Source organism: Setaria viridis, chromosome 7 (genome assembly GCF_005286985.2).
Source record: "Setaria viridis chromosome 7, Setaria_viridis_v4.0, whole genome shotgun sequence".
In the NCBI taxonomy this organism is placed as follows: domain Eukaryota; kingdom Viridiplantae; phylum Streptophyta; class Magnoliopsida; order Poales; family Poaceae; genus Setaria; species Setaria viridis.
In genome coordinates, this window is record NC_048269.2 from 3,561,847 (window position 1) to 3,632,879 (window position 71,033).

The following is a 71,033-nucleotide window of genomic DNA, read 5'->3' on the forward strand; positions in this document are numbered from 1 at the left end:
ATATGTAAAGATGAGATCGAATGGACCAGAAATCATTGCTGGCAGTGCAAAAACTGTTGAAATTATTGCACTGCCTTTAACTGATCAAGTGATCACAGAAGGAAAGTTCGTTGACATACAAGTTATCTGAACCTTGTGTACACATAATTCTGTCTTACCAGCCCATCAACAGGAAAGAACAAAGCAAAGTTATTTATCTCGACAACATTCTGATTCTAAACTTGTGCATTTCAAACTCATTGATTGATGGATATGTACACTACGAAATTGCTGGATGACAGATGTCAAACAAAACATCGAAGGCCCATGTAATCAAACCAAGCCATTTTTCATTACTGTATATGATCACACTGCACAAGCTTCTCCTTCAGTGAGTCTTTGAGCAAGCAAACACAACCAAAATGTGCCCTCTTATTTTAGTTTCAAGCATACACAACCACAAGCCAAACAAAATAGACTGGGCAGACGCACACAAATCGATCCACATAGTATAACACATCAACTTGGTGGATGCATACATACAGAGTCACAAACCACCAATTTTATTCTTGTGAAATATACTCGCAACACACCACACGCAGAAATCAAATACTTGATCCATACTGAAGCTACTGCGGACATGGAGAACAGCAACACCGTCGTCTCAGATTTGGCACCGCACCATCAACTCTATATGCACATATATAGAATACATTGATCATTAACCCCAGATGCAATGCATGAACGAAGGAAGGAAATTAACACGGCTATAGAAGTATATGGTGTACATTACATACCATGACAAATTGTCTTGTTGGGTTACCAGAGAACTGTGCCTCTAAGGAGGCGCTTCTTGTAGTAGGCTGAATGGCGTGGCTCGTAGAGGGATGTGTTGGAGTATAAGTGAATTGTCCATCTTTTTCTTCCAGCTTAAACTTTTAGGTTGAACTGATTGGTGCACGCAACTCAATATGATATCAGAGCCAGAGGTCTCGAGTTCGAATCCTGACGAGAGTGATTAAATAAAATAATTGCAACCTACTTAAATATCCACGTATGCGGTATAAAGGGAGCCTGCACGTGAGAGGGAGTGTTGGAGTATAAGTGAATTGGCCATATTTTCCTATCAGATTAAGCTTTTGGGTTGAACTGGTTGGTGCACGCAACTTAATAGGATTCTGCCACCAATCCTTCTCGTAGTTCACAACTGGCCGGTGGTTGCGTCGATGGCTGACCGCCGGGACGCACTTGAGGGACTAGCAACCCCTGACCTTGATGCTCTCTAGAATGGGCACGGACATCTTGGCCTCGCATATCTCCTCTAGGCTGGGGAGTTCATGCAGTTGGATGTGCTTCAGTTTTGGGAATTCCTTTACAATACCTTCTTCTCTATATTGATGCGTGCCTACATCCCATAGGAAGACCTGCTTGAGATCACCGCAGCGGGCAATGTGGAGGCCGGGTCTCCAAGCTGGGAAGGATGAAGCTTGATACGGGAGGACAAACCTGAGCCTGGGGCAGTTGTACAACTGTATTCTAATTTGTAGTGCTTCGAAACTTCTCTTTGAGTCAAAAATTATTCCTTTGGCCCAAATGCATTTCGCTGCGAGAAGATCGGATGCCCAAATGTTCTCCAGGTATTCAAACTTGTAGCTGCCCCAATCACCGTGATAAGATACAAACACTGCCTGTAATTTTGGGCATCTTTCCACACGATACCATCTATGGTGAAGAAAACTAGGCCCAGCAATTCGGGCGTAAAAGCAAGGATGCATGAATTGTCATGCACATGCAAGGAGCTACCAATAAAGCACCCATAGAAAATAGCTTCAATTCCCTTATCTCTGTTCACGTCGGCGAGGTTGGTACCTTCGCCAACTTCCACATGGAAATTCAAGGGTGGAGCCCAAGTGATCTCATTATCGTAAGCAAGATATCATTGTAGCAGCACGGCTTGGGGATTTCCTCATCCCTGCTTGGCCCTTTAGATTTGCTTTGGTACATGCAGATCCACATAAAGGTTGGGAACAATAATCGTGTATCCTAGAAAGGACTGAATAAACCTTGCACCTCCTGCGACAATATAGTTTCTGTGTTGGATGGAGAGAGGTGACGAATCAGAATAACACGGTCTTGCTTCCTCGCTTCCAAGGGTGTCAATGCATAGCATCTCCAATTTTTTGTCCCGTCCTTCCCACCACAGTATTGCACGAAGCTGCTTGATCATCGTGAATCACTTCATGTGTCTATATGGGTTGTCATCCTTCAATTTGCTGAAAGGGTGTTCCCACCAACTCGATGATTCCATAATTCAATTCATAGTGGGTTATAGCAATTTCCAAATCTGATTTTAGCAACTCAAAGTCCTTTGATGATGCAATTGCTAATTCCCTTAGTGACATCTCTTCGTTTTTCAATGGTAAGACAAACAGATCCATCTAGGCATTAAAAAGAAAAATAAAAGAAAAAAAGATTCTACATAAAAGTTAAGTACTAGCGGGTTAGCAAAATCAATACAAAGATCAAACACAGCAGACTGACTTGTTCCCCTGCAACGGCGCTAAAAAAGCTTGATGACGACAGTTAGCACGCCAAGTCGTGAACCGCAATCGCACGGATCAGTTGTAGCTTTTCCCTTAGAGTACTCCTCCAAGGTTTATCAATCTGTGGAACAAGTGGATTGCTAGCTCTCACTTTATACCAATCTTGCTAACGAAATTGAGTGTATGTATTGTGTAGAGAGACAAACTAAACTAATAACAGAGATTGAGACAATATAGCAAAGGTTAACACAAGATAGGAGATAGAGATAAATATAAGCGTTCCCTCCTAGGATCTAGTTTCACAAGAATATGCATCTATTACACAGATGGGTGCTGCTCTCACTAGCTATCACAGCGGTTACATGCTCGCTCGGCCTTTTCCCCACTGCACACTGTCACTACATAGGGATAATCAATCACCTCGCTCACACACACTATATCGAAACATCCGCAGAGTTAAGCTAATCACCACGATTATCGAAAACTCTACTAAGAACATATGTTGTACAGGATAGAGATCTCACATATGTAAACGAAGTATTGCAACGACATAGACCATGATACATTAATGGACATAAAGAACATGTAGCAGTTACATATCAAGGACCATATCAAGTCTAGGGATGAACAGAGGCTTTACTCCATGATCTTACACATGTTGATGAATAAAGGGGGTAAGGAGCACCTTAAGAACACCCTGACCGAGGACGAAGATGAGGGGAGGCACGAGGGACTCAGGCCGATCGGCTTGAGCCACCCTAGGCCGATTGTCCTAGGGGTTTCCTACCTCCTCTAGAGGTCCCCTTCGATGATGAAGCTCCTGATTAGATTTAAATCCCTATTTCTTCTCTTGTGGCGGCGGCTAGGTCTAAACTCGTCGGGATCCACCTCCTTGTTGGATGTCTTGGGTATTTATAGTTGGCGGCATTGGTTGGGATTCCTTCAAGGCCAAGTATCTGGAAAATAACTGTAGGAACATCGGGGGCAACCACTGGGGTGAAAGGGCGCGACAATCGGGGCTAGAAACAGGCCAGGCCAATCGGCCTAGACCCCTCTGGGCCGATCGGCACACCCTCTATTGGCCTCCAATGCCCGAGGACTTCATACAAAAGATGTAGATCTCGTCGAGCCATGTAATTTTCCCTTTAAAATCGCCCCAATCAGAGTTCAGATGAGCAAGATATGGCTCGTGCAAGTTTCAGCTCCTTCTGCGAGCCTGCAGTTCAATATTCATGTTTGGGCCTGCCAATATCAAAGTTAGGGTCCAATTCCAACTTGTAGAAAAACCTTTCAATTGTGTCATATTTCCTATGATTTTACAATATGGTCCAAAACACAACATATATGTGAATATGGGGTTATTTCAATTGCCAAGTGGCGGGTTAGTACAAGAATATGCCTGAAAACACTAGTTAAATGGCACTAAAAGAGTGGCAATAACAAGCGTCAACACACGTAGATGCTCAGGCCATACTCGTCAGATAGACATAGCTACACCTTCTCCCGCGCAGCGTTCTGGTCCTCGGACTCACGGGCAAAGTGTTCAGTGGCCAGCTCAACGGCATGCCACACAATCAGCTCGACAGCAGCGGGAGGATGACAATGACTCTTCTGATGATGGGAGGAGGATTAGAGGCACCCGTGCAAAGGTGTTTGATGCTTTCCTTAGAAATTTGAGGAATTTTTGAGGGCTTAAGGTAAAGAAGTTGAGGAGTGTTGGGCTTCCAGAGTGGTTTCCACATAGGTGGGCTCATAATGTGGATCCCTACTTATGGACTTTGCTACAGGAGAGTTTTCACGCTTCCTACACTCAGGGTGTCTCTCAGTTGAGCATCCACAAGATGCTTCAATGGACAACATTCTGGATGACCGAGGGTGGTATTCCCATTCTTCCATACTTTGAGTACATCCCCAGTCTTCCAACTCTGCTCAGTGAGTGATCTTGCTATATAGCCGAATGGGTCAGAGTCTTCTATACTACAGTTTACATCGATGCAGATAGACTCACCATCAGATTCATGTTCATGGGAGAGCAGTTTCACCTGTCGAGGACCACCTTGGTTGAGTTTCTTGGGATTCCTCAGGCAGACGTGTCTCTTCATAGACTTTGCTACCTAGGGATAAAGCCTTCTCGCCATGCTCACGACCCGGTTATTTCAGCATATGATCAGATCAGGTCGCTCTTCGTTCAGTCATTCCTGCTAGGCACCCCACGCACTCCTGACTGCTTGACTCCTGAGGCGTACGTTGTTCACAATGCCCACAAGAAGTCACTTCTTTCCAAAGTGGGGAATGCATAGTTGATCAACAGGCCTGCAACAGTGGTTGCTTCTTCACATTATGTTTCTAGGTTTCGTCGTAAACCTAATTGGTTACTTCCAATTACGTAAATCAATAGTTCAAACCGCACTCAAAGGTAGGGCATTTCCCATTGATATAGGAACTTTTGTACCAGAAACAATAGTATCTCCAATTATAGCCCCTCTGGGATGTAAAATATATCTCTTCTCACCATCCCCATAGTGTATGAGACAAATGTATGCATTTCGATTAGGGTCGTATTCTATGGTTACGATTCTACCAGATATGTCTTTTTGATTCCGTCGAACCAGCCCTTTGATATCATTGATATGCTCTTGTGTGAGATCGAGGATGCTATTATGGATGGCATGGGCATGAACCACCAGTAGCCATATGCCCATTGGATCAGCTGGTTCTTGGCCTGTCTTTCAGCTAAGAGGCGTATGCCAGAGTTGGAGAACTCCAAGACGTGCTTCAAGTTCTATCAACCTTCAATGCCAAATAATGCTAGGAGAGGTGCACGGGGGATCCGAAGGGCACAGACACAGCTTGAGGAGCGAACTGTTGTTGAGGGTGCTTTGGATGAGGCCGCTCGAGAGGACGAGTCACTTGCTGCAGCAGAGGCACCTATATCAGCTTACCTTGCCATTGACTCAAAGGAATCCGATGAGGATGAGGACTACAGGCCTACTCCATCATGCTCACGACGATGAGGCAGGGATCTCTCTTCCAGGATAGCGTGTGCCAACACCGGTAGTTCCTACAGTCACAGCAGCACAGGTCACTTAGCCTGATACTCTCACCGCTATACTTCAGTTTTTAGCTCAGGGGTAGCAAGCTAGTGAGGAGACGTAACAGCAGATGTAGGCATAGTTAGCTTGCTAGCAGGAGACCCAGCAGGTAACACTTGAGGCCATTCAGTAGCAGCTCCTTCAGCAATAGGTGATTAACTCATAGATGTTCACTTTCTTTTCTAGCTGCTTGGGATAGTTGTACCATCACACAAGACTTGAGGCTCCTCCAGTTCCTACTTCTCAGCAGCTCTAGCATGACCCTATGGCTCCTTCTCCATTGATTGGTGGATTTGTGTAGACACTCTTGGCTACCTTCCCAGTCTTGCCACTTCTTCAGACAGGGATGTTCTAACTTCCACAGTCGGCGGCATAGCATGACCAGCAACAGCAATCCTTCCTTGAGCAACTTTGGCAGGGTCAGTTCTCCAGTCAGCTTCAGTCGACTCAAGTGCCTGCTCCATTCTCAACAGCACCACTCACCTTTAAGCAGGCACCGCAGCCTTTTCTCACCGGTCCAAGGTCTAGTTCTCCTCTTTCGTCCTTTGTGACACCTTGGTCCGAGGGGGTTGACGTGACCGATCGCGCTATCACTCAGCAGGTTGATATAGAGATGGCTTCAGAGGTTGAGGTGACAGTTTCTCGGGGTGACACCACAGTTTCTACTTCTTCTAACCTGTCACCACAGTTGTCGCTACTTCAGCTCCTACTTCTTCCACTCCAGCTGACCCCGTTCATCCCGAGGGCTCTCCTACAGCTTCGGTCTCGAGCTCCAACAACGATGACGCCGACATCTCGGGCTACATGATGCAGCCCTCTGGAGCACCTGCGACCTCTTCACCATCTTCTCCACCCCAGCAGGACTAGAGATTTTAGGTCTACCTTTTTGGTGCATCATTGCCAAAGGGGGAGATAGAAAGGGGGAGTAGAGATAGGGGGAGCTTGGAGGGAGTGTGTTGTTTCTTTTGTGGATCTTCATGTCTAGACATGTTATTTTGATCTTGTGCTTGTTGGTGTGTTGACATGTCCACTCATGTGTGTGGTTTACTTTCAGTTAATTCTTGTGTGCTTGTTTACCTTCTCTATATCTTGTCATGCATTGATTTTGTTGAAATGTGCTTTAGATTCAAATTCTATATCTCTACTTGTTGTGTTGTCACCTATCACCAAAAAGGGAGAGATTGAAGCACCTAGGCATCATCTAGGCCCTTTTGCACCTTTGATAAGGGTGTGTTTTGGTGATAAATGACAACCAACTACTTGTGACTAACCCGTGTGTTTTGAAGCAAATCAATATTGGTTATCATGTCATGAGTTAAATGGAAAGTGGCCCCTCAATTTGAATTATCAAGCGGGCTAAAGGCTAATGCGACAAGGCTAAGGACCTTTCTATGACTAAGAGTCACAAGGAGATGAGACACTTAGTGTAGTATAGGCTTTGCTAGTTTGTAGCTGTTGGACCGTACTATTAAGAGGGGTTTCAATGTTAGTAGCTTGATCTTGTGAAACTAACCATGAAAATGATGCACACTCAGAATTCTCTAGCACTTGGTAGCTCATTGAACTCAAGGAAGTATTCAAGAAGCGAAGAAATTGATGGAAAACTTAAAAGTGATTGCATTGGATGAGTGAATATGAAAAGGGGACCGTCGGATGTTTTGACATCCTGATTTTTAGATGAATTGGAGCAATTTTTCAAAGGTGAAAAAATAAAGGTCAAACTCAGTTGTTCCGATGGTAGAGCATCGGACGAATATTGCGTAGCACCAGATGTTCCGATGCTATGTCAAGAAGACCGTTGGAGCAAGCATGTTTTCTGTGCAAATTTCCAAAGAGGTTTTGACAAAAATACCTTCAGCACCGGATGTTCCAACGCCTGTCATGTGACCATCAGATCAATGTTTCAGAGCAAGCATATTTTCTTTGAAAACTTCTAAAGAGGTTTTGGCTAGAACCCCTTCAGCACCGAATGATCCGACACTACTCAAGGGACCATCGGAGCATTCACTGGAGCAACTTTTCACTATTGTAATGGTCATATTTTGGAGATGTGAGTGATCAGATGTTCCGACGCCTTGGGGGATGGAGACCATCGGAACATCCAATGTTGTGCTTTTCTGCAAGCAGTTTTTTGACGGCTAGCTGCGGATGCCTAGCCTATATATACCCCTCCCGAGTCATTTGAGCTGCTCTTGACACCGTGAAGACTTCAAGCAGCCCATGTGCAGTTGAGAGTGTGCTAGAGCCGAAAAGTGATTTGTGATTTACAAAATCTCAAGATTAAGGACTCCTCTTAGTGTTGGAGGGTAGCAAGTGTGCATCTATTCATGGTTTAGCTAAGTGCTGATCAAGTGAAGTCATTGAAGCTTGTTACTCTTGGGGGTTGACGTCACCTAGACGGTCTTGATGACCCGGAGGTTCTTGGTGAGTTCTTGGAGATTGTGGGAGCCCTAAGAAGATCTTGTACATGGTGTGAAGCTCACCGTTTCGGAGATTGAGAATGAGCTTTCTTAGTGAAGCACTCTTGTTTTTGTGACTTGAGGGAGCAAAACCCTTAGTGGGTGCTCCAACGTGGATTAGGGGGAGCGTCAACTCCTCGATACCACGGGAAAAAATCTAATTGTCTTGTGTCCTCACTCTTTACATTTCAGCACTTCTTTTGAGCATTTACTTTCTACAATTTACTTGTATTTTTGCTCTTGATCAAGTTGTGTTTTCTTTGTTCATATCTTTCCTAAGAAAATGATGATCATGTTAGTGTGCTCTCCTTGCTAGGTCCTTTGTTTGCTAGTGTGCTTAGTTTCTAGATTTGAACCTTGTAGATTGGGCAACACTAAAAATTTAGACTAAGATTTACTTTTATTGATCTTGAAATTTGAAAAAAATCCCAATTCAACCACCCTTATTGGCTACCGATCCTTACAAGAATTCAGAAACTTCCTCCAAGAGAAAATGTAGTATTTTTTTAGAAAAGGGAATATGTATTAATATTCTAAGAGAAAATGTAGTGTTGCAAGGGAGAAATGCAGATCCTGCAATGAGCTCTTCGATCCATTACTAGTGAATTGAGAGATGCAGATAATAGCTATTTCTGTGGCTTTCAGAAAAATAATATATTCTTGCTATTTACTCTTTGCTTGGAGCATGAGCTAAAGAATAAAGATGGAAGGAAATTTTCTTTAGTAAAAACATAGTCATATGGAATGAATTTTGTTTGAAGTATTGACATGCAAGGAACCTTTTCGCTTTAAACATGGAAAGAACTGACCTCTAGGTAAGAAAAATATCTTTAATTTGAAGAAGCTTTTTATTTTGAATAACTTTAAACATGGAAAGAACTGACCTCTAGGTAAGAAAATTATCTTTAATTTGAAGAAGCTTTTTATTTTGAATAACTCTCTTTATTCAGGCTTCATGTATCGGTCACATTCTGGTTTTCCCCCCCTCATCTAATGCCTGCGTGAACACTGGGCCTGTTCGCTTCAGCTTATAAGCCGGCTGAAAAGCTGAAACGGCTGATTTGTTGCGAGCGGAAAACACTGTTTGGTGGCTGATAAGCCGGCTGAATAAGCTGAAGCGAACAGGCCCACTTCTCTGCTCTGCTCCTGTCTAAGCACGACATGACCATATTACTACTCTTCTGTGAACGATCGACACGAAGATTAACTGCTGGAAATGCAAACTGCAACATGGATGCCACTTGTCACTATAAGAACGATATAAAATTCCCACCTTCTAAGCGCATTGTGTTCAGACATCTTTTCCCCAGAGGAAATTAAGGCATAACTGCAGAAAATTAACCCTCAAAGCAAGTTAGTTGAGGTTTTCCAATGAGCTCTTGGGTCCATTGGTAGTGAAGTGAGCTTGAGGTAACAGTTCTTGTCGAGGCTTTATAAAATAACATATGAAATTGCTCTTTGCTCTTTTCTTCCGGCTGCAGCTAAAGAACAAAGACGCAAGGAACTTTTCTTTTCAAAAAACTAGTCACATGGAATGAACTTTTGTTTGAAATAATCATATGGAAGGAACCTTTTTTTAAAACAAAAAATAAAGAGATGGAAAGATCTGTCGTCCAGGTAACTAAAGTAACTTGTTAGCGTGCTGTCAGAAAAACAAAACAGAAAAAACATTGTTAATGTGCCATTCATTGTTTTCTCTCGTATCTTCTGCATGCGTCGAACGCTCTGCTCCTGCTTCTGCTTAGTCACGCCATGACCAGACCACCTCTATTCTGTGAAAAATTTATTACTCAAGCATTACTTATTCAGCAGGAAGGAAGTAGGAACTGTATAGATTTCGCCGTCACCCAAAGTCTGCAACGTCAATGCCATAAAAATTAGATGGCAAGACGTATAACTCACCACGAAAACAGACAGATCAATTTTGTCCTCCTTGTAATCGTAGTAAGAATGTTCTCTAGTTGTGGCGTGTGAACACATACCTTAGATCACTTTCAATGGAAGTTTCATATGAGTTTCATGAACATTAAATTTGGTTGCCACATCAGCAAAATTGCTGACTTGGCAAGGTCATGACGAGGGGAGTTTTATAAGATGAGAGGTGAGTTTCATCCCCAAGACATCCAATGAAACTGTGCATTGAGATTGCCCTTATTGAAACAAGATAAAATAATTAATCACCCAACAATATGCAGCCAGCTTCATTCATTACAAATTTGTTTCAAGAATGTTTCTCGAAATCAACATTGTCACACCATAGGGTTCCAGGGGACTGATAGACACACAACAACATAGCTCCATCAGACCCTCTTATTTCAAAGCGCGCACACATAGCAAAGCAAGATCAAACACATATGGTACGTTTGTTAGAGACGCATACAAATCAACATAGAAAAAAAAGCATATTAACACACTGAATTTGGCAGATACCGGCAGCATCGGACGCCAATTGTTTATTCTTGAGGAAACACATCGAAGACTTAGCTAAGCAAACAGTTGGAACCTCGCAGAGAGGTAAGCACACGATAGAAAAGCAAAGATAGCCACTGTCGTCTCTCCTCCATCACCCATGAAATCTATGGACGAGTTGAAAATAAAGTCACCAATAGAACATGGAATGAAACTAAGGAGAGAAAAATAACAAAGGAACAGGAAATAATTTATGTGCATGTACCTGCAACAAAGTATGGGAGGCCGGTTCACCGGAGAACCGTGGTTCTCAGCAATCGCTTCTTGTAGTACGCCGAGTGGCGCGGTGCAAAGAGGGAGGGGTCGTGGCCGACGTCCATCCCATCCCACTCCAGGTTGTCCCACCAGTCCTTCTCACAATCCACAGCAACAAGACGTCCGTCTCGACGATGGCGGTCGGTGGGCGGGAGGCGCCTCAAGTCCCAGCAGTCCCTGATGCGGACAGTCTCCAGCTCAGGAGCAAATATTTTTGCCTCGCATATCTGTTGCAGGCAGGAGAGATCGTGCAGGTACAAGTGCTTGAGCTTTGGGAATTCCAGCATGCCGTTTGGATGCATGGTAGCAACTCGCTTCAAAAAGCCAGACTCCACTGGGAAGACCTGTTTGAGGTCACGGCAGCAGACTATGTGGATGGTCTCCAGGCTGGACAAGGTATGTCCCCATGACAACGGGAGGACAAATTGGAGCCTGGGGCACATGTGCAGATGTATGGCCCGCAGTTTTGAAAAGGATACAAGGTCCTCGCTACCATATGGCCTTCCTCTGCTCCAGATCGAACGGGCCATCAAGAGATCAGCTGCCCAAAAGGTCTCCAGTTCATCAAACCAACAGTAACGATGGCCATCATAGTTAGTATGGAAGACAACTTCCAACTTTGGGCATTTCTCCACACGGCACCACTTAAGAGCAGGGTAATGAATTTCCTGGCCAGTTGCTGATGCAATGTGCTTAGGGATGATAGTGGTGATGGAACAACTGTCGTGCACGTGCAACGACATGACCCTGTCCATCATAAACCTTATAGCCCTGACTCCTTGTGGATTGAGCACTTCAGTGTTGATTGTCCCCTGACCGATCTCAACATGGAGGTCTTGTGGCTCAAACTGCAGCGCACTACTGCCATCAGCTATCTCTTCAATGCTGATGTCATTGTAGATGCGGCATGCCATGGAGATTAATGGCTTGTGTAGATTTGACGACCGAACAAGTTTTTTAGTCCTGCTAATAAAAATGCAGTTCTTTCCATCATCATTGCTAGTGCACGACAGGTTGAGATTCAGCTTAAACGGGGTAGTGATCCAGCCAAACTCTGTTGTCACCAACGACTGAAAGAACCTCATGTCTGTGACAGAAACACGTGCATGGCAATACTTTTCCTGCTCTGGGCAGACAAGAGAATCACGTGATGTTTCCGTCAACACTAATTCCTGTCGCGTATCAATGCATACTAACCACAGTTGTTCCATCCTTTTTTCTGGCCAAATAATTGAACGGAGCTGCTTGCATCCTATCAGGAAGATTCGTTGAAGATTTTGAACTTGGATCTCCTTCAGGTCTAGAATTTTCACCGATGTGCCAGAGAGGTCTAGCTCCTCAAGCTTTGAAAGGGATCCAAGCAATGTTATGTCCACCAAGTTTGCACAACCGGCCAAGGTGATACGTGATATTTTAGCTGTATTGTTACCATCATCCCCTGGTCCGGCATCGAAACTGAATGACTCAAGTGATGGAGGTAGTCCTGGACCAATATGATCCAACTCAGCACAACCATCTAGGATGAGAGTTTTCAATCCAGTTGCCCCACACAAGCTCGGCAAAACTTGCATGGTATTGTTTCCAGATAGGTCAAGGAATTCCAGCTTCAACATATCCATAAATTCATTTTCTAAACCTGTCTCCCAAGAGCTTGTAGGCTTGATTACTCGAAGCTTACGAAGGTTCTGCAGTTGTCCCCATGCAAGGTTGCTGCGCCAAATCCTTCCATTCTTTACATGAATCTCTCTGATGTTTACAACCATCTGCTCTATCGAATCTTGCAATAGATCCAATTCCCAATCCATGTTCCTAACATCTAGCACCCATAGGCTATGGAGATATTTCATTGTTGGTCTCCTTTGCTTGTCCTCTTCTTCCTGCGGTTGATCTTTGCATTTGTCTAATCCAAGGAATCTTAGGCTATGGCAACAACAGAATGGAGGGGAATAAAAGCTGAAATTGCATCCAGACAGTTTCAGTACACGAAGTCTATACGACTGTTGAAACATTTTAGGTGGCAATGATAATCCGTTTTTGGCACTAAGGAAATAGGATGATGTCCCTTCTTTAATGTTAGATGGATCTTCAATGACAGACTTCCAATGTTCCGTGTGTTCATGACCACGGAAGTTGATTGTTTGATATGAGCAGTCCTCTAATCGTATCTGTTGATGGAGAGCGGTAGAGAGCTCCCAGGAGTCATCAGACTGACCTTCTTCGATAATTCCATCACAAACCCAATAGTTGGAAGCGTGGGTAGTCCAATTGTAGTCCATGGTACCACCACCCTCTTCATTATTCAACCACAATATGTAGGAGATACACTTGGCAGCTATTGTTGGGGTGATGCTCTGCTTATGTTGTATGGACTTGACAATTTCTGTAGCCTCATCCAATATTAGTTTAGCAGTGTCACTATCGAAGCCCCATGTAATAGGCTGATAAATATACAAATGTGAACTGTCCACCTTGTCTTTTACTTCCGGGTTGAGCCGAAGCCTTCCTCTGAAGGTCCACAATACTATGCAAGGAAACCAGTCGACTTGAGGGAAGCCAAAATTTGAGAAGTCAACTGTGCTGTCACTTCCATTGTGAAAGATCACCAAACAAGTAAGGTTCATAATGGTTCGATAGATCTCTCTCGTGACATCCACCATCTCAGCTCTAGAGCCTTCATCTACCCCGTTGAAATCATCCTCCACATCTTGCCCGTCCAAAGTCGCCATTACCCTCTGAGTAAGGTTGAGTTCATCAGCGATCGCCCTTTGGAGTGCCCTTCGGCTCTTCCACATCGAGCAATCAATGTGGAGGATCTTGTCAAATTTCTTCTTCAGAGATGGTGGAGGGTCCTCTGCTATAGCTGTGAGCACAGCAGAAGCAGCCAGTCCATCCCATCCGTCAAAGTAGATGGCCTTGTGTGCAGTTGTTCCGGTATCCTCCAACAAAGGGATTATTTCTTCAACCGCCCGCTCGACTCTGTACACAGGACCAAGCTGCATGACACGATTTATCAGTTGACGTCACTCTCGACCCCATAAATATACGTAGTAAGTAGTTATTACTGTATCAATTAATTAGCCCGATCTACATATACACACCATATATAATTAGTTAGTCGAAGTACGTAGTACTAATAGCGACCGAGTAGCAGTTTGATTCCTGAGAGTCGATTGTGGTATGTAGCTGGATATGTATAACACTTCTGATTACAGAAATGCTGACTACTAAACTGGGTACATGCTATATTATACAGGCGAAGTTTACCTTACTGTGTGTGACACACGCCATTATATATGCGGCCATGCTAAAAGGCCTTGGCACGTTCACGCCATCATAATTCACGAATCCAGTATGCAAAAGCATGTGCATCGTTAAAGGATGGACCCAGGGGAAAAAAGAAAACTTAGAATCTAAATCTACTAGAGAGAAACCACACGATCAGCATTTGGTCACAACAAATCATCTCAAGTATATAGAATCATGTCAGAACACTTGTTAGATATTATGTAGAATATTTGTACAAGTCCGATTGCGATGAAACTTAACTTGTATTTAGTAGTATATGGTAGAATTAGTGTCATACTCTGTAACCCGAGCGTCCTCGTAAATTTGAGAAGAGGGCTGCTGTTTTAACCATGACGGCATAGCAACAAGCTCGCAGGGGGAGGCGACACGATGCCGGATCCTAGAATGACCGGTGTTACGGTATTGGGGATCAAAGGAGCACCTGTAATCATGCTCCGGGGATGTAGGCTTCGGACGAACCTCATCAACAAAAATCATGTCTCCGTTGTCATATGTGTCTCGGTAGATCTTCCATTGGTGGAAATAAGCAAGCGGCTCGTTGCTGCGGAGGGCTAATTTCTAACAGCACTAAATAGTCGTGCAGAAGAGAAACACAGGCAACTATAGCATAGCATTTCGCGGGAATAACAAATTGATGGCCCTTCCTATGGAGATTGTGCCTTGCAAATAATTGGTGACCTCGGAAGACCTGATCGACAATGTGGAGCATCTCGGGTTTGGTAATATAAAATTTGTTTGCATATAGTGGGTACATGCCCTGATGATTTCTACAGCTATACTTCATGAATTTCAGTTATCCTGTCAATGGATCCTAACTCCGTAGGCAGCCATGTCGATGGGAAATTCTTCCGGTTAAAATAAAAAATTTGTAACCAGTTTTCCTATTTTATTTAAGTATAGCACCAACATTCTTGACTCGTACATTTGAGCATTTTCACATATCGCTGATATAGTACAAGTAACTGCATGGAGCGGAAAAGGAGGTACCTTCCGTCGAGGCATGGTGAATTTGTCTGTGTAGGAAGGACCCCGAAATTAACAAAAGAAGCTCCAGAAATCTAACCCATCTCTGCACCTCCAGATGAACCTCCACTAACACCGAATAAAAATTCTAGCCATACAAGAACACATATGTTAATCAGTGTAGCTATTCTTGACAGATTAGACTAAAGGTGCATCTAGTAATTGATAGTAAAAACGTACCTCTTGGGATTTGGCAAGGTAGCTGCAAGGTGTTCTGTTTGGAGAAAACCCAAGAAACTCTCTCCAGGTGAAAATTTGTTGTGGCCAGGGAGAAGTGCAGAAAATTAACCGTCAAGGCAAGCAATTTGCTGGTGTGCAATGAACTCTTCTATTGGTTAGTTGCTCGGGCTTTGGGTAGTAGCTGTGGGTGTGGATCTCAGAAAAGAACATATGCGTTGCTTTCCCTATAGAGGAAGAAAACAGAGCTCCATGGATCTAGGCCATCTCAGGACCTCCACATGGAAAGCACAGGTCTTTGCTTGGGGTTGGAGGAAGAATAAAGATGAATGGGCTGTCGTCCAGCTATGCAAAGTAGATTGGCAAATCGCCGATGCGGCACTCCGACTCTCCCAGTGCAGATGATGTGTTTGGTAACATTTTCGTAATGGTGAACGCAAGAATTTTTCAGGAACTAATTATTTAATCACAAGAATATTTTGATCAAATTATGGTCAATTTGCTCTGTTTCACTTTTCAAGGTAACTTGGATTCAAAGTCATATTCTTTCAGCTGGAACCCTATGTTCCTTGCTGAGAACGCGATGGCCAGACCACCTTTCCTCTGTGCACAATTTACTCAAGCATTATTAAATTACTAGTCCATCAACCCGTGCTCCCGCACGGGCTAATATTTTTAGAAGCTATTATATTTGAAAATTCTTTAGAAATTAAACTCCTAGCTAATAATCAAAATTGATTACCTACTACTCTCTTATTTTTTTCAATACATCAACATAATACTTATATAGATATGTACCTATCTTTGTACAGTTGTGATTGATTTTTAATTAATAATTACTCTATGCACTTTTTCATCCATATTCATACTTTTTCCATTTTGTATCGCATCTCCAATCCTCCATACATTATGTTTAGCATACAAATCAATATTTTTCATCAATTCCTCACATACATGTATAAATGGTCTAAATGGTAACACTCATCATATGTATATACTTTAACTTAGTATTTTTATATTAATAATAACATAAATAGGTAATTTAGAATTATATATTAGTTTATTTTTGACATTTCTGTATGATGCACATGAAGATAATTAGATTAAGATTTAGATGTTTAATTTAGGTTATTTTTAATAACAACTTACATGGGTAATATAGATTAAATTTTAGAATGACATTTTAAGTTATGCTTTATAATGATATGTATTAGTAAATTGGATGAAGATTATAGGATTACTTTAGATTATTTTTTATAATAGCTGAGCTCGGTAATTTAGATATAGGTTTAGAGCTCATTTTTGAATATTTTCACAATGATAGTGGTGAAAATATAATAGATCAATGGCTATGATTATTAGAGTTTAATGATTGGTGTTTGATGTTTTTAATTTTTATGAGAATTTGTCTCTTTTTTTTTCTAGCTTGTCTCATGGGAACTAATGCGGAGTCTCCAATGGAAAAAAATGGGACTACATTGCTAAAAGATATTACCATAAGCTACCTCTCGTTTGTTAAATATTCAAACACAATAGATATATATTATTATCTTCATCCAATTGTGATAGATTTTAGTTAGTAATTACTCTATAATATTTTCATCCACATTTATAATCTTTAACTTTTCACTTTGCATCGCAGGTATGCGCTTGAATTTGTTTAATGAACCCTAAGTTTGTGATACAATTTTAACATAGAAATATATATTCTCATCACTTCCTCTATATCTTTATAAATGGTGACACATCATGTGTATAGACCTTAATTATTATATCATATACCAATAGTGCAAGATATATACGATTTAGAATCATATATTCCTGTATATTTTTAATTAAGGTTATTTGATTCAAACGTAGGATTATCATGTTATATTTAATAATGGCATGTGTGGGTAATATAGATGCAAATTTAACGGGTTACTTTAAGTTTTTAAGTAATAGCGGTGGACAATTTGGTTGCAAATTAGGGGGTTATTTTAAATATTATTTATAATGGTATAAGTGGGTAATTTTGATGAAGATTAAGGGGTTATTTTAGTTTATTTTATATAATGGTAGAGGTAGGTAATTTATATATAGATTTAGGAGGTTACTTTAGGCTATTTTCATAATGGTATAGGTGGGTAATTTTTTAGAAAATATAATAGATCTAATGGCTATGATGATTTGAATCTATCGATAGATGGTCGGATATTTTGCTTTTTTGTGAGAATTTCTAGGATTTCTCTCTTTTTCTAGAGTGTCCACCTAGGAATCCTAGGTGGCTTCACCTGGAGGCTTCAAACGAAGCCTCCAATTAGTAAATTAGTAATAGTAAGATTCCACGTGAAGGAACTGCTGGGATTTGCCTGTCATTGGATAAGATGTGACTTAAGTCCTGATCCAAGCCTCCAAGGCCCAATGCTAGCAGCATGATCGAAACTGTCCGAGGACGGAAGGAGCTGCAGATTGTAGGTGTGAATTGAACAAGTGAAATTTAAGCTTCCAACTGAACTATATTGAAGCAGTTTTGCGTTCTGTTGATGGCTGTACAAAACAGCAGATTATACTTAAACAGTTGCTAAGACTGACGACCATACATTTCATTCCCCAGGCAGGGCATACTGAAACAGCAGATTATACTGAAACAGTGGCTCTCACTCGCTTGTGGTCGGGCTTGGTCAAATCTCCTTCCGGGTCTCCATTTATTTGAAGTAAAGAAAAGGTTCAGCCGTTCAGTCGATGCTGCATATTGGGAGAGTAAGATATTTGCATGCATCCGGTTAAAGCCTAGCCACTGGATATCAGCCGTTCTTTTTTTCTTTTTTCTTTTTGAGAGAGAGAGGGATATGGGTGTGGATTTTGTGCTGCTTCGTTGTGATTACAAAACGGCAGTAACCGACTAACCGCCTCTGAATATTTCCTCTCGTATCTAACCCAGAGAATGGAAAGAAATGGTCGCTGTCCCGGCCCGCTGATCCATTTTTCTCTCGCGACTGACGGATGCAGGCCAGTTATAAATATCCTTGATGCGTACCCATCTCTATATCGATACCGAACAAGATGAATGCGAAGAATGCAACTCTCTGCTGCCTTCTTGTCCTGCTCGTGCTGCACGCAGATCATGCCTTAGCCGGTTGGTGCTCCTAGTATCTCTTTTTCATTGTGTTCTAGCTTACTAGTTCGATAGCGAAGATTATTCTGATCCTACTTCAAACTAAAAGTGCTGTACATTTTGTTAGTTATCAAGGGCATTACCATGCGATCGATCAACAGCACATGCGAATTCAATGTAGTATATACATTTGTTTCTCTCTTTTTTTTGCAGAGTGCGGCTACACACATCCTATGATGCCGTTCTGTAAAGGATGGATGTGCGAGGCCGAGTGCTGGACGGAGGCAAAATTACTTGTAGCCAAGGTCATGGAACACAAGTGCATGAAAGGAGGGATCAAGGGCTGGTGTTACTGCCGTTTCTGTCGTTGATTTGGAAGCCATCATCGTAGAGGAGAATCATCCAAATAATTGGTCGTGTGTTTTGTTACTCTAGCCTCTAGTCTCAATAACTTAAGATAGTACTAGTCCTTAAGTCTCAGTGCCTACTTTTGTACGAAACCCTTTTTATTGAAAAAATAATATCAAGTGATGATAACATGTTCGCTCGTGTAAATCTCGGTAGCTAGATAGAGTGGCCCTGATCACGGCCGGACCACCCGCACCACGGCTGGGCATGGCTAGAGGGGTGCTAATGAATTGGGATTTAAATCCGAATAGAGAATTCAAACTAAATATAAGGAAAAATACATGGATAATCCAATAGAGTTCAATAATATCCAAAGATCCAAATTGAGATGGATATGTAATCAAATTTATGTAAAAAATGCAGGGAGATACAAATCAACTAAATCCAATATAGTATGTTCATTTATCCTTGAATAATTCAAAATTGCGGCCACCGGCATCAGGCAGTGACAATTTTTTTTTCATTGACTAAAGAGCAGAATTCGATAGTCCTGGGTGATCCAACATGCGGCTTCCTCCCCTCCCTCCAAGGTCGCAGGGTGACGCGGCACGTGCTGATGCTCGACTTGAGGTGTGTTTGGTTGCATGCACCACATGATGCATGTACAGATGATTCTGGATGGTGGGATTCAACCAATTTGTTTATACCATATGGTTCACTTCTATTAGTAGAATAATAAATTAAGTGGGATGGCTTCATACTGGATGAGTTGGTACAATTCACTTAACCAAATAAAATGATCATTATTATTTTAAACCATTTCATACATGAACCAAATGATACAACACGCTCTTCCTCCGGCATGTGCTCGTGCGACTGCAAGTCTGCGGCTGCTACCTCTTCCTACCTTAGCATATTTGTCTTATGCGTGCTCTCTCCAATCTCGTATTCTTGGTCAATTGGTCGGATATAACTGGTGTAGTCCGTGCTTGTATGGATGGATTGTTTTTCTGTGTTGGATGGAAATTTCTTCATCTTGGGACAACGTGTATGTGTATGTGCTATTTTCTTCGGTTTGGATCTTTGTCTCCGCAAGAAAATTGCAGGCAACAGGACATGTGTATGTGCTGTTTTATCTTGTTTGGATCTTTACCTCGGCAAGAAAGAAAATTACAGGCAATGTTACATCTTCACTTTGTTATTCGTTCACTGGTAGCTCGGTTAGTTCGGAAGGAACTGATCGGTTCCAGGTTTTAAGGAACCGAAATTCTCCAAAAAGCGAAGAACCGATCGGTTCGGTTCGGTTTAATCGAACGCCCAGTCCTACCTGGTGCAGGTGATGAACTGCAGCAAGTTGCAAGTAGCTGAGTACGATAATTTGCACAAAATACGTATTACAACAGACCGAAATACCTTCAGTCAGTCCAAATAAGTTCAAACAGTTTCGAAAAAAGAGACCAAATTGTTTACTAATCAATACCAAATAAGGGCAAAAAGCTGGCTGAAAATTTAGCATACACCAATATACCACCTTGACCCGGTTTGACTAGGAACCAGGAAGCTCCCGTATCAGTCCATCAACAGGAAAGAACTAGACACAATACTATTTTCAGATTGACTAAACAAGTCATCTATTGCAACAATAATATTGATGAACTTCTGCAGCTTACACGAAGAATTCAGTACGCACATGGATGTTCTCTTCGGGAAATGACCTCTTCATGTCTTCTGGACTAACAAAGATCATGTGACTGAGTGTACATGTTTAGCACACCACTGTACATGATGAAAGATTCAGGTGAATGAAAAATTACAAAGATCAAATGGTTGGCCTACCATTTGTCACGTTGAAAAAGAAGATTTCACATAAATTTCTCAATGACAAGCAGTATCTACAATGAACAACAGCACCACTATCAAAACACTAACTACTACATATATGCTCATCTACATCCCGCCCCTGGAGAAATACAACAAAGGAGCCTAGAGCATTCTACTGACAGCTATACTTAGTGGATAATGAATCAGTTAATGATTCATAAGGAGAATAAAACTAAGAAAAGAACTGATACACATGATACCTTAAAGGAAGAATTAATGATAACACTGTCAAATCATTGCATTTCTCACTGCTGGATATACATCCATGTAAGCGCTCAATGACCAGTATCACCTGACTTCCCTGTGAGTTTCAAATTCTACCGTGGATCAGGCTCCAATCCATTTACTGATGTCGTAACTTCTCTAATGATTGGCTTTGTAGCAACTCGTGCTGTGTCAGCAATGTAAATAAATCACTAAGAGGAACATCATCTGCTCAGTCTCCCAGCAAGGAGGACAGTGAATTAACACCAGACCTCAACCGGCTTCATAAAATAAAATCAGCAACTATTCATCCAGATCCATAGAGTGTGTATTCTCAATGCAGATGGTGTGCTTGGTATTGTGATACTTAGCTGCACTGTGACCAAGACGATTACCCAAGAATCTAAATTCTGTCTCTTCCTCATCATCACTATCTATGTTCTTCGGAGTTATCCGGTTTTGGTAACACCTCCTTCTAAGAAGAAAACAATTAAAATAATAGCTCACGAGTTCTTTCCTTCCCTTAAATTGAAAAAATAAGTGCAGACGGTTCCAGAAATCCCTGCCCAATGATGGAGCACTACGTTGTGCTACAGCCTTGAAACTTGCCTCCTCTTCATCTGTCCAAGAAAGTGCAATCTCCTCCCCCATACGATCAAATCCCCACGCATAGAAAGCTGCACCAAGTTCACGTTTCAACTTAAATCTCCGTTCCGCTACATGAAACCTAACACATTCCACTGATCCTGGAAGGTTGCAACCACAAACAACTTCTCTGCCCTTGCCAATAGGGTCACCACAGAACAATGCTTTACAGTTCCCATTTATTGGAGGCCAGACCTTTGTTCCCAACCATTTCAGAGTTTCCGGATCATCATAATTTACAGGCACCTCACCAGTCCATTGTGGTACCTGTGCTTGATAGCCAGGACCAATAGGTATTTCATTCTTCTGCTGACTTGTAAAACGACAACCATCAGAAGAGTCATGCTGCATTATAGTCTCACACTTTCCTTGTCCAGCCAAGTTGTTCTCCCCTTCTATGAGCATTAAAGAACCATTCAGTAATTTCGCCTTTGCACAAACTCCAACATTGGTCAGACTTGTACAGCAATCGCAAGCCATCGGAAATACTTCCTGAGATGAAAGAAAAGGAGAGTCAATTTCAGTCAGTAAGCAAAAAATCAGATTCTAAAAAAAAGCCATGTGTGGGCAATTACCAAAAAAAGAAGGTATGCTAATGAAAAAATGGATTGTGAACAGAATCATAAATGATAATGAGGGATCTGAACCCAAAGATGGTGGTTAATGAAAAAAAATGGATTGTGAACAGAATCATAAATAATAAATGATAGAGGGATCTGAACCTACAGATGGTATTAAAGAAAGGTACAACAGAGTTCGCATGTACTTTCAGTTTCTAATCCATAGTCACTTTAACGTTATCTACCAAGTAATACTGCACTCATACCAAGTACTACAACACCAATCAGATCATCAAAACTTCATCCAAACACCCAATGGTGATTGTAAAAAAAAATAGATGATGTTAAACCAATAGATATATATGAATTTTCCCTTTATTTAGATTTTTAACTGGTACACATTTTATTTTATTTATTAAACATCGAGGAGTGAATGTTACATCTTAAGGATGCTGGGATCAAGCAAACAGTTAATGTTTAATATGGCCACACAAGGGATACACCCGGTTCTGCCCTCTGATACACAGTTTGCTGCCATTCACCTAACACTCCATAAGTTCAAACCATCCTGCTGACAGCTGGAACATATTCATATGTTCAGCTCCATAGATAAAACATCTCCAAAATCAGTAGCAAAACTTTGAAAAAAAAAACTCCATAGATAAAACATTTCCAAATTCAGTAGCAAAACTTTGAAAAAAAAACTAGTTCTTTCCCATGACCAACATCCGCTGCTGTGGACTCCTTTGGGAAGAAGTTCCTGCGCAGGAAGAAGGCAGCCCAGGCCTCTACTAGCACTTAGTTCAATTTGTTAGTTTAGAGATATTTGCTTTGAGTTGTTGGGCCGGATTAGATTAGCCGGCTAGATAATAGGAGATTAGTTTGGCTCAGGCCTTTATGTATTTGCCACACGGCAGGGAGAGAGGCAAGCAGAAGATTATCTCTAATCTCAGAGCCTCCCAAGGGGAGGGCGAGTTAGTTGTAATCATCCTGCTCCAATCTCTTATATCTAATAAACAGGCCATATCATCCGCAACTAGCACTATCAACATATGAACAACAAATGAGGTGGAGAAGGAGCAATCAGAGGGTTCCAGATCAAACAAGAAAAATTAAAATGTGTCTTAGGCGTTAAAGCAGGCTGAAAGACTAGCAAAGGATGAAGCATTAACAAGGCTGCATAAATTTGTAATTTAGAACCAGAGAAAATGTAGATTCTTAGAAAGCAATTAAGCAAAATATTAATATATTAAAACCATTAAATTTGGCTCTTGCATACAAAATATTCAACTTGTCAGAAATATACAGTGTAGAGGCAACATTGCATATTAGAGCAAATATGCAGAGCACAAGCCACCATTTGCCCATTAACCAAACACACAACTAGACTAATGTGCTCTCCATTTCTCTTTTCCAGATATTCAGGTCATACAAAAGCAATCAAGGAAGATAAAGTTCCACTGTGACAATGAGCAATGTTCCATCGCCAATCAGGAGACCATGCTTCCATACCGAAAACAAAAATGATCTACTCCATATTAATATGAAATATTGCATGAAAACGGGTTAGATTCGTTCTGCGCTGACTGGAATATCTATGATATATACATGGTAGGAAATACATTCTATGATATATACATATTTTTGGATTACTCAAGCATATTTAGCAGGCTGTATTTCTCTTTTCCAGATATTCAGGTCAGTGGCATTGTATTGGGGAGGTTGCTTAACATTCCTACTCACCCATTCAGTACTGCCCTAGGACTAAATTGGAAGTCCACCTCCCTTTACTAAATAACATAGCACCTACTTTTTGCCAAAAAGAATATGCAAAGGAGAAACTAGGAAGTTCTAGCCATAGGCATAGTCCCAGTGTGGTTATGATCTTAATTACTATCTTCAAGACTAAAGCAGTTTTTTTTATCTTACCAATAAAGTAGAAATTGTGAGTACTGCATGTTCTATGTGAGCATGAATTGATGCTAGTATGAATAATATGGAGCCAATAATGGCAATAACTAGATAACTCAACAAAAGGTTAGTTCCTTGACTAAATTGTAACATTGAGCACACGAAAGGCTATTATAAAAAATCATGATTTCAATGGATGAAACCAATCTCCAAAGATATAACCAAATCTGCAGAACTGGCATCTAAAAGGGATTTTCTATATACATATGAATTTTGGTTGCCTTTTATAAATTTATGAAGTAACCAAAATCAAGAGAAGAGTACATCTACACTTCTGAATCATGAAGGCATTATCATGGAAGAAAGATCAACAAGAAGAAAGGAAGCAACATCTTCTAAACACAGACCGTATCATAGTAGTAAGATGATGATTCACTAATATAAGTTGAATAGCTGTGCCCAAAATCCAAATAAAAATAGAAGTTCTTGTAGTAAGACACCAGAGGGCTTTCTTGTGAACCAATAAGAATATGGAAGTTATATTCGACGGTTTCTTGCTAAAAAATATTGTAATCACAAACCAATAAAAATGAACTGTTTCAAAGCCGTTGAAATTGCCACACCATCAGGTAGATGCACTAGCCTATTGTTCTTTAGAAGCATTACCAACATATTTGAGTAAGAATTTGAACAATCTCAGTGGTTCATGGTATGAATAATCCAATGCACAATCGAGGACTTCTATTTAAATGCGACCAGACAACATTAGACTGCCAAACATTTGGCTAACAAACTCTCCAAATGTATTGAAATTACCTGACAATGTGAGCCATTCAACATGCTTGCTCGGCGAACCCTCTTCCTGGTCACCACCTTCCTGACCGCCAATGCCACTGAGAGGTACTCATCCACGGACCCAGCAACCACAGTACCATCATCCCCAGCATTCTCGGCTATCTCCCTCACCCAACCCAGCATCCCAACCATGTCCCCCCTCTTCCTCTTCAACATCACATGCCGCTGCTCCCTCCCGTCGCAATCCAAGAGGGCTTCTTCCTCCTCCTCCACTCCATTGGAACCATTGAACAGATTTTGCCTTTTCTTCCTGTCGCTGCCCAAGAACGGCCCGTGCGCTTCCTCGAGCCTCTGGATCCAGCGGTCTAGAGCGCCGAGGTACTTCGCGTAGAGAATCTTGACAGCCGCCGCGAGGTCGGCGTCGACGCCGGCGGACTCTGCGGCGGCGGCCCAGCCACCGGTAGAGGAGGCCACGCGGGCGTAGCCCCCCGCGGCTCGGACGGCGAGGAAGAGGCGGAGGAGGTCGACACGGCGGCCATCGCCGAGCGCAGCCGGGATAGGCCGCGCCTCGCGCCCGCCAAGGTAGGCCTCGCGCAGGAACGCGGCGAGGACGGCGTCGAACGCCTCCGAGGGGTCAGAGGCCGCGGCGGCGTCGGGGATCCGGAGATCAGCGCAGAAACCGAGGGATTTAAGCTTGGTGAGGATGGCGACGACGGCGGCGACGGGGTCCATGGACCGGAGACCGGCGGCGAGGTCACGACGGTTGCCCGCGGCGGCGCATCCTCTCTCCCCGTCTTTTTTTTTCTTTTGGTTTGCTAACTTTTTTTTTCGCTTGTTGGGTGAGTCGGGATAGAACGTTAAGTGTGATTCAATTTTCCTTTTTAGTTTGGTGTTTTCGAATGAAATTTGAAGGTTTGAGTTTGTGCATCACACAGGACAGGCAGGATTTTATAGAGATCCGTGTTGGCTGGTTGGGTAGATGGGTGAAGTAATAAAAATATCTACCACCACCATATTAAAATGAAATGAGCCTTCCTCTCCGGTAATTGTCATTGTGTAGAGACTCCTCCAAGGACACCCAGGGTCGTCAAGCTCTCCATGAGCCCACGTAGGAAAGAGAAACGAAGAGAGAACCATTTACCACGTAGGAATGTTTAGATATTAATTAGAAACATTAAATATAAACTAATTATAAAATTAATTGCACAGATGGAGGCTAATTTACGAGACGAATCCATTAAGCCTAATTAGTCCATGATTTGACAATGTGATGCTACAATAAATATGTGCTAATGATGAATTAATTAGGCTTAATAGATTCGTCTCGCGAATTAGCCTTAGTTTTATAATTACCTCATATTTAGTCCTTGCAATTAGCTTCCGAATATTCGATGTGACATGAATTTTAGTCCGGACTAAAGATGTGCACACCCAACCACGTGTGCTTGCACGCATCCCTACGCTGTGCGGGCCTCACCACCTCCTCACCTTTTTTTTCTTCTTCTCTCTCTTTGCTCCATCTGTCGCGGTCCAGCCGTCTCTCCACCTCTCCGACAACCTGCGCTTGGCAAGCCACCAGCCAAATCCCGGTGCGGGGCAAGCTCGGGTGTGGACGTGGCGTGCAGCCACCAGGCGAACCTCGCCGCTGCCACTGGAAGAGGCTGGGCCAGGGCGCGCGGCTGCTAAGCGGACCCACCGTAGTCATCAGCTCGGGTGCGGTCGCCGGAGGATGACGGGGCCAGGGCGCGCTACCGCTAGGTGGACTCCTATGGCCGCCGGCGCGAGGCAAACCCCGGTGCAGCCACTGGAGGAGGCCGGTGCCGGGGCACGCTGCGGCCCGGCGGATCCCGGCGCACCCGTCGGCGGAGGAGGACAGGGACCGGGGCGCGTGGAGGTGGCAGCGGCCAACGGACGGTGAGGTTCGGAGCTTCGGGAGAGAGAGAGGGGGAACAGAGGAAGTAACGAGGATAAGAGGAAATAAAATATTCATGTGTATGGACCCCATGAAATTTTGTAAAGCGTGCTAAAAAATAGATTGTTGGATGTTACGGTGTCTATATATGAGTCGGACATGGTTTATAGAGAGTGAGTTTACTATACACCACTGGGAGTGCCCTAAGTACCACGGGTGAGTGGTATTAAATCCCTACGTAATTATTGCAGATGAATTTTTTTATTAAAAAAATCCTACCATCACTTATATTCTCGATTTGTTATCATTACAATAACATGTCTTCTGAATCTTCAGAGAGACCGAAAGGAATATGACTTTTTAAATGTTGATCCATCTACCATATTGAGTTTAAAAATTTCATTTAGCTTTACATTTTAGAGTAAATTACGTGCTATTGGAAAAAAATCAACTATGAAGTTCGAACTTCTTCGAATCGGGCTATAGCTCGCTGTTGCATTTCATACATGATGCAAAGCCCTGGTTCTAAATGCCTTAGATGAAGATTTAAGTCATTGATCTTTAGGGGTATACCCATCCAATTGTACGTTTGGTTGGGTTGACGGGACTATCCAAATTTTTCTTTGGTTGAAGGGTCGAGGGTGGATGGGACGAGAACAATTAACTGAATTATTGTTGACGGTCATTAAATATCAAATATGACCATTAATATACTTAAGAATAAATGAGGATTTGGCATGTTTTACGCGCATATTTGTTTCAAATAATGTAGTTCTACTTATCCTTGGAGAATATTTGATTGCAGATGAAATAATACAAAAGGATGGAGAAAGCACGCTCTATAGAGCCAAAAAACACACATCTAGCCAATGGGAGGTTGCCATGTGTGCATCTCATGGATTGAAGGTCCCACAAACTACCACAACCGCCTCAATCCACCAGATAACGCACACAACCGCCATTGGGACCTACTAGGCAGTCACCTGAAGAAAGGCGGTTGCGAGGCAAGCCCACAGCGGGTCAGCCGAACCGCCCTTGCCTCCTCTCGTCTTTAGCTTCCATGTGGTAGCGGTTGACGGGACCCCTACGTTGGTTATGGGATATTCCCTGAAGATTTCCTAGCAGAACCGCCTGTTGAAGCCTATAAATAGAGAGGCACCTCCCTCTTAGTTTCCAAGTTAGTGGAGTTAGGCTAGAGTAGCTCTACTCCAGGTTCCAGGTCATCTTGGAGTCTAGGGTATGGCTTTTGTATCTTACATTCCTAGGTTGACTTTATTCTATTTAAAGTATTCATCTTCTTTATATAGTGTTGTGCTTGGTTCTTATATGCATGAGTTAGATATATACCCTTGCTATGTTGATATGCTAGGCTTATACGCTTGTATGCTAGTCATACACCCTTGCTATCATAGTATAGGCTTATATACTCTCATGTATGCCTTGAGACCATGCTTCGGTACATACTATGTATGTGTATATACCTTGTATAGATAGTTGATCTATGCTACGACGTCGGTTCAATGGCCATGTTTATGGTGGCTTCAGCCATTGATACATAGCCCATGGCTAGAGTGTTGTTAACAATGCAAGCATGGTGCTTGGATTGAATAGTTTCATTGGATATGAGTTTATCTCATGGGCTGCAGGGGTAGGCAGCAGGTGGTGACAGCCCTATTTGTCCTTCGTAATCCCCACGTTCGGTGCCTGCCTTGAGTATCTATCATTATCTTACCCCTGCCTTGAGTATTGTATCTATCCATCTATAGTATACTCATATGCATAGTAAATTCTTTTGACCTACCCACCTTCCTTTGGAAAATACGATACCCTTGGGAATACTCTTGGGTGAAATGCTACAGTAATATATCCGTACGCTTGTAGATTTATTCGTGATCGTTAAATATACCAACAATTATATCTCTAAATTTGAAATATTAGAAATTAGAATTATACTAATATTTTTTAAACAAAGTAGGGACCTTGACACACATTCATACGTCCGACCCTAATGAGTATGATGTGGACATCACAGCCATACGTAACCGGGATGCATTGGTTATGTCACTTACACATGAAGAAACAAATGCAACAAAGGTTACTCAAGAACAAGCATCAGATACACAAGCACATGTGTATGAAGGACCGGTTACGCGTAGCCGTGCTAAGAAACTCCAACAAGAGGTGCGCACTTTCCTCTCTTTCAATGTTGATGAGAATCATATCCTGCCTAAGTTTTGTACTATTCTTCTATGTTTACATAAGAGGATCCTTCATTGGGTTATAGGAAGGACGCAGAAGGTTACATGGAGGACACCAAAACTGTTGTCCAAGCTAAGAAAACTTACACACACAAGATACAGGGTTACATGACAGATTCCTCAACTTTACATCCATGTTTGTACCATCTCAGGAAGGAAGAGATGGGGGTCAAATTATACATGGTTGGAAACTCCATCAAGTCTAGTTTCCAACACAACAAACAGAGCATCATTTGGACTTCCTAACTAGGAGTTATGACCATTTTACTGAAGATTGAGTTGAAGCTGAGAAGGCGTGTGTGAACTGAAGAAGTCTCCATGAATGCTTTTACTAGCTGGCATTTCACCTCCCAACTCCCAACGTGGTGACTTCAGCTCATACTTATCCTACACCTATCTAGTAGGGTTGTTCCTAGTATCAATACCCTCTATGTACTATAGAAAAGACAACTTTGATCAATATGAATTATTAGCTTATATGATTTCCCAGCCGAGCTGCTAAGCGCCTTGCAGAGCCTTGCTCTTCAAGTACTTGTAAAGAGATCCCTCTAGGATCCCCTAGTTCATGCTCTAGGCATCCGTGCATTTTGTGTGGATTAATCCCCGTTTGTGGTTATGCAGTCATTCGGTGATCGAGTCGAAGCCTTCAAGGTTTCGATGCCTCCCACCCTATCGCTTGGTTGCATTCACTCTTGGTTGTTATAAAGCTACCCTGGATCGTGGTTCTGTGGTCGTTCAGATATCGAGTTGGAGTTCTACTTTGGTGTCTCTCTCCCCGTCACTTGGTCACATACAACCTTTGTAGGTGTAAAACTAATTACCCATTGCTTGCAGCAAGTATCTTTGTTACAAAACTTACTGTCGTGAAGATCGAGCCATCAAAAGGATCGGTCCATACCAGAGCACTTCTAAAACACTAGGCCAATGGATCTTGAGATTGATAAAGTCACCAAAGTTTCATCTCTTCCAAAGGGCACACGCTGACTAGAAAAAATTGGATGGAGCCGGAGCCAAAAAAATTGCCTCATCGTGGCTCCAAAATGACCACTGGCCTAAACTTCAAAATTTTCCCAGGGAGGCGGGGGTGACCTAGCCAGCAGGCATAGGGAAGAGGTCGGCGAGCGTGAGGAGGTGGGGTGTGGAGGTTGATGGTGGCAAGAGGAGGCATGGTTGGAGATCAACGATGACACAAGCAAGGTGGGGTCGAAGAGTGATGGCGGCACCAGCGTGGTGGGGGCGGAGAGCGATGGTGGAATGGCAAGGTAGTGGCTGAGGGTGACTGCGGCAGGGGTTAGGTGTGGGGCTGGAGGCACGCGCGAGCTAGCCGACTGGGGGCGAGCGGCCGGTAGGCAGAGAGGCAGGCTGCAAGCTGCACATGCGCAAGAGGAAATAGACGGGGAGAAAAGGGGGATCGGATAAGATTAGAGTATCTCCAGTAGAATATGTAAAACTGGTGACCTAAAACTTATTTTAGGTACAGAAGAGAGAAAAATTTAGGTATGCAAATGTTGCCTTCTCCAGCAGTTTACCTATAATGTTCTACCAATTTTCTTGATGCAAAACACGATAAGTAGGGCCCGCCCACTAATTTCCCTCCTCTTCCTCCACCTTCCTTTCTCTCATTCTCCCATGAGTGCTGCGCGGTCATCCCTACACAACTGCTCCGACCCTTCGCTGGCCGCGCCGCTGCTCCGCTGACTGTGCCGCTACTCCTCCACCGACCGCGCCACTCCTCTGCTCAGCAGTGGCCAAATCAGGGGCACTTATCTTCGTCTTCGTCAAATCAAAGCGAAGATCGGCTGACAACACTCGCCCACGCACCCCTCGAGCTACTTCCGTGCCCAAATCGATGAGCCAGCGCCCCCTTGAGTTTCCTCCATGGCTAAATCGACGAATTGAGCTCCAAATTGAGTAAATCATGTTCCGAATCCATGTGTTCAAGCTACCGCAGCACAAGTAGGGGTAGATGGGGGATTGCGGGCGTCCTCGCCAAGCCCGGGGGTGGGAGCCGGTGGCGCGTCGACAACCGAACAGGCGTAGCGGTTCGGCTAGGGGCGGCGGAGCAAAATTAGGGATGCGGAGGGTGAGGGCGGGTGACGACAAGCTCAAGGGCGGGGTCCGATGGCCGTAGAGGGTGAGGGCTTGCGGGCGATGCAGTTAGCAGTGAGGTCCGGTGGTTGGAGGAGTCACCATTCAAGGAAACTGCGGTGGCAGGCATGGCGCGAAAAAGTCTGGAGTGGGCAGTTGGCTCTCCTGCGCTCATGCTACTAGTTTTACCAATCCAACTTTGGATTGGCATATTTGCATATTGGAGAGAGAAATTTAAGTTATAGCTTAAAAATTTTAGGTACATCAATCCACATAGGTCATCTAGTAGAGTTGAGCTTTTTTGTTTTTAGGTATTCTGGTAGTTTTTAGGTATAACAATTCATTATACCAAATCTACTGGAGATCTCTAAGGAAGGATGTTGTTGGGGGAAATGTTAACGACCTCCCTATACTCCTTAAACAATGGTCATAAGGGCCCGGGCCCACCTGCGACGACAGTAACCTCCGCCGACTTGGCACGTACAGGAAATATTCCACTCCGCCTCGCCCGACCCATGATCCTAGGGTCGGACGTGCCCGACCCCTCACCGCAAGGCTCCGCCTCGCTCGACCCCGGGCGTAAGGGGTCGAACGCGCCCGACCCCTCGCCGCAAGGCTCCATCTCGCCCGACCCCAGGCGCTAGGGGTCGGGCGCATCCGAGCCCACAAGATAGGGATTTGCCTCGCCTGAGGGCGGGCGCAGACTAGCAGACGAGAGCGCGGATCTCGTGGCCCCCCACTGATCTCGCCATAAATATGACCTGTGGGGCGCCTACCCAGGATACGGCTCTGATGCGCAGAAAGGCACCTGCGCTCCTCGACGTGACCCACCACACCACAGTCTTCGGGCGGTACACTGTAGCCACGACCGCACGGGGCTACAGCAGCACCGTCCTAACTCTCCCCTGTGGTGTTCGTCGTAGGGCACTCATTGCCCGTACCGCCTAGCAACGGAGGGAGCGCCACCCAATTTCCTGCACGGCCCGGCGGCAAGGGCATGTTGGCCGCGTCTCCCGGTCAGCACGCGAGGCTACAGAGGTCGACCGCCCTCCACGACGTGCACAACTGCGGCGGCCAGACATCATCATTATCACGCATGGCTATAGCGGACGGTCGCCACGCATATCTCGCATGCCCGGCTACAACGGCCGACTGAAGGCAGACAACCATCCCCCTCCGGTGGTCATGCTGACAGGAGACAGAGACCGGAAGGGAAGGCAGCGACTCCGGGGGCCCGGTCCTTCTCTTTGTGCTGCCCGGAAGGGAAGGCGGCGACTCCGGGGGCCCGGTCCTTCTCCCTGCGCTATCACTTCCCTGTTTACTTTCTTCACTCCCCTTCGGCTCCTGGCTCAAGTGTAACTCCTGTGCCCTCCTTGCGCTATAAAAGGAGGACCAGGAGTCCCGAGACAGGGACGGCTCTCAAGCAACCAAAACGCCCGACTCACAACCCTTCTATTCGAGCATCAGTGCACACCCATAGAGACTTAGGACCAGCTTCCCTCTCTCGCCCGTTTGTAACCTCTACTACAAACTCTGTGTGAGTAACACGAGCAACATCCCACACTGGACGTAGGGCTATTCCTACCCGAACCAGTATAAACCTCGTGTCCTCTCGCGCAACCATCCGAGCCATACGCGCATAGAAAATAAATTCACTTGCCGTAGTCTTGACTCGTAATTCTTGACAACGACAGATGCCATGTCAGCAATTTTGCTAACGTGACAAGGTCATTACGAGTAGAGAGGAGAGGAAGTTTCATCATCATGAAACCCAGCAGGCACAGTTAGCAAGTTCCCCCAGCAGGCACAGTTACCAAGTTCTGAACTTTGGTAACTGTGCACTAAGACTGGCCTTAGACAAGTTGGATTGCTTGGTGTAAAAAATGCCCAGTGAGTAGGATAGTTTGTATAGGATTAAATAGAATGCAATGTAAGAACAAGAGTGGTGTATCATGAGAGAGGGAAGAAAAGAAAATGGTTTCTAATGTAAGAATCATGTCTATAGAAGAAATGAGAAAGGGGATTGGGATAGAAAAGGAGATAGAAGAGAAGAGATTGGATGATAATTAATTTTGAAGAAATCATCAACTGGAAATATAGTTTCTATGCACAGTGCTTAAGTGATATGGTATATATGGAAACTACCAAGTAATGTCTGTGCTGAAATTGTTCATATAATATTACTCGAAGGTGAATATGGCGTTGTGCATCTATCCTTCCACCAAACACCCTAAAAAATTTGACGGATCATTCCACACATTGAGGCATCACGAACCGTCTTAGTTAGAGGCACGATATGTTTTTATAGAAAAAGTACGAGTAAGGTCATTTTCGCTGCAAATTCAAATAGATGGACAATTTACCACTGATTTTGTTATCGATGCAGCTCGACTAGATCCTTCATCAGTCATTTAGTATTATATGGTGGCTGAACGAACAGCATGACAACATCCAGCGAGGTGGCAAGCTGTGCAGCCAGCAGATGGCTGTGTTCCTAAATTCCCCCGATATGATTCATTGATTTGTGGTTACTCTGCAGTTGGCAAACTCCATGGACTATGCAAGGCAAAGATGTTCCACTTGGTATCATGCATGTTTGAGTTACGGATCGGAAAACTAGAGACACACTGATGATAGGATTATTCAAGCAAAGATTTCCATAGCGAACCATTAATTTATCATACTTCCGATGAGCAGGTTTTTCTACTTTGCAAATTAACATTAGGCTACTTCTTACAAAAAAGACATCGACACCAGCCATTGAATCCGCCTTTCGTACACTTGTATTTCCCTGAGTGTATTCGAAGTTATCAGTTGCGACTCTATCCAGCACTGTGTCTTGCACATCCAACTTTTACAGAATGGGACAGAAAGATATTCATAGCTGCAGCTATCTGCAAAGAAACATGAAGCATGTTTATGTATCCAACATGTTCTTAACTTATGAAACACATGTTATTTAATCATTACATTAAATTAACAAAAATGTAAATCATTGTGCGTAGGAAAAAAAGATCAGAAGAAGGCCCTTCTTTCTCGAGTAAAAATAAAATCAGAAGACTAAGCAGATTGTATATGAAGAAAAAGGAACAGAACCGATAGAAGTCGTTATTTTGCATCAGATTATCATCGATTAACACAACAGAGGAGAGATTGAGGAACACAAACCAGCCGTAATCTGATCTGCGTGTAGCATGACCGCTAAAAGCAGACAGCAGAGAGTAGCATGTTTCACGTTCATCTTGTTTGAAGTGGAGAAAATAGTAGGCCAAAGACAGTACACAGACGATATATTTATAGCCAGTATGTCCCGAATCAAGGAAGGGGATGGGATCAGTGACCATTTCTTTTTTTCTCATACCACGTGCTTATCCATCCAAACTGAAATCGAAATGCTTTGACCGGTTTCATGCATAACATGCAGCCACAATCTACATGCGTCTAAGCCTTTTTCTGTTTGCTGATCCGATTCAAGAGTAATTGAGTGAGTCTCTTGCCACTAATTAAAGAGGAGTCACTCAACTCCCTGGAAGTCAGCATCTCTTTATACATAGACGTACTGACACGCTCCCATATGTCCACAGCCTCACAAAACTACTTCAAGTTTCTAGCTCCTACGACAACATTCTACTCCATCCGTTGCAAATTACAGGTAATTTTAATTTTTCTAGGTATATTCTAGACATAATGTATATCTAAGTGCATAGAAAATTCATGTATCTAGAAAAGCTAAAACGACGTATAATTTGAAACGGAGGGAATATATTCTTATCTATATCATTCCTTCCTCGCAATGGAGCTTGGTGATTGCATCTCGATCAGCTGGGTTTGCTACACCGAGTGACAAACCTGGGTTGCATACATTTCCCAGTGAGATCTTTTATGATACACAATACCACTTTATACTACTGTTTCGACGAAAAGGACTCGTATACGAGGATCCGACGGTTGAGATTAATTATATACTACTAAAATCTTTAAGCTATAGTATAGGTAGTATGCATGAGTAGTATATGTGGTATAGGGGTATGATGGGAAAGATGTAAAGTGGCATTATATATGTTGTGCTAATTACGCCGCTTCCTGCAGCCACCTGCCACCTCCGGCGACGACGACGCCAAGGCGGATGGCGCCAACAGCGTGCTCAGGAGCAGCACGGTGAGGCAGAGCAGCAAGAGCGGGAGGAGGAGGCGCTTCCTCCTGCGATGGTGCCGCCGAATTGGAACATAGCGTCAGGATCTCGCTGGAGCTCATGCTGTCTTCTCTATGGATCATGCAAGGATCGTGCCCACAGGAAGCAATGTAGTAAGATCAGGGAATCCGTTAGGATATCAGGCTCGTTTGTTCAGGTGAAGATAGAGGCAGAAGCGAACAGTGAGCTTGTCGTGGCTGCAGAGATCCAAGAGGTCGTCGCTGATGTCGCCGCTCTGTTGGGCTCCGACGCCGGCGTCATGCTCCACCTCAAGAGCCGTGCGGCTCCAAGCGCGGTGGCAATATCCAAGCTGATCGGTGATATCAGTCGGGAGAAGAGATTGTTGGGTGTTCTGGTGACGTGTCGTCACCCCGACGCGAGCTCGGTGAGGCAAGAGCCACAGCGCACGACGAGTTCTCGCTGGTCACCAACCCGGCCGCGACGCCGGTAACCAACCGGCGACCATGTTGGCCATGAACCCGGTGTCGAATCCGATGTCCCCAGGAATCGTCACTGTACCATCGACCAACCCGGGCGACAACGGGTTCTTGACGAACCCCAACCTCCCGCCACTGTACCCCGAGCCGACGAGCTGGCCACCATGCCTGACCCGATGACGATGCCGCCATCAACGGTCCCCCCCCCCCTCACAAGCCGACCATGCCGGCCCGTCACGAACCCTGCTGCCCCCGTGACGAACCCGGCGACGACGCCGACGCAGTTCCCAGACCACGTACATACCGTACCCGCAGCATGGCAGCGCCTATATATACTACAGCAAATCCATCAACTGCTCACGTACCCGTAACCGCAGCAGGGCGGCGCCTATGTATACTGCAGCAAATCCATCCGAATAATATATATTATGCTAATTACAATTTTACCCAGATAAAAAAAAACAGCTTATACTCTATAGTACCACTGGTAGTATTGTGCAACGTAAAAAACTCCCAGTGACTAACAATAAACGCAATGGTAGTATTGTGCAACATAAAAAACTCCTAGTGACTAACAATAAACGCAATCATCGTCATTGTTTTCATAAATAGTAGTGAAGTAACAATAATTCATCAAATCAGTAGGTAGTAAATCACAAACAACCACGCACGCACACAAAAATGTAGCAGCACACCACACGGGAGAGCGCAGCACCAGCAGCAGGACTGGATGAGGAGCAGAGGTGTACATGCAGGTGGGCACCTCGGCTATTCACCCACTGCTTGATCAGCTCAAGCTGGTGAAGCTGATGGCTCATCTCCTTCTTTATTTATTCCTCTCCATCTCACCAAACCAAAACCATTGCAGCGCAGATGCTGAGCACACCACAAGGTAGCATCCGGTCTCACACAAAATTTAGAAGAAAAGCAGAACAATAAAAAGCAGACGAGCATCTGACAGCACGCAGGAGGCTCGTCGTTGCCTCGCAAACGAAACAGCACGCCAATGATCCACAACACTAGCAAACACAGTGCTCAAACTTGAAGGAAGCAGCAGAGCAATCCAAGCATCCCTACTCCTGAGTCCTGTAGCCATTCCATGGAAGGGATTGCTACCTACGTTCAGGAAGGAATACCAGCGAGATCCAGTGAAATTAAGATATCAATTCGAACAAACTACGCAAGACATGAAGCACGCTTATCATCAAGTCACCTGAGTACGGAGGCTCTGCGAAGAGTCTTCTTGAAGTAGTGGGAGTGGTTGGGCTTGTAGAGGGAAGGGTGGTGGCCGGCCTCTATCCCGTCCCACTCAAGGCTGTTCCGCTATTCCTTCTCGCAGTTTACCTCAGGCAGTGGCCTGTAGAGGGAAGGGTGGTGGCCAGCCTCTATCCCGTCCCACTCAAGGCTGTTCCGCCATTCCTTCTCGCAGTTTACCTCAGGCAGTGGCCTGTGTCAGCGGCACTCCGACGATCACCGACGAGGGCCGCGGACAATTGGCATCAGAGCCGAGGTTCGGTAGGGGCTGGACTCGATCGCGGCGTGGTATCGCCGTTGGAACCGAGACCCCGCGATCCGCTACGCACTGATGGCCGGCGACGACGACACGCCACCCTCTCCGAAGAAGGGCGCCCGTGGCAAGGGCGGCGCTGCGGGCGGCAGCGGCAAGGAGGAGAAGGCGCGCATCGTCAAGGAGTACGCCGGGCCGGCGAACTGGCCAATGCTCACCAAGACGAACTACACGACGTGGGCGGCGCTGATGAAGCTCAAGATGGAGGCGCGCGACATGTGGGAGGCAATCGAGCCGGGTGACGTCTCGTTCCAGGAGGATCGAGCGGCGCTCGACGCCATCACGAGCGGGGTACCACCGGAGATGGTGCCGTCGCTGGTGGCCAAGGGGTCCGCGCTGGAAGCGTGGAAGGCCATCAAGGAGCGCCGGATCGGGAACGACTCGGTGCAGAAGGTGAAGGCGCAACGTCTTCGGAAGGAGCTGGAGACGATGAAGTTCAAGCCCGGTGAGTCTGTCGATGATTTCACCGAGCGCTTGGAGAATCTTGTGGCGGCATTGGAGACCCTCGGCGAAGTGGTGACGACGCGCAGGACCGTCGAGAAGCTGCTGCGTGCTGCGCCCAAGGCATTGAAGCAGACGGCCGTTGCAATCGAGATCACCTCTAATCTCGACAAGCTGTCACTGGAGGACGTGTGCGGACGGCACAACTCAAGCTCTGCGAGAAAGGAGCCTGGGCCGAGACCACCGTGGGACGGTGGATCGAAGATGGCATCGGCTTCCGGCGATGTTGGGCCGGATCAATGCCGCCACTGCAAGAAGACCGGGCATTGGGCCCGGGAGTGCCCGACCAAGCCCAAGAACCAGGCGGCCCACGTTGCTGAGGCTGAGGAGGAGGAGGGTCCGGCCCTCTTCTTTGCCTCGGCGGCGGTCAACGATGGTGGAGACGCGGCGCCGGCCGTAGTCCACCTCGTGGAGGAGAAGGTGATGGCGCAGCTCGACGGAAATGCCAACCGCGACGCCGGACTCTGGTATCTGGATACCGGGGCTACCAATCACATGACGGGCGCGCGCGAGGTCTTCACCGAGCTGAACACCGGCGTTCAGGGCACGGTGAAATTTGGGGATGGATCCGTGGTGGACATCGCCGGCCGCGGGAACATCCTCTTCCAGGCGAAGAATGGGAAGCACCAGAGGCTGACGGATGTCTACTACATTCCGCGGCTCACAGCGAACATCGTGAGCCTCGGCCAGCTGGACGAGGGAGGCTGCCCCGTCCACATCGACGACGGAGTGCTCCGGATTTGGGACCGGCAGCGGCGTCTGGTGGTCAAGGTGAAGCGCACGGCAGCGAGGCTGTATCTGCTACGGCTGACGACAGTGAAGCCAGTGTGCCTGGTGGCGCAGCGCGGCGAGGAGGCGTGGCGCTGGCACGAGAGGTACGGCCATCTGCATTTCGATGCACTGCGCCTGCTGTCGCGCAAGGAGATGGTGTGCGGGCTGCCCTGCATCGAGCATGTCGAGCAGCTCTGCGATTGCTGTGTGGCGACAAAGCAGAGGAGGACACCGTTCCCGGTGGCGGCGAAGTACCGAGCGGAGGAGAAGCTGGACCTGGTTCACGGTGATTTGTGCGGTCCAATCATACCTGCGACGCCAGGAGGGCGACGCCATTTCCTGTTGCTCGTGGACGATGCGTCGAGGTACATGTGGATCTCTCTGCTAAGCAGCAAGGACGAGGCGTCGGAGGCCATCAAGAGGTGGCAAGCCATGGTGGAGACGGAGACCGGGAAGAAGCTGAAGATCTTGCGCACTGACAATGGGGGTGAGTTCACCTCTGTTGAATTCGGTGAATGGTGTGCAGGTCGTGGCGTGCGGCGTCATCTGACGGCGCCGTATTCACCACAACAGAACGGCGTGGTCGAACGCCGCAATCAAACCGTAGTGGCGATGGCGAGGAGCTTGCTGAAGGGGAGATCGGTGTCGGCGGTGTTCTGGGGCGAGGCCGTGGTGACGGCCGTGTACCTACTGAACCGGGCGCCGACGAAGAGCCTGGCCGGCCGTACCCCGTACGAGGCCTGGCATGGCAAGAAGCCCACGGTGGAGCACCTGCGCACTTTCGGGTGCGTCGTTCATGTGAAGAACGTGAAGCCACATCTGAAGAAGCTTGAAGATCGTAGCACGAGGATGGTGATGTTCGGCTACGAACCAGGCGCCAAGGCGTATCGGGTGTTCAACCCGGTGGCGCGGCGCGTGCATGTGGCGCGCGACGTCATCTTCGACGAAGAGGCGAAATGGGACTGGAGCGCAGGACGTGAGGACGATGGAGGCGGAGAGTACCATGACGGCGGCTTCAGGGTGTTCATGGTGGCAGGCGAGTACGTGGCTGGTGACGGGGAACCTGTGGAGGGGAGGTCCGCACCCGCTACACCGAGCACGGCGACCACGGTGCAGCCTCTGACGCCAGGTGCATCAGATTCGCCTATGACGCCAGCGGCAGCCGCGACACCGATGTCACCCGAGCAGGTGGAGTTTGCTTCTCCACCAACAAACGTGCAAGACTTCGTGGATGCAGACCACAATGAGGAGGCGCCGGTACGTTTCAGATTGCTGGATAATGTGCTGGGGCCAAGTTCTGTGCAGGGACTGGCAGAACGAGATTTGGAGCAGGCAGAGCTCATGTTTGCAAGTGCGGAGGAGCCGGCAACATTCAAGGAAGCTGAGCAGGATCCTCGCTGGAAGCAAGCTATGAGGGAGGAAATGAAATCGATTGAAGAAAACAAGACATGGAGCCTTGTTGATCTGCCTGCAGGACATTCACCAATTGGGTTGAAGTGGGTATTCAAAGTCAAGTGTGATGAGCATGGAGCAGTGGTGAAGCACAAAGCACGGCTGGTTGCTAAAGGATATGTGCAGAGACAGGGAATTGACTTTGATGAAGTTTTTGCTCCAGTTGCAAGGTTGGAGTCTGTCAGAGTGCTGCTGGCTATAGCTGCTCATAAAGGATGGGAAGTGCATCACATGGATGTAAAAAGCGCTTTCCTGAATGGTATACTGAGTGAAGAGGTGTATGTGGTACAGCCACAGGGATTTGTTAAGGCAGGTCAAGAACACAAGGTGTTGAAACTGGAGAAAGCCTTGTATGGCCTGAGGCAGGCGCCAAGAGCGTGGAACATGAAGCTGGATAGCAGCCTTCTATCACTTGGGTTCAGAAAAAACATAGCTGAGCATGGTGTTTACACCAGGGGCACTGGAGGAGCAGCACTCATTGTGGGAGTATATGTGGATGATCTGATCATCACAGGAAGCACAGGCATCAAGGAATTCAAGTCAGAAATGATGAAGATTTACAAGATGAGTGATCTAGGTCTGTTGTCTTATTATCTGGGGTTGGAGGTGAGGCAGACCAAGGAGGGGATCAGCATTGGACAAGCTGCTTATGCAGCAAAACTTGTAGAGAAGGCTGGCTTGACAGGATGTAATGCTTGTGCAGCACCAATGGAGTCCAGGCTCAAACTGAGTAAAATCAGTGAGGCACCTTTGGCGGATGCAACTGAATATCGAAGTGCAGTTGGGGGACTTCGGTATCTGGTGAACACACGCCCTGATATTGCCTTTGCAGTGGGGTTTGTAGGTCGGTTTTTAGAACAACCACATGAAGATCACTTGGCAGTAGTGAAACACATCATCAGGTATGTGAGTGGTACATTGGAGTATGGTTTGTTCTACAAAGTAGGAGAGCAGGGAAGTACTGGTGTTCAATTAACAGGGTTCAGTGATAGTGATTATGCTGGGGATATTGATGATAGGAAAAGCACCAGTGGGATGTTATTTTGTCTAGGAGACAGCCCTGTTACTTGGCACTCCAATAAGCAGAAGGTGGTGGCACTTTCCACATGTGAAGCAGAGTATATTGCTGCATCTGGTGCAGCTTGCCAGGGAGTGTGGCTTGCACGGCTACTAAGGAGTCTGCTTGGTTTGGAGGTTGGGATGCCGGTTCTGAAGATTGACAACAAATCAGCAATTGATCTCTGTAAGAATCCAGTCCATCATGATAGAAGTAAGCACATTGAAACTAAATTTCATTATATTAGAGATTGTGTTGAGAAGGGCAAAGTTGTGGTGGACCAGATCTCTACAAAAGATCAGTTAGCAGATGTTCTGACGAAGTCTTTGGGTCGTGTTCTGTTCCAAGAGCAGCGTGAACGCATTGGCGTCGTCAAGCTTGAAGCACAGCGCAAGAATTAGGAGGAGAAATGTTGAGTAATCCTGTGCAATGCTTGTCAAGCTATTTTCGGTTTCCTTGTTCACGGTTGAAATAAGCTCACCAGTTTGTTTGGCTGAGCGAGTCTGTAGGAGCTCAAGTGCATGGTTGCATGCAGAGCGCGTCTGTAGGAGAGTGTGCGCGGTGTGTGGAGCTGAACATGGGATGGCATGTTCACGAAAGGCGGCATGCCGTGCGTATAGGAGTCGTTGGTTAGCTTCTATTTGTATTCAGCAATACAAGGGAAAAACGTAGCCTGTTCTTTTGCAGCACAAAACAGAGAGTCCGTGTGTGTTCCCGCGGCCCTCGTCGGTGATCGTCGGAGTGCCGCTGACAATTGGTATCAGAGTTCCGGTCACCTCCGCCGCTACGACGAACAGCTCTGGCAGGCGCTTGAGGCTCCAGCAGCCCTTGATCCTCACCGTTTCAAGGTTGGGCGCCAACATCTTGCCCCTGTAGATGCCCTGCAGCTTGGGTAACTCATGCAGGTGGATGCACTTCAGGCTACTGAATTCTTTAGGCTTCCGCTGCTGAAATTCTGAATCAGATGGGAAGACTTCCCTGAGGTCACCGCAGCACACGATCTCAAGGGTTTCCAAGTTACGGCATCCATGGATATAAACTTTGATTTGCTCCAATCCCAGATGTAGCGCGCCTTAGGAGTTGGGATGCCCAGAATATCCGTAGAGCAGGAAAAATTTCTTGGCCCCTTACTAAAAGAGCAGTGAAAACAGGGGCTTGTAAGTTAGGGCATCTCTCAATTCGGCACCACTCTATACTGTTCCATCTCAAAATTTCAGCAGCAGGCACAGGGCCTGGGATACATGTTATGGACGAGCTGTCATGCAAGTGACAACTGCTTTCGATCTACAGGCCGCATAGATTACAGACATCTTCTACTTTTGTATTTATTTGGTTTGTTAGGCAGTACATCCTTGCTTAGCTTCCACGCAAAAATCCTGACTTCAAAATAGTTGAATAATATGCAACGAAAATTAAATAATACGCAACAAAAATTCAAGATGTGATCTGTTGTTTGTAAGTTAGAGAATGGAATTATATATATGAATAGATATTTGCTCCTATATTGTCCTCCTAGCAAGATTTCCATGCTTTATTACCAATTTCCAATAGTTCGATTTAATTTGATGCCTAATAACAACAAATTGTTAGCCACAGCTCTATCGGTACCACAATGTGGGCAACTAATTTTTTAATTTAGCTGCTATTATATGTACATGCATTCTGTTTGTCGTATGATTGTGTTCATAGATTTGTAAAGAAAAGTACTTTTATAATCTTACTAACATGGAGATATGAAAATGAACTTAAAATATATGCACCAGTGTGCCCTTGTTCAAAATAGCAGTATTTTCACTCCATTCCATTGTGTTTTGTCTTCTCTTAGAAGAGCCGCAAAGGGCCTCAATAGCTAAGTACTTGTTGGTACTTCAAGTCCTTTGTTTCCACCAATCAAAAAAAATAATTTAAAAAATAAATTTAAAAACTATTTTAGTATTTGGTCCCACTAATTTGGTACTTTCTCCGTTAGATTTCTCCGAATGGACGGCTCTCATTTTTTCCAACCATTCTAAAATTTCTCTAAATTAAAAGATATCCAAAATGTTCTTTTCGAATAGACAGGCCGAGGGTTATTCTTCCTTCTTCACAATGTTTATAAAATGAGCAGGGGTTTTTAATATAATTTGGACATCCCCCTAGAGAAAAACAGATTAGCAAAAAAATCCTAACCAATTACCAACAAAAAAACATTGACCCCTTGATAAATAATCCTCGGTATTGCCTCAATTAGACTAAAAAATATTTGGCTACAAAAGTAGAAAATAGAAAAATATAATCGTTGGTGTTCACTAAGAAACACTCAAAAAATAGTAGAGATCTTTTAGTGGCTCCTAAATATATGACGCTTTATTTTGTTAAGATCTTGTCATACTTTTGAAACTTTGTACATCGGTTGCTCTCAATATATTGTCCTGGAAATATTATAAACACAAGTGTAGATTGGCCTTAAATAACACTCACTACGGGAAACAAGAAAATCGCCGAGTGCCCCTAGGGCGAAATACACTCGGCGAGCCGTTTGCCGAGTGTTACACTCGGCAAACGGCACACGGCAAACTCTGTGACGGCAAACAAGGTTTTGCCGAGTGTTTTCTGTCGCGCACTCGACAAAGACTTTGCCGAGTGGCCAGAAAACACTCGGCATACAATTGTTGAAAAAAATAAAAAAAAACCTGTTCGGCCGCCGGCCGCCGCCGCCAGCCACCACCGCCAGCACCGCCACCGACCGCCGCCGCCAGCCACCACCGCCAGCCACCAGCCGCCAGCAGCACCACCACCGCCAGCCGGGAGGGGAAGGGCCGGAGGAGAGGGAGGGGAGGGGCGCCGCCCGCGCCAAAGAGGGAGGGGAGGGGCGCCGCCCGCGCCAGCGGATCTGGAGGAGGGAGGCGGCGGCGGCGGAACCGGGGGAGGCGGCGGCCGTACCACCAGCACGTCACCACCATCCACACCGCCGCCGCCGCCACCATCCACGCCGCCGCCGCCGGCCACCATCCACGCCCGCCGCCACCATCCACACCCGCCGGATCCGGGGCCCCCGACGCGAGTCCCCGCCAGATCCGGGGCTCCCGACGCGAGTCCCCGCCGGATCCGGCGAGGAGGGGCAGATTCCCCACCGGATCTGGGGAGAGGGGCGGGGCAGCCACGCGAGGGAGGGAGGAGGGGAGAGGAGGGGGAGGGGCGCCGGTAGGAGAGGGAGAGGGAGAGGGAGGGAGGGCGGCGGCGGCGGCGGGAGAGGAAGGTGGGGGAGGGGGGCGTCGGGAGAGGAAGGTGGGGGAGGGGGGGCGTCGGTAGGAGAGGGAGAGGGAGAGGGAGGGAGGGCGGCGGCGGCGGCAGCGGCGGCAGGGGAGGGGGCCGGGGGGGGGGGCGCTGGAGGAGATTGGGGGCCGGGCGCGGTCTGCGCGGGGGGCGAGGCCGGGGGTTGTTTTGAGGGGTGGGGGCGGTCTGGTTTGCCGAGTGTCCTACGTGGACCTACGTGGACACTCGGTAAAGAGTTTCTTTGCCGAGTGTCCAACGTAGGACACTCGGCAAACTTTTTTTGAAAAAAATTTGAAAAATATCCAACAGTTTCAAAAAAATACCAAATTTTCACACGAACCAATATAGGTTCTCTACTGACTATACAAAAAGTTTTGTAGTCAAATCGAACTCGACCGTCACTTCGACTCTAAATTTTATCGAATCCTTCTCAAAGTTACTATTCTTCTTCTGAGATGCTTCGATTTGTAATCATCGTACATGATGAAATGTGCAAAACCTTCTCAATTTTTTTCCATAGCCTCCACGTATTATATCATCACATCATGGCAAATCTCATAATTTTCAGACTTTGATTGTTTTTTTTACAATTTAAAAATACTACTGCCACACGTTCATGGTCGTGTTTCCTGAACAAGATGTTCGAAATTTCTTTTCATTTCATGGGTCAGGTCTCAAATTGGTCCAAATAACATGAATATCATTTTTCTACTCATTTTATTCCATAATTTGAATCACTTGCAGTTCAAATTTGACTTATACCAAAAATTCCCTTGAAATGCAATTAATTAAATAAATATAGCAAATAAATTCAAAAATATACCAAATTTTAACATGGAGTACCACATGTTGTATGTGGGGAGTAGAAAAAATTTCATGGTGAAAAGAGAAAAAAAATTATTTTTTTGCCGAGTGTCAAAAAAAACACTAGGCAAACCCCCCTCTTTGCCGAGTGTTTTTTTTGACACTCGGCAAACCCCCCTCTTTGCCGAGTGTTTTTTTTGACACTCGGCAAAGAGGGGGCTTTGCCGAGTGTTTTTTATTTGACACTCGGCAAAGCCCCGATTTGCCGAGTGTTTTTTTTTTTTTGCCGAGTGTTTTTGTTTGGCACTCGACAAAGAGCTTGTTTGCCGAGTGTTTGAAAAAAAACACTCGGCAAAAAGAAAACACTCGGCAAATTTAAGGTTTCCCGTAGTGACTTTTACAATCCAATATACATTTATGAGACATTGTACTTGTATTTTAATTTAATAAAAAACAATGGCCTAAACTGCACCTTGACGACCATAAAAGTTAAAAGTGTCATATTTTTTCACCGGAAAGTAATAACACATCATCCCAATTGGATGTACTACGAAACATAAACGCAAAATACATTATTATGGGAGCCACATATTTTTTACCGGGTAACGTAAATTTTGGACAACACATTTTTCCGAACACATGTTTATTTTGTTTACATATATATAAAGACAACGATGTAGGCAATAATGATAGTCCTAAAGCTAAATTGTGGGTTGTTTTGGTTTTCCTAGATGTATTATTTTTTATGCACCTAGATATAAGTAGATGTCTATATGCATAATACTATCTATGAATCCACAAAAATCAAAACGACCTACAGTTTGAAATGCGGGAAGTAGCTATTAACTTGTCTCCATGCATATTTCTAAACTCTAAGACTAGGTACAAATGCTGGTGCTGAACCATCCTAGGGGCAGCTCCTCCATCCTATAGGGGCGCTCCACCTGACAGCCTCTAGACACAAACGTGAAATTTGAAGAGTTTTTGAAAGAACACGGTCACTCGACAATAATGGCTTTGGTATGACTGGACCAGAGACAGAAGGTGGATAGCCAGAGGCGGACCCACAGGGTAGGGGGCGGCCGGGTCTCTGCAGGCAGGATGACTGGCTGAGGCGAGGCAGGCGTGGGGAACAAAGAAAGAAAGGCAAGGGTGGGTTTGATAGCAACGGTTCAAGTTTAATCTTGTCACATCAGATATTCGGATGCTAAGTAGGAGGACTAAATATAAGCTAATTATAAAACTAATTGCAGAACCTCTAGGCTAATTCGCGAGATGAATCTATTAAGCTTAAATAATCCATCATTAGCAAATGGTTACGGTAGCACCACATTGTAAAATTATGGACTAATTAGGCTTAATAGATTCATCTCACGAATTAGACTCCATCTGTGTAATTAGTTTTTTAATTAGACTATATTTAATACTCCTAATTAGTATCTAAACATCTGATGTGATAGGGTTAAACTTTAACCCTCTTAGAGCCAAACACCCCTAAGATTCGATCGTACGCCGCGACCGTCCTATACATGGACGGCATGCCAGTTTTCGTGCTTCGAGCACCCTGCATGCCTTCTTCCTCCATGGCAGCACAGGTGGTGGTGCCAGCATCTGTCTCTCTTCTTCAAAGCAGGAGCAGCCACCTCTCTCCTCCGACAATCTACTATACGTGTGTCTCTTCTTCTTTAGGTCTTGTTTGGACAACCTTTGAGTTTGTTTTCTTTGTGCATTTAATGTATGTTATTCTTGGATACACAAGTTATCCGAGTGTTTGCAGAGAAGGGATTAAGATATTCTTAATGCAATCATCCTTGTTAATGTGGCAAAGAACAAAAATGCAACAATTGAGGTTTGATGGTTGTGGCACTTCCTTGAGATGGTCACTTGTTTTTGCATTAAACGTGATGTTGAAGTTCCTGCTATGCATGGTGATTATGTGTTGTATGAAAATCAGCAAGGTATGCCCGTGCCCGAAACCAAACAAATGATGACCATTTTAGAAGAGAAGTATATATTGGTGTCATTAATCAAATTAGTCAAGAGCTTGATAATCGGTTTGATGAGATCAATATGGATATACTTTTTTTGTATGTCAGCCTTCAATCCTTCCAATTTATTTGCTTCGTTTGATACACAGAAGGTACGTAGATTAGCTGAATTTTATTCTAAGCCGCGTTCCTTCCAGTGGCGGCGCGCCTCCCGGCGTCCCACGACTTCGTCACCTCCACAATGTCTGCACCAGAAGGGTGACCCAGCACATCACGCATCATCACCATGATACCACGAGCGTACATGCACCCCCGACCCCACCACCATGGCGGCGCTGCAAAGCTGTAGATCGGCGTTGCCGACGATGAGAAGGCACCCGTGGCCTCGCACCACACTCGCTGTCGCCGTCACCACCGCGCGCCTCCTAGCCCTACTACCGCTTCTGGGGCCGCCATTGTTGTCCTCCCCGCTCGCGGCGCACCCTAAACCCTCCACCTTTTTGCACCGCCGGCATGCACAAACTCGTCCGGATCCTGGTCGGAGCTTCCGCTGAGTGCCACCACCGCATGAGCCCTTTCCTTCCACTTCCCCACCATAGGCGCACGCGCGGGGGGGGGGGGGGGGAGGGGGGAGTGACCGCCGTCACCGCTTTCCTGGATGCCGGCGCTGCGCTCCTCGATGCCTGCAACACCATCACTGTGCGACTCGAGCACCTCCGCTTCCTCGCCCGCTCGCCAGCCGTCGCCGCTCCTCCGCGCCTTGACGACGAGCAATGGCCGCTGCACGCCGTACATCCAACATCCGGGGGGCCGGATCCAGCCCCCAAGACCACGGATCCGCCGCCCCGTGCCGCCACTGTCACCCCTACCCGCGAGGCCGCATCGCACCGCTCCCCCGCCCGAGAGCGACGTGCGCCCAGCAAAAATGCCCTGCCACCGCCGTCCTAGGGGCCCGCGCAGACTTCCGGCGGCCCTTTCGGCGGCGGCAAGGGAGGAGGAAGGAAGGAGGGGGCGGCGCGGCCGTCGCCCGAGTCGCCTAAGCGGAGGTGACGCGGGCGCTGCGTCGGAGTGGATGATGCACTTATACCTTAATGCCTTGTGGTTGTAGTGCATCGTAGGTTACTAGATGAGACTTGAAGGCTACATCTATATATAGGAGCTATATGTGTCATCTAAAGTGACTAATGAGAAGATGCATAGCTCCCTCACATACTTGTCTTTTGTGTTCCTTCTATGATGATCTTGTGTATTAGGGAGAGGGAAAAGGGATTTATCTACTACTCTTTCAAGTCACTCCTTGTCCTTGACGGGAATCGGGGGAATTGCATCGGGGATCCGATTCTTAACAGTATCTACCGTGTTAAACAATTTTCCAAAACCACTGAATGTAATGAATGGGTTTATCCCACTCTCAGCTTTGGGCCGTGTTATTCGTTGCTGGCAAAGGAAAGGGGCCATGTTATTCATCAGGGTTTGGGCCGTATTATTTATAAACCCCTCCATCTCTCCAGGCCCACTTAAACTATGAACTGGCGCATTTGTCTTCTTTTATTGATGATCTATTTTCTTGCGCTACTGCAAGCCCCCTGTAAGAAACAGGATAAGAAGCAATTCCTTTCGTCTCCATTTCCTATCATTTTGTGTAAGAAATGCTGCTGTGGTTGCGTATTCACATTCAGCACTAAACGGAACTGAATCAAGACAGTTCTGTATGATCTAGTCAGCTGAGATGTGGCAAATTTCCCTCCTTTATTTTACTTCACTCTCCGCCACTGGCGGCATCAATAATTTTGCAGTCGTTGCTAGAGGAACCAGCGACCAGTTCCTACATTCATCTCCATTGCCCTTCTTTTGTAACGGCAATGCAGGGAGGGAGACAGGACTTGAGAGTGGAAGAGAGCAGGTCTCTCTTCTGAAAGCATCCTGACACTGCACTGCACAACATAAGAGGACGGACATTCAGCATAACACATATGCATCCATAAATGTCGCATGATTACTATGTACAATTGCTCTTTCTTCTTTTTTTTCTTCTTGTTCTCTCCTCTTTTTTCTCTTTTCCTTTACGGACGGCAATCTTCCATCCACCTTCTTCCTCTTCCAATGCAACCAGGGAAAAAAACGACTAGATTTCTAGAATCGAAAGAACCAAGCAAATCCTCCCATGTTTAGTCTAGACTCTAGACCCCACTGCAGCTCCGTCCTCCTCTCAGGATCACTTCACTACCAGAGCCTAGTTTACTCCCTCTGCTGCAGATCGATGACGACGACGCTGATGTTATCCCAACTGTCCCGCCCGAACGCGAGCCTGACGAGGAGCGAGGCGGCGTTGGAGCACCGGGGCTCCGGCTCCGGGCCGGTGCCACCCGCTGCCGCCGCGTCGGCCGGGTTCCCGTCTTGCAGGCACTGCCGCGCCACGGAGCAGGCGATCTCGTTCGGGACCGCGTCCCACATCCCGTCGCTGGCCAGGATCAGGCACTCGTCCTCCGGTGTCCGGTCGGTCACCGTGATCTCTGGCTCGGCGATCACCTCAGGACGCAGCATCCTGTCTCCTGCACACCCCATTTAGCAAATCTTCAGTCAACATGTAACATGATTGAAGTGAAGATACTACTACCATTCTATGATAAGGTACCGTAACATCACTGTCATGAGCTCAGGACACAACGCAAGACAACAACATCCCTACAGCCCCTAGCCTAGCAACTAGCATAATCGATCGAACCTATATCCCCACTTGTGACTTGTTTACAAAGGTCCACTTCTTTTTTGTAGGTTGGGTTAGTATCATAGGAACGTGTAGACAAATGGCACTTCCACTTTCGGCGAATCGGAGTCCGACTCGTGGCTATAGCGTCTGATCCATGTTTCCTCCTTGTCACCTCCGATAACCTAAGTAACTGAATCAGCACCATCAGGGTGCAGCTGAAAGCTGAACCTCAAAAATGGTCAAGTGACATGGGCAGAGAACATGTGGCCATTTTCTTCCTAATATAAGCCAATTAACATGTCACAACTCATGTGGTCAGTGATGTGACTGTTTATCTACTCAACAACAACCAAGTAGCATGGAACTGAAGCTCATCAAAAGCTGCCTTGTTCCTTGTTTGTTGTGTGGTTAATACCGTATGAGCCAATAGAGAATGTTGTGGTGGACATGCAAAGCTCCCTCCCATGATACAAAAGCAACAGATTGAAAACCTTTTTTCCTAGATCAAAAGGCATGGCTTGTCATACTCTTACCTCGCTAACACGAAACTTACGAGCCATACTTTTTTTTGCATCATCATAGAGCTTATTAAAGGAACGGAACAGCTTCAGTACACCTATGGTTACATGTTCGATTCCCCGATACCCGGCAGTTCTTAATTGGTGGAGCGATGTCAAGATGCCAAGGAATAGCTTCTCTTTCGGTCTGTTAAAAGCATGCAAAGCGACAAACGAAATCGCCCTCTCAGATATAGTACTTCCCCTTCAAACCTTAGTTTCCAGCATTGCTGCAAACAAAACTCTAGTTTAAGAACTAAAAAGGGGCACGTCTTACAGCAAGATCCAAAAGGTAAGCGGCAAAGCGAACTAAACATAAATGCAAATCTAAACAAGTGTCATAGCTTCCTAAGTACCACCCTTAATAAGTTACTCAGGTTTACAACATGAGTCAAGCACAAACAGAGAAACCAAGTTGTTGCTAATGGTAAAAGGTGAGTGTTGAATGTGGGTGCTGTTCTTATTTTGCCCGAGGGATTCGAATTAGCGCCGCCTGTTTATATTACTCGACATGAACAAACATATGCTCTGGTTTACAAGCTAGTCAAGCACAAACTGAGAAAAATCATCGAAACGCTAGACTTGTACTGAAGTGACAGGTGGCCCCAGCTCTGGTCTAGGAGGAAGAAGCGCAAAACATGTGCCGAAAAATGGCAACATGCATAAAACACCAAATCGAAACCGAACACCGAAAAGTCAAGCGACGACACGTGTATGTGCATGGAAAAATTTCTCCAACCTCAGTTTCCAGGAAAATTCCCCCAGCTCCAGCGCAAGCACATCAACGACATCGTTAACGTTGTAAAGAAAATTCAGTGAAAAGAGATAAGGCCCATGAAAAAGTGCCATCAACCTCAGATCAAATCGAAAACGCGAGGAGCCAAACACGTGCGTCGCCGTCCGGCTTAAACTGGTGAGAACAACGACACCAGGCAGACAATTCAGAGAGCACAAAATGGTCACAGCATTCAGCCAGCAGTTTCAGAGAAGCAGAGTGGACAATTTGCAGATGGATACGGATGAAGAAGCAGAGAAATCAATGCTCAGGGGATTTAGATTAGAACACGTGGAGGGAGGCAGGCATACCGTACCTAGTGCGCGCGACATGGCGAGGATGCCACGCACGCGGTGGCCGTTGTTGAACACCACCCGGCCGCCCGCCGCCTGGATCCGCGCCAGCTCGTCCGGCCTGTTGGGCTGCATCAAACCCACCAGTCAGCTTGAGGATGGCTAAACCTAATCAGCATAACCCTAATTCTATTACGTGGCGTCGTAATCAGCACGAACGTTGGCGCACCAACTTTTTCCGGCCACTAAAAAGTTTAAAATTTCTGCGGACCACCGATCGAAAAGCAAAACGCCAGGACAGAGAAAAGCGAGCAGCAAGGGCAGGTGGCGCCTCCGCCCACCACCCCCTCGCCGGCACCGCGCAGGCGACAGCGAGTGGAGATGGGGCCCTCCTCCCTGCTTTAGTTTGAGCTGCCTGGCCCACCGCCCGGCCACCACCCCGGTCGCCCCACGTGCCCCGGCGGCGACCGACACGTGCCCCCTCGACCACCGTCACGACCCGGAATCCCCCGCCGCCGCCGCCACGTGTCCTCCCGCCCGACGGCGACGGCGCCCCTAAAGTTCCCTGGAATCAATCCACGGGACTGCCACTGCATGGCCCGCTTTGATATCCGTGCTGCCCCGCACCGAAATCCCAGCACCTCAGGCTCAGGCTCAGGCGGCTCAGCTCCGTCCATGGATCGATCCAACTCACGGAATTCTCCCCTCTCTTCTTCTCGAGCCATCCCATTTTTTCCTCTCACAGATCAGTATAAGTTGTTGCTGACGCAATCGTGGTCCACGTCGGCAAGCAGTAAGCCATGCCGGCCGGCGGCCAACCACGAGCTGCCAGATGCGCGCCGATGCTAAGCTTCTGGACGGGCGACACCTCACCACGCACGAGTCAACGGTCAACGTCGCGACGGGAGACCACTGCGGGGACCGTGGGGGTGCTAGTGCGAGTCAGACGGACACGTTGTTGGTCGTAACCCGGTCGCGTAGAGAGCAGCAACTACCTTGTGGTCGTCGGAGAGCGGCACGGGCGTGGCGGCGCCGGGGCCGCCGCCGCGGCAGAGCACGGCACGGGAGTCGCCGCAGTTGGCCACGACGAGGCGGCCGCGGACGAGCACCGCCACCACGGCGGTGGACCCGACGATGCCGGAGTTCCCCGACAGCGGGCAGCGGCACGGCGGGCTCGCGATGCGCCCGCAAGCGCACGCCAGGGACGCCAGCGCGTCTACGCGCCGGAACGTCCGCGACAGTGCCGCGCGCCACGCGCGCTCCTCCTGCTGCTGCTCCTCGTCCTGCACCCCGCCGCCGCTGGTGGTGGCACCGGCCGCGCTCGTCCCTTCCCCCGCCGCGGCCTTCTGCTGCCGGCGGCTCAGGCGCTGCGCGAAGCTCGCCGCCTCCGCCGCCAGCTCCTCGGCCAGGAACTCGTGCATCCGGTCCCGGCATAGCTCTGACACCTGCATGCGTTCATTTGCATCAAATCGTACTATCGTACAGGTTCGTATTTGCATCATCAAGTCGTGGGATTAGCAAAGGACAAACGACGGAAATAAACGTGGATCCATGCCATCTCGAATTTGGAATGTCCTAGAATGTGGCCAGGTGGACACTTGTACTGCTGCGAAAGCAGCTAGCTTTCGCAGTGACTATTGACTGCTAGTGAATGAAGGAAGCCAGCTGCTGCAGCTTTTCCTTTGGCACGCATTCATGGCGTGTTCTTCTCCTTCTTTCTTCTTTTGGTTTTACTATTCTTGCAGTAAAAATCGTGAAATTAACTTAGTAGTAAGACATGCATCTTATCCGTTTTGGAGTGCAGCAGGTAGATCTTGATTTAGCTCGTAATCAAGAGCATGGAATCTTGGGTGCAACGATGGAGTGATTAGTAGATATATAAAGACGGGATTAGAGTAGAGGACGTACATGGGATCCGCCGTGGCCGTCGAAGACGCCGAAGAAGTGCATGGGGGAGCCGTCGACCCAGGTGTGGAAGCCCGGGCGGAGCGACACGGTGTCCTCCATGTCCCGCGACCGCCCCGCCACTGACAGGGACCCGAACGCGACCGGCCACGCTGCCTGCGCCGCGGCCGCCGCCAGAACCTGATGCAGCGGACCCGCGGGCGGGAGCGGCCGCAGTTCCTCTTCCTCCACAGCTTCGTCTACTTCTTCACCTTGCTCGACGTCGCTATCGACATCTGACGTTGCCGACGACGAGGAAGTCGGGGAGGCCGGCCGGATGCGCTTCTCCCGGCTCGGGCCCGCGGCGCTGGCGCCGGCGCTCTCGCTGGATCCCGCGGCCGTGGACACGGGCAACGGCGCGAGGCGGCGCCGCCTGCGTATCCGGCATTCCGGGGTGGAGGAGAAGGACGCTGATGCCTGGCTCCCGTCGCCGGCGCTAGCCATCACCATGGCCTCTGCTCTCCGGCCGGCGACGGCGCGGCCACTGCACGCGCGCAGGAAGCTAAGAAGAGTCCCGGAGCAGAGCAAGGGAGCCCATCGAAGCTAGCTCTAGCTACCTGGCTAGGGCACAGGAGCAAGAGATGGAGACGGAGGGGATCATATCGGATGGGGAGGAAGAGAGGAGCGGGAGGGGAAGCAAGGATGGAGAGGCGAGCGCGGGTGTCCTGTTCTTGTCTGCTCGCTCGCTAGCGTGGGCGAGGCCCGTCCGGTCGCGTGGACGGAAGAGCAGGCGGTTGCTGTGCGGCGGGCGGGACCCAGGAGTCGCCACGTGGAGACGCCGCGCGAGACGTGGCCCGGGAGGTGCAGGGGGCGCGTGGTCCCGCCGCCCGGAGGGAGGGAGGCCGTCGCCGCGCGCAAACTGGCACCTCGGAGCCCACGGCGCGCAACGGCCTGGCGGCCTGCTTCGCCTGGGCTACTTACATCAGCGCCTTGGACAAATATAACGCGTGTCGTGTGTGTGCTAGTCTCCTCTCCGGCCAGGCGACAAGCGAGGCTTCATTATCATCTTTGTACCACCGCCTCTCCGTGTATGGCACAGTGTATAATTTTTTTTAAGAACATCAAAATATGTTTATAGGGAGAATTTTTCACTAAATTTTTCTAATTGCTTTGGGTATAACAATTTGTAGAACTTTCATGGTCACTTTTTAGGGGAAAATGTATTTAAGAAACAAAAAGATCATGAAAAAGGTTTAGGAAATGATTTGAGAAAACATTTCATGAAATTGCTTCAAGAAAAACCTCAATGATAAAATTTTCAAGAAACCATTTTTCCTCTAAAACATTTTTAGAAAACTTCATCAAAAATGTTTGCACATGATTTCAACAACATCATGAAAAAAACAATTTATTATATTAAAAGTAATATGGCAAAACATGCAATGAGAATGAATGGTTGAACGAGCTAGGTTTGGTAGATAGCATATGGTTCTTGTCCTTAAGGCTAGGTAGTTTTGGATCCACATGCCCTAAATAGTAAATACACTAAAAACTCTTCATGATGGGGTTGACACGTTTTACAAATACACATATTACAAAAGGGAGCTTCAGTTCATCAATGAGATCAAGAAGTGTGATAAAGCAAATTATGTGTGCGCGCGTGTTTTGGATCCACATGCCCTAAATAGTAAATACACTAAAAACTCTCTATGATGGGGCTGCCACGTTTTACAAATACACATACTATAAAAGGGAGCTTCAGTTCATCAATGAGATCAACAAGTGTGATAAAGCAAATTGTGTGCGTGCGCGTGCGTGCGTGTGTGTGGACACAAGAACACGACACAATTGAACGGTTACACCACCACGGATACAGAAGTTTTGGTACAAGCCTCATTATTCATTAACATATTGGGGACAAATTACTAATCGCAGCACACAAAAATATCACACATACCTATTTACATTTTCTCTTTATTCCTTGTTTACCTTTCTCCTTTTCCCTCTTTGTGGATGGCAATCTCCCACCCACTTTCTTTCTCTTCAAATATATATAATGAAAAAACTAACAAGAATCTCCCATCAAAATAAAGAACTAATGAAATGTATGTCGAGATCCACAACCATCTCCTCATAGGATCGGCTGCATGAACAAAAATTGACTCCTTGAACCGAAGGACATCAAGCAGCCTTCAACTCCCTCTACCTCAAGTCAATGATGATGACACTAATCTTATCTTCACTCTTCCTTGCCAACGTGAACCTAGCTAGAACAGAGGCAGCAAGGGAATAGCGCGGCTCCGCCTCGTAGCCTACGTTGCCGATAGGTTTGACAGGAGGCAGGTTCCTATCTTGCAGGCACTGGTGAGCGACGTGGTAGGCAGTCTCAGTCAAGATCACATCCCATATACCATTGCTCGCAGGATCAGGCACTGGGCGTCTACCGTCCGCTCGGTGATGGTGATCTTCGACTCAGTGATGACTTTAGGCCTGAGCATACTATCTCCTGCACATACAACATTGGCAAAATCAAATAGATCCAAAAATTAGATAATAATTTATGATAAAGCAAGTTGTGTGTGTGTGACATCCATTTTCCGTGAAAATTGACCCATGAATAATAAAATGCGGTTAAAAGTAAGGCAGATCCAAATAAATTAAGGTGCCATCACAATCAAATCAAAAGCGAGATGGCCATCGCAAAGTAGGACTAGACCACACCATTGATGGCTCTCATGGTGTTCACATGAACATTGATCTTCACTACAAGAAATATGAGCTTCTGCGACGAATTCCTCATCACATTGGAGCTATTCATCATTATGACATTCTGTTTTATGACGTTCTGTATGGCGCACTATGACTAAGTGAAGAAAATTATATGTTCATCGCTAAAACCAACTAGAAATCATCCTAAACTAGTGTAATGCAATATCGCAACGAATGTTATTTTATCACAAAGGCAAACAAGAAAATGTCACAAATTTATGATGGTGTTGATTCGTCGCAGATATAATTTCTCCCCCCCAAAAAATAAAAGTTGGTCGTTAGAGTGGATCCCACTGCCACTATCAAGTGGGTCCCACATTTTTTTTCCTTCGGCCTTTTTATCATGTCCAATCTCCTTTCCATTTCAACCCAGCCTAGATCTTCCAAACTTGGGCTGCCACTGCGTGCAACAGAGCCCAACCTATCATTAGCACCTGGGCCCAAGCATAGCCTCAGGTTCCAAATTGGGCCAAGGCCGGCCTGCATCGAAATCCCCAGCGCTGGCCCATCATTAGTGCCCAACAGTAAAATTGAGAAAAATTACGTGAGCCCTGTTGGGACTAAAGGACTTGGACGTGTTCTCATATGAATCTTGACAGCACTTGATAAGGCAGCAACCTGCCGACAATGCAGAGCAGATACGGGACGCCACCGCCCGTGCGGACCAGCTAGGCAGGGAGGGCAGGCACGGTGGCCGGCAAGGGAGGTAGGCGGCCAGCGAGGGAGGCACATGAGGCATCCGTGGGCTGCAAGGGAGCCACGATAGTTGGGCAGCCATAGGTGAGGGAGGCACAGTGGGCAGCAAGGAAGCCATGCTAGGTGGGCAGCGACAAGCGACCAAGTAGCCCGCGCTCACTCCCTTCGCCTGGTGCCTCCCTTAGTCCTTTTGTCGACCATCTCCTCCCAGCAGCCGCGTTGAGCATCCTTGATTTGGCATCCACACCGCCCACACCACCGGTCTTCCCCCATCGACATCGACGCACACCATTAAGGCTTGGTAATCCTCCCTCTATGTTGGTCCTTATGTAGTCTACACGCGCTTCTCTAAATCTGCAGCCTCCAATTCTTGTAGCGCTATGTTTTTGTTGAAATTTTGGATTTATGAAAGATTAAACTAGAATTTTGGATTCAATCATGCAATGGCAAGTACTTTGTTATGCAATTAGCAGCAGCTAGTAGATTGAGCAATGCCAAGGGAAATAATTTATGGTTGAGCAATGCCAAGGGGAATAATTTGATAGTTTACCAAATGACCAGCAACACTAAATTTGAACTTTTATGCTTAGAGTGTCAAGTGTTTCCATAGATTCATTTGTTGTCTATGACTAGTATACCAAATTTTTTTGGGCAATGAAATAATTTTATTTTTTCAATGTTATGCAGATGGACAGAAGTTGGATCAATAGTAGGCTATTCAGCAAGGCACATCGGGATGGGGTTAATGAGTTCATGAAGTTTATTTCAGAGAGATTTGGTGAGGATGAAGAGATGTGTTGTCCATGTCGTCATTGTTTGAATCAGGTTTATGGATATAAAGGAATTGTGGAGGATCACTTGTATATTCATGGGATGTCCAGCACATACGACAGGTGGATATATCATGGAGAACCATTTGATGCTGGAATAGATGATAGAGTAGGTCATCTGGATGAACCTATTGATTTCAATGAGGATGTTGGTATGAATGAGGAGGAAGAAGACCTTGATGATGTTGGTTTCAATGAGGATGTTGGTAAGAAGACCTATTGGATTCGCTAGGATGGATGTGACTTGTTGTAACCTTTCTGGATGTGAGCCTGAGTGTGGTACTTGGCAATGGCAGGGGTACGTGACTTTGCAGTAACTTTTCTGGAACCTGTGACTTCTGTTGGTGAAGTGATGAATCTAATAAGTGAGAATCTATTTTTGCATGAGTTATTTGGTCAATATTGTGATGATTGTCATGGGCTGTGTTGAGATTTAATGTATGCATGTGCTGTGATGATTTGAATTTGACTATGAGCTGGGCTGCAATGTATGTATTTGTCAGGTCCACTTGAGAATCAGTTAATGGTTAAGGCCTAAGTGGTTATAGGCCTTAAACTAGAAAAATGAATTGGGCTTTGAATAAGTTCATCCTACTATAAATAATGAATTGTGCTTCGAATAATTTCAGCCCACAATACATAATGAATTGGGTTTTGAATAATTTTGACCCACTATATAGTTGGGCTTCACTGGAAAAGAAATAATGAGCTTCAAAATGGGTAATAAAAGTCTGAAATTTGAAAAATGAAATGGGTTTATAAGTGGGCTTAGCTCACAAATAGACTGCTCACTTTCTGAGCCTTGTTGGGCCAGTAAATACTTTGTGACGAACTAAATCGTCACAATCGTGCTGCCACGTCACATCCTAATCACTGCCACCTCATTCGAACAAGTTTTGTGATTTTTTTTGGGCTGATAACGACAAAAATCAAGCGTCATAAATTAGTGACAGTAGAAGAATTGTCACAAAAATTATGACGAAAAAATTCATTTTCGTGGCAGAATACCTTTATTACAGGGTATAGGCTGGTATAGGCGACGGATGAATTTTCATCACGCTAGCGTAACAAATTAAAACATGATAATAAAATTAGTTTTTATGACATAAATGAAACAGCCGTGCTGTAGTGCTTCCATACATGAATGAATGCTGAATTGATGACGTGCATACCTGGTGCCCGGCCGCGACATGGCAAGGACCCCACGCACACGCGCCACGTTGTTGCCCCTCAACACCACCTGGCCGTCTACCGCCCAGATCCGCGCCAGCTCGTCCGGCCAGGTTGGCTACACAAAGTTTATAATTTGCAACAAAATGCAAAGCAATTGATCAAACGGCAATGAGCACAGCAGTGGTCCCACTAGTAGAGAATTGGGCTTTAGTCCCGGTTGGTAGGGTGCAAAGATCCCGAAAATGCATCCGGGATAAACCAACCGGGACAAAAGGGGGGTCTTTTATCCCGGGTCACTCAACCGGGACAAAAGACCCCCTTTTATCCCGGGTCACTCAACCGGGACAAAAGACCCCCTTTTATCCCGGTTGGTAATACCACATCTGACTATGTAGGGGATACTATCCTTTTATATTAACTCGTGGGGGACCCTTTTATCCCGGTTGGAAACACCAAGCGGGATAAAAGACCCCCTTTTATCCCGGTTGGTGTTTCCAACCGGGATAAAAGGGTTCGAGGATTTAATCCCCTTCCAGCCACCTTCCAGTGACCTCGTTGGGGGACCCTTTTATCCCGGTTTGAAACACCAACCGGGATAAATGATCCCCTTTTATCCCGGTTGGTATTACAAACCGGGATAAAAGGCTCTTGACCCTTTTATCTCGGTTGGTGTTACCAACCGGGATAAAAGGGGGGTCTTTTATCCCGGTTGGTGTTTCAAACCGGGATAAAATGCCTCTCAGAGTCTTTTTTTCCCACTAGCCTTTGCAACCGGGATAAAAGGTCCCGGTTGGTGAGCCCCCCACCAGTGACCGAGTTTTAGTCCCGGTTGGTGATCCTTTTGTCCCGGGCCAACTTTAAACCGGGATAAAAGGGGGCGGATGGAAAGTCGTTTTTCTACTAGTGTCCCAAATGCAAAGATAACACCAATAAGTAGTCAGCTTATGTATTATAAATGCGAAAAACACTTGCCACACAATTAGCAGTAGCGGTGATTACTAGTAGCTGGCATTGCAATTTTAAGGGATAACACATATATGGAATAATAATTAAGAAAATATAACGAATGGAACGAGTCCTAATTGCTTGCTACTTGACGTTTTGATGAGCACGAATGTTGGTGCACGACACCACCCATTCTCTACTGCGTAGCCCCAAGTTTTTACTACTTTCTAGTGGCCACGACCCATATCCCTCCCCTCTAGCAATTCTATTCCCTACCTCCTCCCGGCAGGCGGCAGCGAGGCAGGTGGCGCACTAGCGCCTCCGCCCACCTGACCAGGCCACTACCCCCCTCCTCTCCGGCGGGCCCCACTGCATGCCCCGGTTTGATATCCGTGCTCCGCCTGCGCCCCACTGTCGAGGTACTAGCGCCTCCCTCTCCCTGGACCTCATCGCGCCAGTTGCTGCTGACGTGAGCGCGTATACGTCGGCGAGCAGCGAGGCCACCCAGCAGCCCTGCCGGACCGCGACAGCAGCTTCTGGACACGCGTCCCCCTACCAGCCCCCAGCAGGCACGGGTCAACGGTCAACGTTGCCGAGATAGACTCGGACCACACCACCACCACCAGTCAACCACAAAGGGGTCGAGAGTCGAAGCCGACCGATGCATTTATGTACCTTGTGGTCGTCGGAGAGCGGGACGGGCGGCGTGCCGGCGGGCCCGCGGCAGAGCACGGCGCGGGAGTCGCCGCAGTTGGCGACGACGACGCGGCCGGCGACCAGCACCGCCACCACGGCGGTGGAGCCGGCGTAGCCGGTGAGCGGCGACCGCGGGCAGCGGCACGGCGGGCGCGCGATGACGCGGCCGCACGCGCACGCCAGCGCCGCCTGCGCGTCGATGCGGCGGAAGGCCCGCTCCTGCGCCGCGCGCCACGCGCGCTCCTCCTCCGCCTGCTCCGACCAGGCGGCGCCGCGCCGCTGGCGCCGGCCTCGCTTGTCCCGACGCCCGCCGTGGCGAGCTCCCGGCGCACCAGGAAGGACGCCGCCTCCCGCACGAGCTCGTCCGCCAGGAACTCGTGCATCCGCTCCCGGCACAGCGCGGACACCTGCATGCATTTCTCTTAGTTTTCTTTCATGGCCGGAACGAATAGATGCTACAAACACGAGGACAAATGCATGCGTTTGGAATGCGCTGGGATGTGGGCCGGTGGACACTTGGTATTCGCAGCAGTAATGACTCCAGTAGCGAAATGTGGTGCATGCAGACCAAGCTACTAGCTTTTCTCTTTATGGCTGGTAGCTGCTTCTACTTTTCTGTTTTGTTTTTCTTGGTGCAGCAGTGAAAGTCAAAGTCAATCCATAATACTCCATCCGTCCCAAATTACTATTCGTTTTAGCTTTCTAAGTATATGCACTAGTGGGAAAGGACATTTCATCCAGCACCTTAGTGCCGGATAGTTCCTGAGGAACCTCCCGTGATCCCCTTTAGTACCGTGTGGAGTCTCCACCTGGTACTAAAGGGTTTCCTCCGCCTCCCTCCCTCCGCTTATCTTTTCTCTCCGCGCAAGCCTTATCTCCTTTCTCTCCACCCGCCTCCGCCTCCCTCACCCTCCCTACGCCTCCCCCTCCCTCCCCCTCCCTCCAGGAGGCTGGTGCCGACCCGGCCCTCCTTCCCCTTCCACCGCCCCCATCCTGCCCTCCCCGGCCTCCCCTCTCCTCCCCTTCCGCTCGCCCCTCACCTTGTGCCCGAGGCGAGAAGCGGCGGCGGGATGAGGCGCGGCGGCCATCGAGGCACGCATGGAGCGGTCGGCGGGATGCGGGGGTGGTAGCTGTCAGTGTTTTAACCTGGTAACCTATCAAAGGAGTACTCGAGATAGTGTTTTGGTGGGTGTCACCGAAATCAAGGAGTCGATGGTGACGCAGGAACACGCTTTAGACAGGTTCGGGTCGCTAGATCGCATAATACCCTACGTCCTGTGTGTTGTATGCTTGTATTCGATTGAACCTGTTTGGAGGGGGTCCTTGCCCGCCCTTATATATCGGGGGAGCGGGGTTACAGGGTAGTCTTTGGTACAAGAGTACTAGTCAGACACGACTATAGAGTCCTACTCTAACTCGGGAGAGTAGTTTCCTTGTATTCCGACTAGTCCTTCAGGAGTCCATGTAGTTTACGTTGCCCTGTAGCGTAGTCTTCATGTCCTGATATGTCTCGAGTATGTCCCCTTAAGTGGGTCCGTATAGATCTTCTGGTGGGCCCGGGGATGTATGGCCGACAAGCCCCTAAGTACTTTGTAGTAAAATGAAATAGTTTCGAGTACTCAGCAGACGTTGCTCGACTAGTCTTTGGTGCTCGTTGAGTATTTCTGTCATGGCTAGTCTTCGAGTACCCGAGTACTGTCATGTGGCTGGAAGATACTCTCAGCATCATCTGATGTTGCTTCAAGTAGTCTTTCTTTGAATCTTTATATGGTAGTGCGATGACAATCACACTCCATATGGAGTAGCCCCCGAGCCTTAGGTTGAATCGAAGAATCAGGCTGAGGGTCAAACTGAATTTGCTTTGTCTTTCCTTAATCTTTTGAAGAAAAAGAAATTTTTGTCCAACGGGCAGGGTGTACACAGCCCCCGAGCACTTGATCGACTACGTCCAGGCGATGAAGGGGTCAACCATGATCAACGTGACCGCTGGACTTCAATCTCACGAGAAATCTTGAGAGTATCAAACCGTTGCAAAATTACCGGCTGCATTCCTAGAATCTCGGAGCCGTTTAGATCCTGAAGCGTCCCCACATCAGTGGAGACTAAATGTCATACAAATACCAGTCCCAGGAGGTTGATAACACATTTATTCAACAGATGGTTCATAAACCGTACAACTCCCGTGGGAGTGGGTGTGAAAGCCATGCTGAAATGATAAGTAAATAAACAACAGTAGCGAGTCAAGTTACTGTCAAGACGGGACTACACGGCAGCGGAAGCATTCTACAAAGGCCAACACCACAGGCAGCGTTGGGTGCGGAAGTGGCCTTCTACTCGAAATCCTTGGCGATGAAGTCCGGATCTTCCTCTGAAGCAACAAAACAAGAGTGAGTACAAAAGGACTCAACAAGTCCAACCCCATCCATGGAGGGGGATACAATCAAGAATATTTACAGGATATAACAAGGATAAGGCTAAGGTTTATTTTGCCATAAAGCTAGGTTTTTCAACACATGCAGGGGTACGTTTTCGAAAGGGTTTTCACAAAACATTTTCTTTGGTAACCGAATCAATAGGAGGGGTTGATCCTACACAAAGGATTCAATTTTTAATGCTACTGGACTCCCCGCCCATAGTAGCTCACGGCACAACTGCCGGACACCTTCCAAAATTCAACTCACACCATGGAAACCATTCATCACCCAAACACTAGTTATGTATCCAAGCCGTAACTCGTCCAATGCCGTGGACACGGCTACCCGGATAGGTTTTAACTCTGCAGAGGTTGTACACTTTACCCACAAGTAGGGTACCGTAGCATGATCACCTTAGTGTCGGTGCAGATCCAATCAAAGCCATTACCCACCTTAGCTAAGACTGACTAGCCAACACGGAAGCATCCAAGGGATTAACGACCTTCCAATGATGTCTAACTGGGATCTAAGTTCACAAAGTTTTTAGTCCTTCTCCATGGTCTCCTGTTGCTCACCAGCTCTCCTGATGGCTAACAAACCAGCTAGTGGGACTTATGCTAAGCTGCCGCCCACACAACGGTCGAGTGGTTGCACGATAGTGGGTTAGGAAAGATGGCACATCAACTCAGTCCTTAACTGTGACAAGATGGATATCTCCCAACCTTTCTCAACCACAAAGGTACGAGCCCAACTTATTGGCATTTCACACAAGAAATACCCATCCATCTCATCTAAGCATTTCCTTTCTTTATTTCTGAAAACCCATTTTCTCCTTTGAAAACACTCACACATTTTTCCTTTAAATAAACCATTGTAGTCATGATTGAATTGAGTAACAAGGTCCTAAGCATTCTAGCAATAATTATCATCCAAACAGAGTAAATCATATTTAGAGATAATTATAGGACAATCAAGGAATGTTCATAACAATCAAGGGGTGGCTATCCAATTGTGTTTTAGCAGTAAAACAATATGCAATTTTATAAAACAGGCTAATAGGTTGTGTTTGAAAAACTAGGAATAAATATGCATCAAAGGGTGAGATTGGACTTGCCGTCCTCGTAGTTGGCCGGGAGTTCTTGCTCATGGTGCTAGTCCTCAGGCTCGGGCTCGCGATCAAACTCCTCCTCGTGCTCCTCCTCGGGTACTCTGCGATCTACGGCACACACAATCGGGCACACAATAAATAAAAGAAAATTAAAGTTTTACTCGTTGAGTTTCGAATAGAGAACGCGAACGGAAAATAGAAGGAATGAGTATTTTTATGAAATTTGGAGATGACTCAGCAGAAGTATCTTGGAGGATGACGTGGTCGAATTTGGGATTAATTGAAGGAAGTTTGGCGCTTGAAATGATGAGATAACTGTGTGTTTAGGGGTTAAAACAAAGCTTTGGACTAAACTGCGAGAAACCAGGGACTTGTTTGCGAATATTTCTGGGAGGTGGAAGGGCATATCTGTGAGACAATCTTTGAGAGAGGTGGGAGGGTTGGTTTGGGAATATGGGAAAGGAGGAGGTTAGATAGGAATTGGGGGAAATTTACCCCTTCTTCTTCTTCCTTGGGTCGGTCAGGGAGTTGGGGAGGGGCGTCAGGCGGTTGGCCGGCCGGCTTGGTTCGCCCACGGCGAGCCGAGTGGCAGGGGAGATAGAGGAGGGTGAGGGGGTTCCGTTTGTGCCTTCACCTTGGGCGGGCGGCGGTAGGGAAGGGGGCGCCGGTGGTGGGTAAAAGGTGGCGGCGCGTGGCGCGAGGGGCGGCTTGGCGGCGGCGCGACATATGGCGCAGGGGGAGGTGGTGCTGGTGGTGTGAGAGGAGGTCGGGGTGGTGGTGAGCTGGGGCGTCACCCCCCTTTTATAGGTTGGCGGGAAGGAAACGACGAGCTGCCGGTGATGTGGGGGCCGGCGAGCTCCGGGCGGCACGGGTAGGGGCCGGCGATGGGGAGGAGCCGGCGACGGGAGGAGGCCGTCACGGCTCAGGTAGGCGAGCGGCAGGGGGCCAGGCGTAGCGGGCAGCGCTGGCGCCAGCGCCAAGCGCGTGGTGCGGATGACGAGGCAGGGAGGGGCCGAGCGTAGGGGGCCGGATGCTGTGCGGCGCAGGGGAAGCGGGCCCCACACGCCGGTGGTGAGGAGAGAAGGGGGGCCGGCTATAGGAAGTGGCGTTGGGGGGGCGGCCTGGAGGGTGGCGTGCATGACCAACTAGGAAAGAAGGGAGGAGAAGGAAGAAGGAAGAAGAAGAAGGAGGAAGAAAGAAGGAAGAAAAAGAAAAGAGAAAAAGAAATAGGAGAAAAAGAGAAAAAAGAAATTGAGAGTCGACGGTGATTGCGGAGAACGGTTGGAGCACGCGCGGCGGTTTGTTGACCGGTACGTGGTGAAATTTGCGGAGAGGATAAGAAGGATGGTTGTCAGCTTTGGGTGTCGGGATGGTGAAATCGCCGGGAAGATTAGATTTTTGGGAGCTTAACAGTAAAAAGATTTTGAAAATAAATTTTAGCGGGTGATTTAGGTTGGTGATTTTTACGGATGTTACAGATCTATTGCGATGTTATAAAAGATAAGGCCAGTAGCCTCCGTGGGTTACACTTCCGGCCATTCGCATCTGTTATTCTCCATCTTGAAAACCCTAACGCCACCACCGCCGCCATCAACCAAAATAAGCGACCTTAAGAGTCAGAGTAGCCTTCTCTTCCCCCCTTACACGTCCCGAGGTTATGCGCGTGAAGAAGATGGGGAATAAGACCGACAAGTCCAAGGGAAAGGCCGCGGAAGGATCGATGAAGGATTCCAAGAAGGGGAAGGAGCCATAGCTTCCTCCGCTCAAATGTGGGCCTACCGATCAGACTGCTCCACCAAATCAGGCATCCGCTTGGAAGATGTCCACCATGAAGAAAGAAGCAATCCAAGAGTTGGTGAATGCAAAATTGCTGCAGGAGGAGGCTGTCGTAAATTGGAGGTCCGCCTTTGCCAATGCAGGAGGAGGCTGATGCCACGCTGGCTGAAGTCCCTGCTAGTAGTGAGTACGCGAGTACTGGTAGTAGTCGCACGTACATAATCTCTGAGTTGATTCTTTCAGGTCTTGGCGAAAATACCGAGGATTTGCCGCCTGCACCGAGCAATGAGCTGGCCCCAAGTGTGCAGCCGGTCCCTGTAGCGAAGAAACGTCGCCGGGTTCCTCCTCGATCCGCCCAGTGAGTACTTTGTTGCGTTTGAATTTGATCATTGATTTTAATAGTTGCTTTTGTAATCTTGAATCGTGTTTGCTATCAGGACTTCTGAAAACATTGTTCTCGAAGGGGTGACTGCAGAGCAAGTTGAAAATCCGTCGGCCATGGACTCTACTGCGGCACCCATTATCGATTTGACAAGTGAAGACCCAACGCAAACTGGTGGCATAGGTGCGGTGACTCTCGCTGCCGCCATACTGCAGGAAGTAATCAGCTCGCTTGAGGATTCGGCGCCGCCAGCCCCCGAGGTTGTTAATGAAAATCCTCCCCCCGCAACCGAGACTGCAGCGACTACAACAGGGGCGAGTACCGAAGATGGGGCTGTAGTAGTCGTGCACAGTGTCAAGGCATCTGGGGGGAAGATTGTGCTGACTGCTGTGCTTGAGCGAGCGGCGGGCAAGGACATTTCTAAAGCTGGAGCCTCTTTTACTATGAGCTGGTCCTTACGCCGAGTGTGAAGGCTAGTGTGGCGACCGAGGCTCCAAGGTTGTCGCAGAAAGTTGAAATTTTTGAGAGCCCCCTAGAAGAGCTGTCGCCAATATCAAACTTCATGAACTTGAATCAGTAGTTGATGGCTTATACTCAGGTGAGTCCTTAGTACTGCGTTTGAGTACTTATTTTCGTTGCCTGGTGCCATTTGCACTCGTGAAGAGTACTAATTGCTTGATTGTGCAGGATTTATATGAAAAATACCTTAAGAAGATCCAGGTTGTCCAGGAGTGGAGTGAGGCTCGCGCCGTGTGGCACAATTGGAGAAAGACATAATTGACGAGCGCCACCGTACCGCAGACTTCATGAAGAAGTATGGTGATGTCGTTGCCTCCTTTCGAATTGAAAGGCAAGAATTCGAAGTGCAGAAGAGCCGTCATCATACATGCAACAAGTCCTTGCAGCAAAAACTGGAGGGTGAGTAGTCATACGCTTAGCTTGTTGATCATAATGCTGTAGTCGACCAGTTTCTCTAATTGCTTTTACTGTTGCCCTTTGTAGAACTCAAAGGTCAGAAAACCAAGCTCAGCGGCTAGGTGCTGGATTGGAGGAATGCTTATAGTTGTATTTCCGATGAAAATGAGCAACTGAAGGCCCATTTAGAGGAATCAGAGAAGGACCGTGAGAAGCAGAGGAGTATGCGTTGAGACTTCGGGGTTATGTTAGCCGAGGCTATGCTTGTTGTCAGAGGTCATGAAGCCTCTTTGAAGAGGAAGGAGAAAGATCCCAAGGAGTTATCTGACGCAGCGCAGGCCCTGGTTGACGTGATGGAGCCCCCCGAGGAAGGAGTGGAGTCCCGGCCCTTAATTGTGAGATTGAGGGACGCACCGGCCCAGATTACCAATATGGTGAAGTCTATTTGCAGGCAGGTGCTGGTGATCGTAAAGTCCTTTTATCCAAAGGAAAACTTGGCTCTCGTCGCAGACGATATTGCCGGAGACTGTAGCGATGACGCGTACACGCAATATTTGGAGGATCTGGAGCCGATTGCTGTCGGGGATAAATCCCCAGTACCCGAAAAGAAGGAAGAAGTCGGACTCCTACTAGGATTCCTCTGTAATCCTAGTAGGACTCATCCCATGTAATTCTACTAGGACTCTTCCTTGTAACTGACTAGTTATCCCGCCCCTAGGAGTATATAAAGGAGGGTGAGGGTACCTAGATCGGCAGAACCATCATCAATAGCCAAAAACTAGGCTACTCAACGCCCAAGCGCAGGGTGCAATACACAACACCCCAAACAGGACGTAGGGTATTATGCTACTCCGGTGGCCCCAACCTGTATAAATTCATGTCTTGTGTCTTCACTTTTACCTTCTAGTTCCAGGTCTGGCGATCCCCCATTGACAAATCGACTACCTCGGGTACTCCCCCGGTAGGTTGCCGGGTATAAAACACTGACAGCTGGCGCGCCAGGTAGGGGAGATCGTCGAGATCATCAGGCGAGCTTGAAGGACCTACCATCAATATCAATTTTCCAGGCGCTCGACGGTTGCACAGCTCAACTTGCCTCCGCTTCGAGGTCAGAACCCGAAATTCCGACAGAATCCTTTTCCTCAAATCTCCGATTTGGAGTAGAAGCCTGCGCCAGATTGCAAGTCGGAAGCTGAGGAATTAATTTTGGTATTTAAGTCAGAAGTAGAGTGCAAGTACTACTCAGTATCGCTGAGTTTTCTGTCTACTTCGCTGCGCCTACTGGATCAGCTGGGGGTTTCTCTCGTGTCGCTGCTGATCCAAGAAAAAAAAGAGCAGCCAGCAAACCACGCGAATCAAGAAGAATTAAAGAAGCTCTGTCGAATTGTCGAATCCGACGCAAAGACTGGAGTATCCAATCCGACTCAAAGTCCGTTTTGGCGGTATCTGGTAGCATATTTTCGTCGTGCTGACCGAAGCAGTCACGGTTCCCGGCGTTTGCTTCCAAGCCCTTGTTTACTTCCCTCCAAACTCCCAACTTTGACACTATGAAAAAGAAGATTCTCCATCACATCAAACTTGCGGTACATGTATGGAGTACTAAATGTAGGCGAAATCAAAAACTAATTGCACAGTTTTGTTGTACTTTGCAAGACGAATCTTTTGAGCCTAATTAGTCAATATTTGAACAATAATTCACAAATACAAACGAAACGCTACAGTGTCGCATTTATGACAAAATGCCAATTTTAAAACTCCCAACTTAGGAAGTAAATAAGGCCCAAATCAAAGTCGAGAGCTGAGCGGTTGGCAACAAACCTGTTTGGAAAAGCTGCTACACCGCACATACATTAGGACGGAGTTGACCGTCGAGCTGCTGCCCCTGCTTATGCGGCTGAAAATCCAACTAGCCATTAGTTACCACACGCACAGGGGAAATGCACCAGAAAGCTGGGAATTGCTGCTATGTGCACCCTACAATCATACCACAGGATGTGCGAGAGCATTACTACATCAACATCCGACCGTATCAACTCGTCGGTGCCTGCATCGACTACTCGTCTCGACTAGAAAACTAGCCGGGGCAGATTTCGCGCTGTCGACAACCAGTCGAAATCGACTCCGACTAGTCGGCTTCACCAACAACTGTCACGACTTTATCAGTGACAACCTCATCTCGGCTAGTTACTAGTCAAGGAAGACTACTTTGACTACTCGTCTCGACTACTTCGACGAGCGACTCACCGATAACTACTTCGACGGGCGACTCGCCGGCGACTACTTCAACTACGTCGTGACGCTCGCCGCCGACTACTCCAACTTCGCAAGGGCACTCGACGCCCTGCCGACGACTACCTTAACTACTCGTGTCGACTACAAGGCTAGTAGAGGCCGGACTACTCTGACTCCTCGTCTCGACTACAAGGCTAGTTGAGGGCGGACTACTCCGACTCCTCGTCTCGACTAGAAAAATTAGTTGGGGTGGGCCACACACCATCAACAGCTAGTCGGAATCAAGTCCGACTAGTCGGCTTCGTCAACAACCATCACGGTTTTATCGACGACCGCCACGGCTTCGTCGACAATCGTCCACGAATCAAGCTAAGTCACTTTCTTAATAATTATTTTTCGGGTTGTTTCCCGCATGCAGGGCAATTCGTCGGCTACCCATTTGTGTACATCTCTCGACGGGAATTACCCTTCAGAGCCACACCTCGCCAACTACTCGCCGAACTCTTGCACACAACACGCACTCTATTGCCGGAGGACAGCAAAATCTTGCACGCAATCGCGCTCTCGCCGACTACTCACTTTTGTATTCTCTTAGCCATTGATAATCTCCTTGAGTAGAATGTGTCTTAATTCGTGAAAGCCTCAGGTGCACCTGTTACGCCTAGGTGCCAGCACACATACACGCACAAATATCTCAACTGTAACACCTCGTGTTAATGGCAGCTTAATAATATCATTAAGGAGTTAATGGTGAGCTTTGGAGTAAAGGGAAGAGCCAAAGTCAAATTTAAGCCAAATTCGACCAAATTTGCAATTTGGAGTTTCAAATTTGGATAAATTTGGCAAAAATATGAAGTTGAGACTTAGAGTATTTAGAACTCAAAGGAGTAAAGCTAGAAGTCTAATTCAAGTCTTAAACCTCTCAAAAATGTAACCAAAGAAGGAATCAATGGAGTTACTATTCCTCGTCCGAAAAATACGCGAATCTGAAAATCATAGTGAGCATACAACTTTGGAACAAGTTTCTAAAGAATTTTCCATGTAAGTGAGCAAATGTTTGGAGGAGTTAAATGAGATATTGTTGGCTAGAGAAAGTGGAGAACTCATATTTAAAATGAAGCTCAAAATCAGCAAATAAGCAGATTTCAGCCTAGTTGCTGAAATAATTTTGAAGTCTGAAAACAGCAGTGAATAGCAATGTTTGGAGCAAATTTCAGAGAAAATTAGTGCAAAAGGTATATGGGCTCTTGTGCAAAATGGAATCTTTGTTAGTTGTAGAACAAAGATAGATGAGGGTTGAACCCCATGGAACAAGTTTGAGCTATTCAAATTGAGCCTAAAGTAAGGCAAATGGCCCTATTCATAACCTGAAAAACTGAATCGCACAGGTTCAGTTACAGAGTGATTTTTGCCCGAACTTTGGGGTTAAAAATCTTGGTCCTAGATTGCTTATCTCGGGTTGAGGCCAATCTATCATTTGAAGAGTGATGGTTCCTCTACAAGTTTGCTTAAGGGACATTTGGATGTTTGGATTTGAAATCAGTCGATTTTGAGGTCTGGAATTCGAAGAAAATAAAGAAGAAAGAAGGGAGGGGGCGAGCAGGGGACAGAGCCATGCCGCCGCCGGCACTCTCGCCCGCCAGCCTGTGCGACGCGTCGGGCCACGTCCGCGCCCACGCAAGCCTACAAGCTAGCCGAGGTGGCACCCATGCGTGGTGAAAAACTTCGTATATCTACTGCTCCCGCCATTGCGCTTATCCATTTTACCGCGTCGCCTTTTTCACCATCACGAGTAGAGCACGGCCGATTCCACCGTTCCACCGCCTCCCTCCTAAATTCCTCTCGCACCAAG

The 71,033-nt window shown here is 46.8% G+C and overlaps 4 protein-coding genes and 2 long non-coding RNA genes across 6 annotated transcripts; 1 reads left to right on the forward strand and 5 right to left on the reverse strand.

Moving 5' to 3' along the window:
* Positions 1-10,246: 10,246 nt before the first annotated feature.
* LOC117865830 (uncharacterized) lies at positions 10,247-15,738 on the reverse strand. The gene is made up of 4 exons (XM_034750069.2): positions 15,307-15,738; positions 15,091-15,214; positions 10,748-13,790; positions 10,247-10,649 (listed from the first exon to the last, which is right to left on the reverse strand). The coding sequence occupies exons 2-3, from the start codon at positions 15,103-15,105 to the stop codon at positions 10,773-10,775; spliced, it is 3,033 nt and encodes a 1,010-aa protein (XP_034605960.1). The 5' UTR covers positions 15,106-15,214; positions 15,307-15,738; the 3' UTR covers positions 10,247-10,649; positions 10,748-10,772.
* Positions 15,739-18,115: 2,377 nt separating this feature from the next.
* On the forward strand, positions 18,116-18,939 carry LOC117865892 (uncharacterized). The gene is made up of 2 exons (XR_004642671.2): positions 18,116-18,421; positions 18,614-18,939. It is a non-coding gene; the product is annotated as an uncharacterized lncRNA (long non-coding RNA).
* Positions 18,940-20,595: 1,656 nt separating this feature from the next.
* On the reverse strand, positions 20,596-25,636 carry LOC117865478 (AT-rich interactive domain-containing protein 2). Its single transcript, XM_034749689.2, has 2 exons — positions 24,766-25,636; positions 20,596-21,970 (listed from the first exon to the last, which is right to left on the reverse strand). The coding sequence occupies exons 1-2, from the start codon at positions 25,474-25,476 to the stop codon at positions 21,137-21,139; spliced, it is 1,545 nt and encodes a 514-aa protein (XP_034605580.1). The 5' UTR covers positions 25,477-25,636; the 3' UTR covers positions 20,596-21,136.
* Positions 25,637-33,641: 8,005 nt separating this feature from the next.
* LOC117862689 (uncharacterized) lies at positions 33,642-34,254 on the reverse strand. The gene is made up of 2 exons (XR_004642044.2): positions 34,171-34,254; positions 33,642-33,896 (listed from the first exon to the last, which is right to left on the reverse strand). It is a non-coding gene; the product is annotated as an uncharacterized lncRNA (long non-coding RNA).
* Positions 34,255-48,984: 14,730 nt separating this feature from the next.
* Positions 48,985-54,298, reverse strand: LOC117863340 (probable protein phosphatase 2C 37). Its single transcript, XM_034747002.2, has 4 exons — positions 53,270-54,298; positions 52,357-52,806; positions 51,385-51,490; positions 48,985-49,578 (listed from the first exon to the last, which is right to left on the reverse strand). Exons 1-4 carry the CDS (start codon positions 53,753-53,755, stop codon positions 49,265-49,267), a joined length of 1,356 nt encoding a protein of 451 aa, XP_034602893.1. The 5' UTR covers positions 53,756-54,298; the 3' UTR covers positions 48,985-49,264.
* Positions 54,299-55,641: 1,343 nt separating this feature from the next.
* LOC117863730 (probable protein phosphatase 2C 30) lies at positions 55,642-61,314 on the reverse strand. The gene is made up of 3 exons (XM_072294995.1): positions 60,334-61,314; positions 55,967-56,102; positions 55,642-55,751 (listed from the first exon to the last, which is right to left on the reverse strand). Exons 1-3 carry the CDS (start codon positions 60,769-60,771, stop codon positions 55,642-55,644), a joined length of 684 nt encoding a protein of 227 aa, XP_072151096.1. The 5' UTR covers positions 60,772-61,314.
* Positions 61,315-71,033: the final 9,719 nt, after the last annotated feature.

Bases quoted from the DNA above. Each gene is read 5' to 3' on its own strand.
- LOC117863730 (XM_072294995.1), bottom strand. From the start codon at position 60,771: ATGCATGCAGGTGTCCGCGCTGTGCCGGGAGCGGATGCACGAGTTCCT. The intron at 56,103-60,333 runs GTACATAAATGC...ACTTAGTCATAG, and splicing joins CGCTCTCCGACGACCACAAG to TGCGCCATACAGAACGTCAT. The intron at 55,752-55,966 runs GTGTGGTCTAGT...TTGTATGTGCAG, and splicing joins CACCATGAGAGCCATCAATG to GAGATAGTATGCTCAGGCCT.
- LOC117863340 (XM_034747002.2), bottom strand. From the start codon at position 53,755: ATGGTGATGGCTAGCGCCGGCGACGGGAGCCAGGCATCAGCGTCCTTC. The intron at 51,491-52,356 runs GTAGTTGCTGCT...GGTTTGATGCAG, and splicing joins CGCTCTCCGACGACCACAAG to CCCAACAGGCCGGACGAGCT. The intron at 49,579-51,384 runs GTACGGTATGCC...TGGGGTGTGCAG, and splicing joins CGCCATGTCGCGCGCACTAG to GAGACAGGATGCTGCGTCCT.
- LOC117865478 (XM_034749689.2), bottom strand. From the start codon at position 25,476: ATGGACCCCGTCGCCGCCGTCGTCGCCATCCTCACCAAGCTTAAATCC. The intron at 21,971-24,765 runs GTAATTTCAATA...CTTTCATCTCAG, and splicing joins TGAATGGCTCACATTGTCAG to GAAGTATTTCCGATGGCTTG.